Raw genomic sequence first — 72,089 nt, 5'->3', positions numbered from 1 at the left:
CGCTCGTGTGTGCCGCTATCTTCATAATGGCCACTCGTTTAACCTTTTGAAGATTGTTCAGGACTCTCTTAATCCCTTCTCCATGTTTTACAGGTGTACCTGCTGCTGTCAGATAACCTCTAGCCCTCCATATGTGACCATAATCGTGCGCTACACCATAAGCGTAGGCAGAGTCAGTGTAAATATTCCCTTCTCGTCCTTTTAAGTATTCTAGGGCTTGTTCTAAAGCTTTTAATTCTGCTTCTTGTGCTGACATGTGGGCTGGTAAGGGCTGTGCTTCAATCACCTGTGTATCAGTCACTACAGCATACCCTGTGTGATATTTACCCTTGTCATCAGCAAACTTACTGCCATCTATGTACAAAGTGTGCTCAGCGTTTAAGATTGGTGTATCTGTAACATGTGGGATTCGAATCCCATTGTCTCCTGTTCCATGAGCTGAAAACAATCGTGCTCATCTATCTCTTTAAACAGAAGGGTGTCAGTTTCCTCATCTCCTTCCTTATTAGCACTATTATTCCCCCTTGCCAAATCTAGTGACTGAAGAGGCAAAAAGGTGGCCAAATTTAAGGTTGTACAGCGCTGAAAAGTGACCTTTGGAGGTAAAAGTAAAGTACACTGTAACCTTAATTGCCTAGCCATTGAAATGTGTTTGGGCTGAACTTGAGACAAGATTGCATGTATGTCATGTGTGGTGTGCACTACAACTGGATTGTCTAGAACAATCTCAGATAACTTATCTAGGATTATCGACACCGCTGCTACCGCCCGTACACAGGACGGTGAACCTCTGGACACTGGATCTAATGCTGCTGAAAAGTAAGCAACGGGTCTTTGTTTTACATGTGCCTGTGTCAAAACACCTGTGGCGTGTCCAGTGATTTCAGCAATGTACAAATGAAATGTCTTGGTGTAATCTGGAATACCGATAGCCGGGGCAGAAATCAACAACCTTTTCAAAGTGACAAACGACTCATAAGCTACTTCTGTAAGCATATACGGTACAATTTTCAAACAATCGTATAATGGCTGCATCAAAGCGCTAGCGTGTGGTATCCATTGTCTACAATATGACACAATACCTAAAAACATACGCAATTGTTTGAAATTCCGTGGGGGTAACATTCCCTTTATCACTTGAACCCTCTCCTCAGTGAGATGTCTTGTACCCTGTGATATACAATGTCCCAAAAAGATAACTTTTTTCTGACACGCAACTTTTTCTTATTAACCTTGCAACCTTTTTCTGCCAAAAATCGCAACAAATTAAGGGTGGTGGCCAAACAAGTTTCCTTGTCCGGGCAGCATAACAATAAATCATCCACATATTGTAACAACACACAGGAATCTGGTGGTACCCATTCTCCCAACACCGTTTGCAATGCTTGCGAATACAAGGTAGGTGAATGCGCCATACCCTGCGGTAGGCGTGTCCAGGTTAGTTGTCGATTTTTGAGGGAAAATGCGAACCACGGTTGGCATTAAAATGTTAAGTGCAGTTCTCAACTGAATTGCCTCTAGTTTATATTGCTTTGCCAAATTAGCTCTATTAGAAGTAAGACGCAGAATCAAGAGTTTCTGTATATCAGTTCCGAGCCTTAAAGGTCCCGTACTGTCTGAACTAAACTGCTTTATTGGGGCTTTTTATAGGCTTGGTTACACAAGCATCAGTTTCAGCAAATTTCCATATAAGGTAACAAGCAGTATATTTCAACATACATCACGCTGGACTTACACATCTGGAAAAACTTAAGCTAGTCTTGCAACATATGCTGACACGCACACATAATGCAGAGAAATGAAAAACAACTTAAGTAGAACTCTAGGCTATTATTTCCAACCTTATCAGTGCTATGGTGTATAGGAGAGCGTATGGAGGACACATGGAGTGCGCTATAGTGTACAGGAGAGTGTATGGGGGACGCAGGGAGTGCGCTATGGTGTATAGGAGAGCGTATGGAGGACACATGGAGTGCGCTATAGTGGACAGAAGAGTGTATGGGGGACGCAGGGAGTGCGCTATGGTGTATGGGGGATGCATGGAGTGTGCTATGGTGTAAAGGAGAGTGTATGGGGATGCATGGAGTGAGCTATGGTGTATAGAGGAGCATGTGGAAGATGCATGGAGTGCGCTATGGAGTATAAGAGAGTTTAGGAGGATGCATGGAGTGTGCTAGGGTATAGGAGAGTGTATGGGGGTCGAATGGAGTGTGCTATGGTGTATAGGAGAGCGTATGGGGGATGCATGGAATGCACTAGGGTGTATAGGAGAGTGTATGAGGGATGCACGGAGAGTGCTATGGAGTATAGGAGCATGTATGAGGACCAGTGGCGGCTGGTGCTCCATTTTTTTCGGGGGGTGCAAACAAAGCATGTGGCATGCATGGAGTGCGCTATGGTGTATAGGGGAGCATATGGGGGACGCATGGAGTGCGATATGGTGTATAGGAGAGCGTATGGAGCAACGCTGTATCCTGGCCTAGGCTAACAAGGCCCAGGCCTAGGGCAGCACTTTGCAGGGGGGCAGCACGGAAAGAGTCCCCGCCGGCTTCTGCTACACTGTTAGTGCAGCACCAGTCTTATGGGGGGGACTGGGCTGAGAGGCAAATTAGTCTAGCGTCCCCATAAAGCGGCCTCACTGCTTCCAGTATGCGGGCGGCTGGCATTCTGCAACTGTGGGGGTGGGCGCCGCTTTTAATTTTGACTGTCCTTTCATCCTGGACCACAAACCTTCCTCACTGTGCTATATGTTTTTTGCTGCACCATTGGCATGGTTATATCTTCTTAGCCCTCTCCATAAAATTATCAGAAATTTGTGCTTAAAGTAGAACTATAGGCAACACTTTTTTTTTTCATTTTGGATAGAGTAAGGGAGGGTTATAACCCCTGTCAGTTTATTTTTTTTTACCATCCTTGTCCCATTGCAAAGGTTTCCCTTCACTTCCTGTCCCATAACCAAACAGGAAGTTAGAGGAAATCTATGCAAATTAAGGGAATCCATTGTCCCCCCGGCCTTCAGAACTAGTGTCCCCACTCGAACATTTCTTAAACAGCAAGGGGTGTGGCCTTGACAGGAAGGGGTGGGTCATATTTAAATTAGGGGGTGCATGAGTTTAGTCAGGCCTAGGGCAGCACAAAATCTAAATACACTACTGGTATGGAGGACACATGGAGTGCGTTATGGTGTACAGGAGAGTGTATGGGGGATGCAGGGAGTGCGCTATGGAGTATAGGAGAGTGTATGAGTGATGCATGGAGTACGCCATTGTGAATGGGGGACGCATGGAGTGTGCTATGAAGTATAGGAGCATGTATGAGGATGCATGGAGTGTGCTATAGTGTATAGGAGAGTGTATGGGGGACACATGGAGTGCGCTGTGGTGTATAGGAGACTGTATGGAAGACGCATGGAGTGCGTTATTAGGTGTAGGAGAGTGTATGAGTGATGCATGGAGTGCGCTATAGTGTATGGGGGACGCATGGAAGGCGCTATGGAGTATAGGAGAGTGTATGGGAGACACATGGAGTGTGCTATGGAGTATAGGAGAGTGTATGAGGGATGCATGGAGTGCGCTATAGTGTATGGGGGACGCATGGAGTGTGCTATGGGGTAAGCAGGGAGTGTGCTATAGTGTATGGGGGACGCATGGAGTGTGCTATGGAGTATAGGAGAGTGTATGGGGCATGCAGGGAGTGTGCTATGGTGTATAGGAGAGTGTATGAGGATGCATGGAGTGAGCTATGGTATATAGGAAAGTGTATGACGCATGGAGTGTGCTATGGTGTATATGAGAGCATATGGGAGACACATGGAGTGTGTTATTGAGTATAGGAGAGTGTATGAGGGACGCATGGAGTGTGCTATGGTGTATAGGAAAGTGTATGGGGGACGCATTGAGTGCACTATGGAGCATAGGAGAGTTTATGAGCAGTGGCATTGGGAGGGGGTGGCTAGGGGGTGCTGAAGCCCCAAATGTGAACCCAAAAATCCCAGAGTCTATGGAATGCTGCATTCCATTGTTAGCCCCGAGCGCCAGGACCGATCTGATCGCGAGTGTGGCCGAAAGCCATAGCGGCCGAAATTGGCAGAGTTCGGCCGAGTGCCATAGCACGTCCCGCCTTCTGGAGCCTGCAGCACCAATGCCAGGACCGTGGGACGTGCAAGTGACGTGGCATCCATCTTAGCCTGCAAGCTCCAGAAGGCGGGAATGCCACATCCCCGCGCCCCGCTCGGACAGGCGGCTCTCCTCTCCTCCTCAGCTCGGCTCCTCTCTGACGAGTGACTGACTGACTTCCTGCTGTGACCGCACACCACAGCTGAGATAGGTCAGACAGTGTGTGTGTGTGTGTGTGTGTGTGTCATTGTCAGTGTAGGTCAGTGTTTGAAGATCAGGTAGGTCAGTGTATGTATGTTATTGTCAGTGTATGTAAGTCAGGCAGGTCAGTGTTTGTAGATCAGGTAGGTCAGTGTAATGGTGTGTTTAGTGGTCAGCACTGATGGGCACTGGTAAGTCACACAACCCCCGGGTCTTTTTGCCACCTAGCAACGCCCCTGTTTATGAGGATGCATGGAGTGCGCTATGGTATATAGGAGAGTGTATGGGGGACGCATGGAGTGAGCTATGGTATAAAGGAAAGTGTATGAGGATGCATGGAGTGTGCTATAGTGTATGGAAGAGCGCGTGGGAGACGCATGGAGTATAGGCGAGTGTATGAGGATGCATGGAGTGCGCTATAGTGTATGGGGGACGCATGGATTGTGCTATGGAGTATAGGAGAGTTTATGGGGATGCATGGGATGCGCTATGGAGTATAGGAGGGTGTATGAGGACGCATGGAGTGTGCTATAGTGTATGGAAGAGTGTATGGGGGACGCATGGAGTGCGCTATGGTGTATAGGAAAGAGTATGAGGACACATGGAGTGCGCAATGTTGTATAGGAGAGTGTTTGTGGCATGCATGGAGTGCGCTATGGTGTATAGGAGAGCATATGGAGGATGCATGGAGTGCGCTACGGTTTACAGGAGAGTGTATGGGGGGGCGCATGGAGTGCGCTATGGTGTATAGGAGAGTGTATGGGGAATGCATGGAGTGAGCTATGGTATAAACTTAAGTGTATGAGGACGCATGGAGTGTGCTATAGTGTATGGGAGACGCATGGAGTGTGCTATGGTGTATAGGAGAGCATGTAAGAGATGCATGGAGTGCGTTATGGAGTATAGGAGAGTGTATGAGGGATGCACGGAGTGTGCTATGGAGTATAGGAGCGTGTATGAGGACACATGGAGTGTGCTATAGTGTATAGGAGAGTGTATGGGGGATGCATGGAGTGCGCTATTGTGTATAGGAGAGAGTATGAGGACACATGGAGTGTGCAATATTGTATAGGAGAGTGTATGGGGGACACATGGAGTGCGCCATGGTGTATGGGGGACACATGGAGTGCGCTATGGTGTATAGGAGAGTGTTTGAGGACACATGGAGTGCGCAATATTGTATAGGAGAGTGTATGGGGGACACATGGAGTGCGCCATGGTGTATAGGAGAGTGTATGGGGGGCACATGGAGTGCGCTATGATGTATAGGAAAGTGTATGAGGATGCATGGAGTGTGCTAAAGTGTATGGGAGACACATGGAGTGTGCAATGGTGTATAGAAGAGCGTGTGGGAGACGCATGGAGTGCGTTATGGAGTATAGGAGAGTGTATGAGGATGCATGGAGTGTGCTATAGTCTATGGGGGATGCATGGAGTGCACTATGTAGTATAGGAGAGTTTATGAGGATGCATGGAGTGCGCTAGAGTATATAGGAGAGTGTATGGGGGACACATGGAGTGCACTATGGTGTATAGGAGAGTGTATGGGGGACGCATGGAGTGCACTATGGTGTATAGGAGAGTGTTTGAGGACACATGGAGTGCGCTCTGTAGTAAAGGAGAGTGTATGGGGCATGCATGGAGTGCGCTATGGAGTATAGAAGAGTGTATGGGGGACGCATGGAGTGTGCTATAGTGTATAGGAAAGTGTATGAGGACGCATGGAGTGGAGTGCGCAATGGTGTATAGGATAGTGTATGGGGGACACATGGAGTGTGCTATGGTGTATAGGAGAGTGTATGGGGGATGCATGGAGTGCGCTATGGTATATAGGAAAGTGTATGAGGATGCATGGAGTGCGCTATGGTGTATAGGAGAGCATATGGAGGACACATGGAGTGTGCTATGGTGTATAGGAGAGCGTATGGCAGACACATGGAGTGCGCTATGGTGCATAGCAAAGTGTATGAGGACGCATGGAGTGTGCTATGGTGTATAGGAGAGTGTATGGGGCATGCACGGAGTGCGCTATGGTGTATAGGAGAGTGTATGGGGGACGCATGGAGTGTGCTATGGTGTATAGGAGAGCGTGTGGGAGACGCATGGAGTGCGTTATGGAGTATAGGAGAATGTATGAGGGATGCATGGGGTGCGCTATAGTGTATAGGAGAGTGTATGGGGCATGCATGGAGTGTGCTGACGTGTATAGGAGAGTGGATGAGGCTGCATGGAGTGAGCTATGGTATATAGGAAAGTGTATGAGGATGCATGGAGTGTGCTATAGTGTATGGGAGACGCATTGAGTGTGCTATGGTGTATAGAAGAGGGTGTGGGAGATGCATGGAGTGCGTTATGGAGTATAGGAGAGTGTATGAGGACTCATGGAGTGTGCTATAGTGTATAGGAGAGTGTATGGGGGACACATGGAGTAGGGTGGCCACGTGTCCCGGATTGCCCGGGATTATCCCTGATTTCTTATTTTTGTCCCGGGTACCTTCATTCCGGGACAATACAGTGTCCTGGAATGAAAAAAAAAACACACCGCCGGCTGGCACCAGTCCGACTCCGTCTCCGCCACCCTTATAATCATGATACAGTAACACACACATCATATGCGCAGCTTAACTGGTTGCTAGGCTAGGGCCACCCGCCCCGCGTCTAGCAACCAGTGACGTCAGCTGGCACCGTCCGTCACGTGGGAGTCAGTGCAGTGGGCACCCGCACTCTAGTCTACACGCTACGGCTGAGCAGCGCCAGCGCGCCTCCGAGAGAGAGAGCAGCCGCCAGCCTGCCACACTTACTAGCCTGCCCTGTGCCCACCAGTGATGTCACAGACAATCAGAGTCAGACAGGCCGGGAGTGAAGCCCGCGCTTAGTACTGCATAACTCTCTGCAGTCTGCACCCATCTCGGCACCCCCCGGACCCGCCCCTCCTCCTCCGGCGCCCAGCGGCATTTAGCAGGGACTGGTCTGGTATCACCTTTGCTCTCCAGTGTCAGCCCGCCTGCTGTCAGCTAGGAATGGATGTGCCCGACTGCTGCTACTGTTTAAGTGGCAGGCAGAGGGTCCAGTGATGACATGAGAAGAAGGCAGAAGTGGCTGAAGCTGTCAGGCTGACTGAAGAGGAACATGCAGTGTCCAAACTCAAGTCCTGGATCTTCTCCTCCCCCTCCTCCCTGCACTTCACCACAAAGACCGAGGACATGTGCTGCAGGAAGTGATTGACACCTACTACAAGGAAATGCAGTAATTCAGGTACATGGGGACATACTACACCATAGGCTGGACCGGGCTTATGTCAGGGCTGTGACAGGGAGAGAGCAAGCAGGACTTGAATAGGGTGGCCATGAGGTGGGTGGTGTGCTCTGCTTCTCCTAACATTGACATGGCCATCACTCCTCAGGACTCTCTGCAGAGGGCACTCTGGAAGTACTATCTGTGTGCCTCCAGAGTGCCCCCTTACTTCCTCCAGAGTGCTCCCTAACTTCTTCCAGAGTGCTCCCTTACTTGTGCCCCTTTACTTTCTCCAGAGTGCCCCTTAGTACAGCAGTACTAAGGGGGCACTCTGAAGGGGGATGTAAGGGGGCTCTCTGGAGGAGGATGTAAGGGGCCTCTCTAGAGGAGGATGTAAGGGGCCTCTCTAGGGGAAGGATGTAAGGCACACTCCAGAGGATGTAAGGAGACACTAAGGGGGCACCCTCCAGAGTGCCCCCTTACATCCTTCGGAGTGCCCCACCACCAAGGTGCTATAGCAGTGGCTGACAGACTATCAGGAGGTGGTATTGCACTCATCTCCTGTACATATTACCCACCGCCATACACTCTGCACTCCTCTCCTGTACATATTACCCACCGCCATACACGCAGACTCTCTTTAACAACACCACCTTTAAGCAAATATTTAGCGCAATTTAAGACATGTCCACTGTTTACCATATTGTTGTTCTTCTTGATGCCTAGGGCTATTTTGATCTTGCACACGGGCCCGCTGATTTCATGATACGCTCCTGCCCCAAAAATCGGCAAAAAAAAAGTCAAAAATCACTTTTTTGGGGGGGGGGGGTTGGGGGGGGTTGGGGGGGTGTCCCTGAATGGCAGTTTTGAAATGTGGTCACCCTAGTGTTAGAGAAATTATACTTTAAATATCAGTTATGAAAGACGCCATTTTGTTTATCATGGCCTAGAAATAAACTATAGATAATATGGAGTCAGCAATATATATATATATATATTCAGCAATATATATATATATTCATCAATATAAAATGCTTAGAGCTGCAGTTTTGCATATATCCTGTATTTTTGTGTTGACTTGGGGAGTTTTCAAGTCAGTATCCTGTAACCATTGTTAGATGAAGATAACAGTCTGTAACAGACACTTCCACCTTTCCTGTTACGTCCAGAATAAAGTTGAAAATACATGAGACTGGGCATATTTTAAGACAGGAAAGGGGGGTGTCCAGGGCTTATAAAAAAGACATGTACCACAGTATTTTCCTTAGAAATGATGATGGCTGCATGAACATGTAATTCATTTCTCTTGCATATGCAATAAATATTACCTTGATGCCCGAGGACGGTCTGAGACGGTGAATTATTTCCCTAACAATTTGGTCTTTCGAGCCGGGAGTCCAATTTCCCCGAGACGCACTGGCCAACAGTGACCGATGACCGTACGGCAAAACTGTAAGTCCTCCATCTCAAATTAGATGTTAAAAAAAGGCCGGTCCGCTGAACTAGTGCCTCCCGGGCAGCGACTTACCGGATCAGCACAAGAGACCGCTCTCGGGACAAGGTAAGATTTTTATTTTTATTTTATTATTAACCTTTTGTGTTAGACTTGATTAGGAATTTGATGAATAAGGGATTTGAATATATACATACAATATAGAGATTGATCGAATGTTTATCTGTTTCTGTCCTATCTGCTTTACTCTTGTTGAGGGGAAATAAGTGGTCATGTATTCCCCGTATAGATCCGTCTGTGGCCATCCTGGATGGGCAGACCTAGTGACTAGCCCGCGTTTTGGGAAGACGCGCTCAGGGTGACCTGGCGGCAGTCGAGCACTGCGGGTGTTCTCTCTTGTGTGTTCTTGTTTGTTTCTTCTGGTTAATTGTCATTTGATATAGGAGTATGGTCCCATACTAATATCCAGGTGCAGATAAAGGAAATTTGTCGATTGGATCTTAGATCCAGACAGCCTTGTAAACTGCAGAAAATCCCTTGGGGACACATAAATATTCCTAGATCAAAACCTAAAGAACCCCCTGTTGATACAAGGGTGTGGCCTGATAGCTTTCTAGGCATATAAATACCCTTGGATCATAAATACTTCCAGATAAAGAACCCCCCGTTGATACAAGGGTGTGGCCTGATAGATTTCTAGGCATATAAATACCCTTGGATCAAAAATACTTCCAGATAAAGAACCCCCCCCCTCCTCCGTTGATACAAGGGTGTGGCCTGATAGATTTCCAGGTAACAGAGGACATTTGGCGGACCGCAGTGTTCATGCCAGCCTCATATGTTGTATTAATCCTGAGCAGGCACATAAATACCCTTGGATCAATGACTGAAATATTAAATGTTTTAATAGGATGAAAGAACAGTCGGGAGAATTCAGTCTCCTCGTAATTCTGTAAATGCTCTCTACAAGTAGTGAAGTATTAAGTAACGATGAAAGAACAGTCAGGAGAATTCAGTCTCCTCGTAATTCTGTAAATGCTCTCTACAAGTAGTGAAGTATTAAGTAACGATGAAAGAACAGTCAGGAGAATTCAGTCTCCTCGTAATTCTGTAAATGCTCTCTACAAGTAGTGAAGTATTAAGTAACGATGAAAGAACAGTCAGAAGAATTCAGTCTCCTCGTAATTCTGTAAATGCTCTCTACAAGTAGTGAAGTATTAAGTAACGATGAAAGAACAGTCAGGAGAATTCAGTCTCCTCGTAATTCTGTAATTCTCTAAGACACCAGTGGTTTAGCAATACACAAGATCAGTAATCTAGAAGTGATCTATCACGACTAGAAAGTCTGTGAGTGACTGCAAGTGATAAGATACTGTGTGCGTGTGTTGTGTCATTGTGAGAAGACATTAACAAAAAAAAAAAGAGAGCTCCGTGTGCACGATAAACAAAATGGGTATGATCCATGGAAAATCTGTTGGTATGAATGAGGATGCTAAGTATAGGTGTAGTCTAGACAAAGAGAATGTGAAATTTCTTAAAATGTGGAAAACAAAGTATGATTTTGATGCATCTTTAAATAAGGATTGTTGTGTAAAACTGTGTAGAAAGCTTAAAAATGATGCCGGCACGAAAATAAGGAAACAGAAGAAATTAGGTCTTCCACAGGCAAAGAAATGGCTTGAGGAGGCTAACCGTAGGTTAAATTCAGAAAACTATAAAAAGACTATGTTTTTGGACAAAGAGGAGGACAATAATATGACCATCCTCCGAAGTTTAGTCCAGCAAGTATTGACTGAACAAAACGTAACAAACCAAATGCACCCGACAGCCCCCGCACATACTTTGGAGACCTCACTGACAGTTGCTGCTCCCCCTCCAACTTCAACACCCGCTCCCAATTCCCTATATCCTATTGCAGACCTGCAGTCCCCACCACCATATGGGACAGAGGCATGCAATAAGTCACCCCCATTGACCTCCCGACTATCGACGAATAACCCTTTTACCATGCAACCTGACTCTCCACTGTTTGTTGTTCCTCCGTGGTCACCTGGGTCACCCGCAGATGCAACCGATTCTCTTATGGCTGTAGCTAAACCCCCTCTCAAGATGACCCTTGCTGTCCAGAGGAGTCCACAAGGGACGCCCCTTACAGCAACGGTTACAAAATTTCTTGGGGACCTGGTGAACAAATTGATAACCCCCACAGCAGGGGAACAAACAGAATGTGGAGAGGAAGAATTTCCACTAATTGAAGTTCCCAACCCTAGGGCAGGACAAAATGTAGGAGGTATAGTAGTTCCCAACACCATGATGGTCTATCGTCCCTGGACCCCTGAGGATGTTAAAAAAGCTACTGAAGGGATACCACATCCCAAGGTCAACATAGCTCAATTCAGAGATGGTATCATGGGAATGATTGCTAGCTATCATCTCAATGGGAGGGAAATAGAGCAGGTCATCAGACAGATCCTGGGTCCCGACTGGCATCATGTAGTGGGAGATTGGAGTGGATTAAACAATCAGGGAGTTGTGTTGCCTCATGATGATGCAGCACTAGAAAACAGGAGAAATGCTCTTATAGCAAGGATAGAGAATAGATGGATACGTCGAGCCGACTGGTCCATTATAAATCAGTGTGTGCAGGGAGAAGAGGAAACAGTGGACAATTTCATTGTTAGGATTAGGGAGATTTTCAATAATCACTCTGGAATAGAAGTCCCAGTAAATCAAGTCAACGATAGCCCATATGAACAACAGTTAAATAATGCAATCTTGAAGGGGCTGCTTCCCCCTATATCAAGTTTTGTTACCAAACACATGATCAACCATAGGATCTGCAGACTTCAGGAGCTGATTGAGTATGCGAGGCATGCTGAGCGGCACTTCCAATCAAAAAAGAGAGTAAAGAAAGGGAAAGTGCTTATGGTAGATGAAGGTAATGATGTGTATGTCATTGAGAAGGAGAACAGAAGGATGGGAAACACTCGAACAAGGCCCCCGCATTCAGGATTATGAGGGGAAAAAGAAGAGAGGGGAGTATTTCCTGTGTGGTAAAAGAGGTCACTTGGCAAAAGAATGTAGGTCAAACAGAGAGGAAAAAGCATGACTAGATGTTGGTATGTCTGCAGAGAGAGATACAGAAGAAAATGATGAGAAAGAATCTGAAATTTTGGATGTATGTGCTGTTGAAACTTGTTTGCATGCTGAAGTCAAACCAGAAATAACCTTGGTTGTGAAGGGTAGATGGGTAACATTTCTTTGTGACACTGGGGCTTGTAGGACCCTAATACACCCACTGGATATGCCCCCAGGGGTAAAGAAAAAAGGTGTAGTATATGTGAAATCTGCAAATGGGTTGATGCACCAGGAGGCCGTGTCCGAAGGCCTTACTGTAGAAGATCCACAGACAGGTAAAAAGGCTCAGTGTAAAATTGTAATTTCAACTAAATGTCCTGTTAATTTGTTGGGTAGAGATATGTTGCACGCTCTTGATATTTCTGTCGTACCAGTGGAGGGAGGTCTCAAAGCCCATCGGCTGTGTGAAAAACAAATCACAGCCGTGGATAATGAGCCCCGATACTGGTACAGCCTGGATTTGCAAACTGAGGGCTTAAATATACCCAAAACCCTGACAGAAATAATTGAAGAAGAGCCTGAGAGGAAAGGATATAAGGTTCAGACAAACCTCTATTGCACCATGTATTACAAAAAGACCTCTGGGCCCGATAAGTCCTATGAGAAACAGTTAATGAGTCTCACTAACACTGAAGTTCTCTTAAAATACTTGTACTGTGATAAGGAAGGAAATAGTGTGGCTACTTGTCTCCTACCACAGCCTATTCTGCAAATATACAGGCAGGATACTGTACCTCATGTTTCGGTCACCCGGAACCCCAAGGTATCATGGCATGAGCTAGGAGAACTTATCACGGACTGGGTCCAATTGACAGACGAGGAACTAAAATCTAGAGGGATTTGGAGGTACAAATTGACGTAGTTTGTTAAGTGTATACCCAGAACTCACATGATTAAAATTTGTGACAAAGAGGAAGAGGATGCCCTAAAAGACGTCCCTGATATCTTGTGGTCAAGAGGAAAGACGGACGTGGGCCTAATTAAAACAGCCAGTGAAGTCCAAATAACCCCTAAGAGTACAATGAGGCCTCACCAAAAACAATATCCACTGAGGAAAGACGCTAAAGAGGGTGTAGATCCCTTGATAAAGGAATTATTAGCAAAAGGTGTCATCATTGAATGCCCAGATTCACCATGCAATACGCCCTTGTTCCCAGTTAGGAAGCAGAAGGGAGGAGAAGATGGGTGGAGACTCGTGCAGGATTTACAGGCGGTCAATAGGGCCGTATTACCGAGGGCCCCGGTGGTCCCAGACCCGCATGTCCTCCTGAACTACCTCCACCCAGAGAATAAGGTATTTTCTGTCATCGATATCAGTAATGCTTTCTTTTCCATTCCCTTACACAAAGATAGTCAGTTCTGGTTTGCATTTACGTACAAAAAAAAAAAAAATACACATACACCAGGTTACCCCAGGGATATTGTGAAAGTCCAACTATATTCTCACAAGAAATGTCTAATAATTTGTCTCGGTTTGTACCTCCCAGTGGGAGCCAAATTCTCTTGTATGTGGATGACATTCTGGTAGCGGCTCCTACAGAGCAACAATGTAAAATTGACACCTTGGCTCTGATGCATTTCCTCGCAGACCAAGGTCACAAGGTCAGCAAAGACAAATTGCAACTGTGGAAAGAAAAGGTGAAATACCTGGGTTATATTTTATCTCAAGAAGGTAGACATTTGGATGAGATCCGAAAGAGGCCATCCTTCAAGCCCCCAAACTATGTACCAAAAAAGAAATGATGTAATTTCTTGGCATGGCAAATTTCTGTAGAGCATGGATAGCAAATTATGCTACGGAGGTGGCGCCTCTTTCTGATCTCATCTATGGTTCACTAATGGCTGCAAAAGATTCCATTCAGTGGAATGTGCAAGCAGAGGATGCATTTACGAAGATAAAGCACCTCATTGTGGGTTCTTCTGTGCTTAGCCTTACGAATTACAGTAAAACCTTTTTTCAGACTGTAGATTGTAAGGAAGGGTACATGACTTCTGTTCTTACACAAGTTTATGGGGACAAGCACAAACCAATTGCATTCTATTCCACTAAATTAGATCCAGTAGTCCGGAGTTTGCCCCACTGTGTACAAGCTGTAGTAGCAGCCTCATTGGCCATACAGTCCTCTGCACTGATAGTACTGTTCCACCCCCTGGTACTTAAAGTCCCACATACCATTTCAGTAATCTTACTGCAAGACAAAATCTCCTATTTATCTCCTGCCAGGCATCTATCATGTATGACTACTTTTCTGGGACAGCCTCACATTACAATCGAGAGGTGTACCACATTGAACCCAGCCACACTGTTACCAACACCTAGTGACGGGGATCCACATGATTGTATAGCACAAATTGATGAACGGGTACTCCCTAGGAAGGATCTCACTGATATTCCCTTTCCTGATGCTGACATTACCTTTTTTGTTGATGGGTCTTGTAAAAAGGACGATAAAGGGGTAAATCAAACGGCATATGCTGTAGTAACACATGACCAGGTCATTGAAGCCAGACCCCTTCCCAGTTCATACTCTGCACAACAAGCTGAAATTATTGCCCTATCTAGGGCCTGTAGTCTAGGGGAAGGGAAGAAAATAAATATTTATACAGACAGCCAATACGCTTTTTCTACTATACACATATTTGCCCAGCAATGGAAAAATAGGGGTATGATTACGTCCACAGGTAAACCAATCTCACATAGAGATCTTATCCTTGCACTTCTAGAAAATGTACAAAAACCAACACAAGTGGCTATTTGTAAATGTACAGCACAGAAAGGGAACAGATTCAATTACTCTAGGGAATGCACTAGCAGACAAGACCGCAAGGGAAGCTGCTACAAGACAGAAAAAAACACACATATACTATACAGGTCCCCAAGAAAATGATGAGGTACGGAAAGCTATTGATAAAACATGGTTATCAGAAATGCAGAAAACATCACCGGCAGGTGAAAAACAAAAGTGGTTATCTAAAGGGGCAACGCTGGTCAATGGTATATACACAAGTACAGAAGGTAAACCCATCTTACCTACATCACTTTTTAGATATGCTGCGTTATTGAGCCATGGGCAAGCCCATATCTCAAAAGGAGGGATGGTGCAGGTGATCAACAAGGTGTTCACAACATATGGGTTTACGAACTATTCTAGAAATTTTTGCCTCACATGTCCGCTTTGTAACAGATACCATGCTCAAGGTGCTCTAAGACCCTTAAGGGGCCATTTCCCACAACCCCCTTATCCATTTCACACGATATGCATGGATTTTATTGAATTGAACAAATGTGAGAATAAAAAGTTCTGTCTGATTATTGTTGACATGTTTACGAAATGGGTGGAAGCTTTTCCTATGACACACCCAGATGGGCAGTCAGTGGCCAAAGTACTAATCAAAGAGGTGATTCCACGTCAAGGAATCCCCTCTGTGAGTTACAGTGACAACGGCTCCCATTTTGTAAACCGAACGATACAACAAATTGGTAAATGGTACAATATTGACCTAAAGAACCACTGTGTCTACCACCCACAATCTGCGGGCACAGTGGAGAGACACAATGGTACCTTAAAGAGTAAACTAAGAAAATTGATAGAGGAGACAGGAAAAAACTGGGTTCAGTGTTTGCCAATGGCATTGTTGAGTACAAGAATTACCCCTACTGCTAAAGGACTAACACCGTATGAAATGCTGTATGGTAAACCTTATTATATTCCACAACTTAGAGCATTTACTCGAGATGACGAGGAAATGGACTATGAACTGGCAAATTATATGAGGAAGTTGCTAACAACTAAAGAACTCCTATGCATGCCCAAATTCTCTTACAGGTCAAGAGACTAAATCAGAACAGGAAGATCTTGTACAACCTGGAGATTGGGTCTGGATAAAAAAAAAAAAAATGGGAAAGACTTGGTCTGACCCCAGGTGGGAAGGACCCTATCAAGTATTGTTGTCTACCCCTACTGCAGTAAAAATCGTGGAACGGATACCTTGGATACATCTCACCCACTGCAAGAAGGCACACTATTTGAGTAAAAAACTGATTAAGAATTAACTACCACACAACAGAGGAAGAACATGGTGCAATATGGACTCATAGGGGTGGAGGGAAGACCCAGATAGAGACTTTTGTTCGAGCCAGGGTATTTTACCAAGACATGGAGGGGGAGAATACTTTTTGCCATATTGATAATAGTGGGCATAGTTGTGGGAATTTATGTGCTTCTTGACCTTATCCCGATGTTGAGCATAATGGGTCAAAGGGGGGAAAGACAGATGATGAAGGGACCAGACGGTGCCACCATAACTGTTACACAGGGTAAGACCACCACCATACGATTTGATCTCAGTCAGGTCATAGACATTGGGCATCAAAGGTATGTCTTTGATGGCAAATATCTATGCTCTACTCCAGAATGCAGTACATGGGCTGATGTATGGTGGTCATCCGATGATGACGGATGGCTTGCTAGTTCTGCCGTGATCCCTGAACAGAGGAAGGATCAGGTAGAACGTATATCAATATATAGCTGCAGAGGGTGGACTGGAAGCTGCCAGTACCGTACTATACGTGGGAAGTGTAATCCCATTTCAATAACAATAAAAAACCCACAGGTATCAGATGCTTGAGTTTATGGACTAGGAGTATATAGGGCAAGTCAGGGTGATCTACTAGGGAGAATTACTATTAAGGTTGTAACCCCTGGTCGGATCACCCCAGCCCAAGAACCAACACAGTTTAAACTTAATCCCTCTTTGGTCAAAAAAGATTTTACTTATAAAGAACAATTAAGTATAGAAACAGGATTTGGAGACAAAAATGAGTGGATAGAGTGGGTCAGATACACAACCCAATCTAAAGGGTTAGATGATTGTATTTCTTGTGCAAATCCAAGACCACAATTAGCCACCGTTCCTCTCCCTGAAGAGGAAACTGACTTGACTTGTATAATAAGAATGTTTTCAAAATATATTACTGGGTCGGAATGTGCAAATGAGAAAAAGTGCTACCCAAAGACTAAAATGCAAAGTATACCCCCATCAGTACAAGCATTACCAGGAAATTTTACTTGTTTTTCTAACAATTACAGTAATGGTACACATGTTGGCACCCTATCCCCTGAATACTGTGCAACTACAATCCTTACTACAGACATTAAGTATGAACTAAAATGGTTTCAGGAACAGAAACGGGAATTGGCTGATGTTTGGTGGCTGTGTGGAGATAAGAGACTAAGGCCCAGACTACCACCTAGATGGGAGGGTAGTTGTGCCCTTACCCGATTGCTGCTTCCCTTTTATATAGTTCCTATAAGTGATAAATCAATGAAACTACCAGGTAAATACTTTTTTAAACGAATTAAGCGAGAAACACCACAAGGCTCATTTGACAACCGAGTGTATATAGACGAAATAGGTGTTCCACAAGGAGTTCCAGATGAATTTAAAGCGCAGAATCAAATAACAGCAGGACTCACCTCACTCTTCATATGGGTCCAGCCCAACAAGAACGTCGACTGGATAAACTACATCTACTACAACCAGCAGAGGTTTGTGAATTACACCAGAGATGCTATCAAAGGCATAGCAGCACAATTGGACGCCACCTCTTTGACAGCGTGGCAGAACCGTATAGCGTTGGATATGTTGCTGGCAGAAAGGGGCGGGGTATGCAAAATGTTCGGCACCTTCTGCTGCACTTTTATTCCAAACAATACGGCACCTCATGGAAGTATCACCAAAGCCTTACAAGGCCTACAAATGCTATCCGAAGAATTAGCTGAGAACTGTGGTGTAGAGAACCCCCTGACAGGACTTTTCGAAAAATGGTTTGGTAAATGGGGTGATCTTGCAAAAAGTTTGCTTATCTCTATTGTCATGGCAGCCGCAGTTCTTACATTGTGTGGATGTTGCTGCATTCCCTGTATTAGGGGAATTCTTCAAAGACTGATTGACACATCTTTAACAAAAACTATGCACCTCCAGAGCGACACGGAACTATACTCGGAACCTGATGATGAATTTACAACTCTCACTAAGGACTCATCTGTCTAAATGATAATACCTGGTAAAATAAAATAACCTGGATATTTGAAGTATTGACATTATGAGTATAAAAGGGGGGAGATGTTAGAGAAATTATACTTTAAATGTCAGTTATGAAAGACGCCATTTTGTTTATCATGGCCTAGAAATAAACTATAGATAATATGGAGTCAGCAATATATATATATTCATCAATATAAAATGCTTAGAGCTGCAGTTTTGCATATATCCTGTATTTTTGTGCTGACTTGGGGAGTTTTCAAGTCAGTATCCTGTAACCATTGTTAGATGAAGATAACAGTCTGTAACAGACACTTCCACCTTTCCTGTTATGTCCAGAATAAGGTTGAAAATACATGAGACTGGGCATGTTTTAAGACAGGAAAGGGGGGTGTCCAGGGCTTATAAAAAAGACATGTACCACAGTATTTTCCTTAGAAATGATGATGGCTGCATGAACATGTAATTCATTTCTCTTGCATATGCAATAAATATTACCTTGATGCCCGAGGACGGTCTGAGACGGTGAATTATTTCCCTAACACCTAGCATGGAGTGCACTATGGTGTATAGGAGAGAGTATGGGGGACGCATGGTGTGTGCAATGGTGTATAGGAGAGCATGTGGGAGATGCATGGAGTGCGTTATGGAGTATAGGAGAGTGTATGAGGGATGCATGGAGTGTGCTCTAGTGTATGGGAGATGCATGGAGAGTGCTATGGTCATAGGTGTGCGCACAGGGTGTGCTGGGTGTGCCTGGGCACACCCTAATCATACCCTAATCACCCCATGTGCATTAGCATTATCCAGGAGTGGCACCAGTAGCCAGTGTAAATGCCCCAATTATATTAAAGGCTAGGTTCAATTATAGGAACACACTACACTCGTATGTAGAGTGTAGCCTAATATGCTTCTAATAAACTGTCTCCCACCATCAGAGCCTCCTCCATGTGGCAACAGGTGGCGTTCATGTGTGTTTGAGCTTTGGGGTGCACACCCTAATGCAATAGGCTGCGCACACCTATGGCTATGGTGTATAGAAGAGCGCGTGAGAGATGCATGGAGTGCGTTAGGGAGTATAGGAGAGTGTATGAGGGATGCATTGAGTGTGTTATGGAGTATAGAAGATTTTATGAGGATGCATGGAGTGCGCTAGGGTATATAGGAGAGTGTATGGGGGGCGCATGGAGTGCGCTATGTTGTACAGGAGAGTGTATGGGGGACACAGGGAGTGCGCTATGGTGTATAGGAGAGTGTATGGGGGATGCATGGAGTGTGCTATGGTGTACAGGAGAGTGTACGGGATGCATGAAGTGAGCTATAGTGTATGGGAGATGCATGGAGTGTGCTATGGTGTATAGAAGACCATGTGGAAGATGCATGGAGTGCGTTATGGAGTATAGGAGAGTGTATGAGCGATGCATGGAGTGTGCTATGGAGTATAGGAGAGTGTATGAGGATGCATGGAGTGTGCTATAGTGTATGGGGGATGCATGGAGTGCGCTATGGAGTATAGGAGAGTTTAGGAGGATGCATGGAGTGCGCTAGGGTATATAAGAGAGTGTATGGGGGACGCATGGAGTGCGCTATGGTGTATAGGAGAGTGTATGGGGGACGCATGGAGTGCGCTATGGTGTATAGGAGAGTGTATGGGGGACGCAGGGAGTGCGCTGTGGAATATAGGAGAGTGTATGAGTACGCATGGAATGTGCTATAGTGTATAGGAGAGTGTATGGGGGGCGAATGGAGTGCGCTATGGTGTATAGCATAGTTGCCAACAGTCCCGATTTTCCCGGGACAATCCCGAATTTGGGACCCTCATCCCGATTTAAGACTGTCCCGATAATTTCCCCGGGGTTTTGAGTTTGTCCCAAGAAAATCGGGAATGTTTTTGCTAAAAATCGGCAGCGGCTACAAAAAACATGGCTGCCGCCGCCACCACGAGTGTTATTCCCCCTTGTGTTCAGTGCAGAGGAGAGGGGCAGCCAATCAGCTTCTCTCTTCAGTGTGCCTATTGGCTGCAGGGATTGGCGGCCCCTCCCCGCTCTCCACTGAACACAAGGAGGATGTTATCATCTGCCGCCGCCCCTCCTCCCCGTGTGTCAGCTGCACAGACACTGCACGGGTGTCTTTTGGATGAGGTATAGGGAGAGATGGAGCTGGGTTCTGTTAGACCAGGCTCCGCTGGGGACTCCTGATGTAAGGGGGGCTCCGCTGGGGACTCCTGATCTAAGGGGGGGCTCCGCTGGGGACTCCTGATCTAAGGGGGGGCTCCGCTGGGGACTCCTGATCTAAGGGGGGGCTCCGCTGGGGACTCCTGATCTAAGGGGGGGCTCCGCTGGGGACTCCTGATGTAAAGGGGGGGCTCCGCTGGGGACTCCTGATGTAAAGGGGGGGCTCCGCTGGGGACTCCTGATCTAAGGGGGGCTCCGCTGGGGACTCCTGATGTAAGGGGGGGGCTCCGCTGGGGACTCCTGATGTAAAGGGGGGGCTCCGCTGGGGACTCCTGATGTAAGGGGGGGGCTCCGCTGGGGACTCCTGATGTAAGGGGGGGGGCTCCACTGTGGACTCCTGATGTAAGGGGGGCTTCGCTGACGACTCCTGATGTAAGGGGGGGCTCCGCTGACGACTCCTGATGTAAGGGGGGGCTCCGCTGACGACTCCTGATGTAAGGGGGGGCTCCGCTGGGGACTCCTGATGTAAGGGGGGGGCTCCGCTGGGGACTCCTGATGTAAGGGGGGCTCCGCTGGGGACTCCTGATGTAAGGGGGGGGCTCCGCTGTGGACTCCTGATGTAAGGGGGGCTTCGCTGACGACTCCTGATGTAAGGGGGGGCTCCGCTGACGACTCCTGATGTAAGGGGGGGCTCCGCTGGGGACTCCTGATGTAAGGGGGGGGCTCCGCTGGGGACTCCTGATGTAAGGGGGGCTCCGCTGGGGACTCCTGATGTAAGGGGGGGGGCTCCGCTGGGGACTCCTGATGTAAGGGGGGGGGCTCCGCTGGGGACTCCTGATGTAAGGGGGGGCTTCGCTGGGGACTCCTGATGTAAGGGGGGGCTTCGCTGGGGACTCCTGATGTAAGGGGGGGCTTCGCTGGGGACTCCTGATGTAAGGGGGGGCTTCGCTGGGGACTCCTGATGTAAGGGGGGCTTCGCTGGGGACTCCTGATGTAAGGGGGGGCTTCGCTGGGGACTCCTGATGTAAGGGGGGGCTTCGCTGGGGACTCCTGATGTAAGGGGGGGCTCCGCTGGGGACTCTTGATGTAAGGGGGGGCTCCGCTGGGGACTCCTGATGTAAGGGGGGCTCCGCTGGGGACTCTTGATGTAAGGGGGGGCTCCGCTGGGGACTCCTGATGTAAGGGGGGGCTCCGCTGGGGACTCCTAATGTAAGGGGGGGCTCCGCTGGGGACTCCTGATGTAAGGGGGGGCTCCGCTGGGGACTCCTGATGTAAGGGGGGGCTCCGCTGGAGACTCCTGATGTAAGGGGGGGCTCCGCTGGAGACTCCTGATGTAAGGGGGGCTCCGCTGGGGACTCCTGATGTAAGGGGGGCTCCGCTGGGGACTCCTGGTGTGAGGGGGGCTCCGCTGGGGACTCCTGGTGTGAGGGGGGGCTCCGCTGGGGACTCCTGGTGTGAGGGGGGGCTCCGCTGGGGACTCCTGGTGTGAGGGGGGGCTCCGCTGGGGACTCCTGGTGTGAGAGGGGGCTCCGCTGGGGACTCCTGGTGTGAGAGGGGGCTCCGCTGGGGACTCCTGGTGTGAGAGGGGGCTCCGCTGGGGACTCCTGGTGTGAGAGGGGGCTCCGCTGGGGACTCCTGGTGTGAGAGGGGGCTCCGCTGGGGACTCCTGGTGTGAGAGGGGGCTCCGCTGGGGACTCCTGGTGTGAGAGGGGGCTCCGCTGGGGACTCCTGGTGTGAGAGGGGGCTCCGCTGGGGACTCCTGGTGTGAGAGGGGGCTCCGCTGGGGACTCCTGGTGTGAGAGGGGGCTCCGCTGGGGACTCCTGGTGTGAGAGGGGGCTCCGCTGGGGACTCCTGGTGTGAGAGGGGCACAGCTGGAGACATCTGATGTAAAGGGGGGCTCTGCTGGTGGCACCTGATGCAAGGAAGGACTCTGCTGGTGGCACCTGATGCAAGGAAGGACTCTGCTGGTGGCACCTGATGCAAGGAAGGACTCTGCTGGTGGCACCTGATGCAAGGAAGGACTCTGCTGGTGGCACCTGATGCAAGGAAGGACTCTGCTGGTGGCACCTGATGCAAGGAAGGACTCTGCTGGTGGCACCTGATGCAAGGAAGGACTCTGCTGGGGGCACCTGATGCAAGGAAGGACTCTGCTGGGGCACCTGATGCAAGGAAGGACTCTGCTGGGGCACCTGATGCAAGGAAGGACTCTGCTGGGGCACCTGATGCAAGGAAGGACTCTGCTGGTGGCAGGCGACGTGGCAGGTGACACGCTCAGGGATCCCACTGATTCGGCATTATGGTGAGTTGAATGATTTCACTTTATATTACAATGTAATAATAGAAATAATACACTTCAATCATCCTGACGCCATAACAACCATGGTGCTGGGATGATTGAAGTGCTAACACCAGGTATTTGGAGTATCTTTATCTGCTGATTGTTAAACTTTCTAGAATACACATGTTTCCATTGTTGTGTAGGATCTTTGGCTGCTGTCCCTCCATCCCTCTCCCCCCCTTTCCTTCTCCATCCCTCATTCATCTCAGACTCTAACCACACCCCCTTTGAGCCACGCCCATTTAAGACATGACCACTATTTCGTTTAAACCACGCCCATTTTTCGCCGCGGCATGCTCTGTGCGCCACATTTTTACTTTTCCCCAGTGCCACGCCCACAAACGCATGCCCCCCCCCTTAATTATAAGAAGACTCCGCCTACAGCCAAAAAAGTGTCCCTAAAAAATTTTTCACAATGTTGGCAACTATGAGTTATGTAGGTAATCTGGTTGAAAAAAGACACAAGTCCATCTACAGTAGTTCAACCAATAAAAGGTTAAAAAAATATTACCTGTTTTCTATGCTTCCGTTTGTGAATGAAGGGGAAGCTCTGTACAGAGCTATTCCTATCCATTCATTCTGTGCTGCTGAGGCGGCAGAGAAGCAGATTGAGGGTTGTGTCCTCAATCTCCTTTCTTTGTCTTTAGACCCCTGATATCTCACTAAAGCCCCCCCAAACAAGGTTCCTAAAAAAAAATTGTAAAAAATAAAATTTAAAAAAAAAAAAGGTAAAAAATAAGATAACAAAAATAAAAAAAACTACTGACACCAGTGGCAGAATTACCAGGGTCACAAAGATTGCACTTGCGACCGGTCCCTAGCGGTCTGCCACCGGACTTGGGGGGGGGGGGGGCCCTGGCCGGGGGACCATTCATGGTTTCTAGCATCAGGGCCCTGAAGTTTCCAGTTATGCCAGTGTATTACCCCCTTGCCACCAGGAGCCAGCCCTTTGAAGCCCAGCTTCAGGAAATGTAAAAATTCCTAGCTCTGCACTGCAAGGGTTCATTGCTGACATCATTGGGAGACAGCTGCCTCTTCAATGTCCAGGCAGCTGGGCCCCCAATGGCACACAACTGGGTCTTGCCTTCCTCTGGCCTGCATCTCCCTAGAGGCTCCCTAGAGACATTATTCTCAGCTAGGGCAAAATGGCGGCCAGGGTCGGGGGGAAAAAGGGCAAATGGAAAAAAAAAAAAAGAGGGGTAGCTGTGCAGTGAATGCCTAGTGCATCTGCAGAGTGAATGTCTGCTTTAAGGACTCAGCGGGACTTCCAAGAATGGTGAAGAGGTGGCACTTTTTATTTTAGAAATGGCAGCAGTGAGTTTGCTATGACCCAGAAACAGAAACGCCAAGTTGAATCAATATGATCTAATGGGTTTCTCAAGGGTGATCAAATCCGATAAAGTAAAATATTCTTATATTACTCTCTGGGTGGGTTAATAAATATAAATTTTTCCTGACCTGAGGCACAACCAAGGTCTTATGAAGAGCCAGTCATATGATTAGTGAAGATGAATGTCAGTCTAACTCATCTGCTGAGTGAGATGAACTTGCCCCCGAAGGGAGATTCTGATTACATGTATTGATCACAAGAATGGAGGTGGAGTGGCTTTAGCCAAAGCAACTAAGATTTTAAATTAATATATAGCTAGGCTGGGAATAGGAGGGAGGGCTAGACATCATTGCCAAGTAGTTTAACACTCAGCTTTCTTTATTTAAAGCTGAACTTCATGCAAATAGCACATATGCTGTTGAAATACATATATGTGAACTGTCTACCTGCCGTTGGCCACTAGATGGAACTGAGAAGCACATTCCTATGATACTCAGCACCATCTAGTGGCCATAATAAGGTATTTTCCAAATTCCCCCAAGGTTTTGTCATTCTATCTAGCCACTTCTACAATTTAGAAGTCAGATGCCAAGAGCACAGCCAGCAGGGTGACACCACTTTCGCTATTAGGGCTAGTTTACACTTGCTTCAAAACATGGCTTTGAACACACTTTGTTAAAGTTCTCTGAACGCCAGACAAAGCCCCTGTCACTAAATAAAATAATTAGCTTACAGTCCTGTTTACACCTTGCATTTGCTTTGCTTCGACTTTGCTTCAAAAATGATACTCTATGTAGCTTTAGTGGTGCTTCAAAGCGTCTTCAAAGCCCCCATAGAAGTCTATGGCAAAGCTCACTTGAAACACCTAAACCTTTTGTGAGGCTTTAATTCAGCTTTAGCTTTGCTTTGTTTTGGAGAAATTGCAGGTATGAGATATCAACACACATACAGTGCACCTGCCAAGCTTCAACAAAGCTTCAAAAGAGCATCACTGAAGCATCACCGAAGAATCATTGAAGCCTCACAGAAGCATCACTAAAGCTTCATCGAAGCACCATCGTAGCATCAAAACCACATCATAAAATGTTGAAGCGGTAGGCACTTTAATGTGTGTTGAAGCTGAAGCAAGTGTAAATGAGCCCTTAGAGTCAGATGTACAATGGTGTTACTGCTTGAAGTTTGGACAAGGTGAACAACAACACAATGGTGAGCCATCAACTCTACAGAAGGCTAGGATGATAAAAGAACAGGGGGCACCCCTGGGTACCAAGACTAAAATGTTGTGCCCCAGACAACGCCACCTGTGACAAAACACGTAGGGTGGCGCGACGTGCTGACATCATCCCTTGTCCCCGTTCGCGGAAGTACAGGTTGAAATTGCTATATGCCGGTCGCAATAATTTTTTAAGCGTTTTTTTTCTTCTATTAAAATGTAAGTGGAATCCTGTTTTTAAATAAAATTTCATAAAGAGTTTTTACACTATGAGGAGCATTCTTTTTATGTCTTGTGAGCTCACTGTTGGGATTGACAACTAGGAGAGATCTTTGGATGACAATTATTGTGTAGCCCCTATCATGGAGGAGATCTTCCATATACGCCTTGGGAAGACCCTGGCCTGGGTTGCATGGCTGCATGCCTCATTTGACCTTTCTCTAACCAGAAGGTCATACAGAGTTGGTAGGAATACATCTTTACCATTAAGGCAGCGGTGTCACAGTTAGAATTATAAAAATGGTGATGGACCCCAGTTCTTTTGCATGCACTTTGAGCAACTTTTGAAGAGTATAGTTTTCCATTTCTTCATGTTGTTTTTTTTTTTTTTTTCACTTTTTTGACATTTTATTACTTTTTATTTTTTCATTTGGACTTTATGCGCATTCACTTGAACTTTATTTAAAGCATACTTATTTACATTTTTTATATTCATTTTCTGTTTAGAGGTTACCTTTAATGGTTCACTAATTGTGGCATTATCACCTATTAGCATGATGTTTTACATATTATAAAATGTTGAGGGGACCACCATGATAAAAGCTGGTTGAGGTGTTTTGTCTCTGTAGGTCTTCTTCAGTACCACTATCATTATGTTTAAGTTTCAAAGGCTCCATGTTATAAGCTTGAATGTGATATTGCTCTGTCTGGTTACCCAGTTTCCAATAGTTCTACTTTAAGAAAGGCGTACATTGCCAGCATGTCATTTGATTTAACCTAAGAGGAGCTCCACGTCCAAACATCAGCAGATTACTGCTGAAGAGCACTAGATGGAGCTGTAGAGTATGAGTACTGCCATCTAGTGGCCACAATGCAGTACATTTCACTTTTTTCTTTTTTCAATAAATACCATTGAATCTGTGCATATAACCCAAGAACATTGGATTTTCCCCCATTTCGCACATAATGAATTTACATGGAATTTCGATGGACAAACAGCTATTCACATTTTTTTTTTTAAATACACCCCTGAATATTTGCTTTGTTAACTCAATTTAATGCGATGCTGACTGACTTGAGTGTTTTGGAGGATTTGATTCCGAAAACATTATGAGCAGATAGACTTTAGTTTCATCAAGCCATCTTCTTCTACATCAGCAGCAATTTGTGTAGAGAGTCCCAAGAGGTTCCTTGTCTGCCGCCTTTCCACCATCTGCTATGAGCTGGTGATAACATTGTTTAATTCTATCTCTGATTTCCTGCAGTAAATGTTTCCTCCCATGAGCCTAGACTTCAATATTTGTTTAATATTGTCTTAATTAGTTTATAATTTCAAGACATATGTTAGTTCTTTTCATACAGTAATTAGCTGCAAATCTTCTACCCTCACTCCATGTTTCATTATGCATAGGCATGATATTACAGTGGATGGCTTTGCAAAACAAAATAACTAGTAAATGATTTTTCATTTAAAGTGACTGTCACTTTAACAAAAAAAAAGTTCTAGCACATACCTGCAACAGCTATCCGTGACCCTTCTGTGCCTGATTGTCAGGCATAGTAATATCAGAGTATGTTTGGTTGCTCCTGGCCCCTGTACATTACTATTGGCCCATCAATATATTCAAAGAATAGGTGCAGGTACTCTCTCCACCCTGACCTACTTCTGAGCACCGCCCCTTGTCTCTGCCCCCTACCCACCTTCTAGTACCGTTCCCTTTAAAAAATATACAGAGCCAAGTATCATTTTTTGGTGTTAAATAATTTGCATAGAATTGGTAATGATTATAGACCCCCTCCAGCAACAACAGATCCCCCAGCAACAATATACCCCCCCCCCCAAGTACAATAGACCCTCCCCCAGGAACAAAATATACCCCAAGCAACAATAGATCTCCACCAGCAACAAAAGACCCCTGTTGGCAACAATAGATCCCCCAGTAGCCAGCATCAATATACCCTCCCCCCGCAACAGTGGATCCCCCCAACAACATGGGAACCCCAGAGTAAAAGATCTCCCACCAGCAACAGTAGATCCTCCAGCAACAATTGCCCCCAGCAACACTACAACTCCCAGAAGCCAGCGTCAATATACCCTCCCCCTCAACAGTGGACCCCCCCCCAACAACACAGGAAGCCCAAGGCATATCTCCCACTGGCAACAGTAGATCCCCCTCTGCCATGGTAGATCCCTCCAGCAACAATTGATACCCTCCAGCAACCCATAGCTACAATAGATCCCCAGCAGTCGGCATTAATTTACCCTCTCCCTCAACAGTGGACCCCCCCAACATTATAGGAACCCCAGAGCAAAAGATCTCTCACCAGCAACAGTCGATCCCTCCAGCAACAATCCCCCCCCCCCCCCCCAGCAACACTGCAACCCAAGCTACAATAGATCCCTAGCAGTCAGCATCAATATACCCTCCCCTTCAACAGTGGATCACCCCCCCCACACACACACACACACACACACACGCGCACACACACAACAACATAGGAACCCCAGAGCAAAAGATCCTCCACCAGCAAAAGTAAATCTCCTCACAACGGTAGATCCCTCCAGCAACAATTGCCACCCCCCCCCCCCCCCCAGCAACACTACAACCTCCAGCTACTATGGGTCCCCAACAGTCAACATCAATAAACCCTCAAGCACACCCCAGCCCCCCTTTACCATTACAAACATCCTGTGCTGAAGCTGCCAGAACTGCGTTCCTCAGCGTCCCACTAAAACAAAGCCCTGAGTATAATAGACTGCCTCACTGGGCATTTTTTTTGTATTGTTAACCCCTTTTCGACCAGTGCAGTTTATAAACGACAATTGGTAACAGCGGATCAGCACTGGCACTGCAACCACCAGCTGTCGAAGACTACAGGGGTCCAGCAAAAAAAAATCAGATTAAGAGCGCCGCTCAAAACTCCACCGTGTTTAACCCAGTGATCCCAACTTCATCGGGTGCCGACTTGCCTCGTCCGACAGCAATCTGTAGAAACAAAGTAGACGCGCACACTGGATAGCTGTCCTGGTTTCTAGACTGAAGTCAAGGCATCAGACCGTTGCAAATCAGTGGTCATGCTATCAGACGAGTATTTTTTTGGTTGGATTTTAAACACACAAAAAAAACTAAATATAACATAATGAATGCGTGACAGCTCTGTATAATCATTATATTATATGTTACATCACCCTCTCTAACATTTACAATACGGTATGATTTTACTGTGGAAATTTAAAGATACAGAGCCCCAAATACCAACCCATTGGCTACATAGTGACATTTTTCCAATACTTCTAAATGGGTTCAAAAAATTGGACCAATACGTTTACAATACAGATGTGTCATACACACCCCTCTCTATGATATCTTACAATACGGTTAAATTTTACTGTGGAAATTTAAAGATACAGAGCCCCAAATATCAACCCATTGGCTACATAGTGACATTTTTCCAATACTTCTAAGTGGGTTAAAAAAAAATTCTCCAATTGGACCAATACGTTTACAATACAGATGTGTCATACATACCCCTCTCTATGATATCTTACAATACAGTATTAATTTACTGTGGAAATTTAAAGATACAGAGCCCCAAATATCAATCCATTGGTTACAAAGTGACATTTTTGCAATATTTCAAATTGGGTTCAAAACATTTTTTCCCATTGGACCAATACGTTTACAATGCAGATGTGTCATACACACCCCTCTCTATGATATCTTATAATACGGTAAGATTTTACTGTGTTAATTTAAAGATACAGGGCCCCAAATACCAATCCTTTGGCTACAAACTGACATTTTTCCAATACTTCTAAATGGGTTAAAAAAAAATTCTCCCATTGGACCAATACGTTTACAATGCAGGTGTGTCATACACACCCCCCTCTATGATATCTTACAATACGGTTAAATTTTACTGTGGAAATTTAAAGATACAGAGCCCCAAATATCAACCCATTGGTTACATAGTGACTTTTTTCATAATTGCAAATTGGGTTCAAAAAATTTTCTCCCATTGGACCAATACGTTTACAATGTAGATGTGTCATACACACCCCTCTCTATGATATCTTACAATACGGTAAAATTTTACTGTGGAAATTTAAAGATACAGAGCCCAAATACCAACCCATTGGCTACATAGTGCCATTTTTCCAATACTTCTAAATGGGTTAAAAAAAAAATTCTCCCATTGGACCAATACATTTACAATGCAGATGTGTCATACACACCCCTCTCTATGATATCTTACAATACGGTAAGATTTTACTGTGGAAATTTAAAGATACAGAGCTCCAAATACCAACCCATTGGTTACATAGTGACATAATTGCAATATTTCAAATTGGGTTCAAAACCAATCCTCCCATTGGACCAATACGTTTACAATGCAGGTGTGTCATACACACACCCCTCTATGACATCTTACAATACAGTTAAATTTTACTGTGGAAATTTAAAGATACAGAGCCCCAAATATCAACCCATTTTTTACATAGTGACATTTTTGCATAATTGCAAATTGGGTTCAAAGAAATTTCTCCCATTGGACCAATACGTTTACAATGCAGATGTGTCATAGAACCCCCCCCTCTATGATATCTTACAATACGGTAACATTTTACTGTGGGAATTTAAAAATACAGAGCCCCAAATACCAATCCATTGGCTACAAACTGAAATTTTTCCTATACTTCTAAATGGGTTAAAAAAAAATTCTCCCATTGGACCAATACATTTACAAAGCAGATGTGTTATGCACACCCCCCTCTATGATATCTTATAATACGGTAAGATTTTACTGTGGAAATTTAAAGATACAGAGCCCCAAATACCAATCCATTGGCTACAAATTGACATTTTTCCAATACTTCTAAATGGGTTCAAAAAATGTCACTATGTAACCAATGGGTTGATATTTGAGGCTCTGTATCTTTAAATTTCCACAGTAAAATTTTACCGTATTGTAAGATATCATAGAGAGGGGTGTGTATGACACATCTGCATTGTAAACGTATTGGTCCAATGGGAAAAAAATTTTTGAACTCATTTAAAAGTATTGGAAAAATGTCACTATGTAGCCAATGGGTTGATATTTGGGGCTCTGTATCTTTACATTTCCACAGTAAAATCCTACCGTATTATAAGATATCATAGAGAGTGGTGTGTATGACACATCTGCATTGTAAACATATTGGTCCAATGGGAGAATTTTTTTTTTACCCATTTAGAAGTATTGGAAAAATGTCAGTTTGTAGCCAATGGATTGGTATTTGGGGCTCTGTATCTTTAAATTTCCACAGTAAAATGTTACCGTATTGTAAGATATCATAGAGAGGGGTGTGTATGACACATCTGCATTGTAAACGTATTGGTCCAATGGGAGAAATTTTTTTGAACCCAATTTGCAATTATGCAAAAATGTCACTATGTAACCAATGGGTTGGTATTTGGGGCTCTGTATCTTTAAATTTCCACAGTAAAATCTTACCGTATTGTAAGATATTATAGAGAGGGGTGTGTATGACACATCTACATTGTAAACGTATTGGTCCAATGGGAAAAAAATTTTTGAACCCATTTAGAAGTATTGGAAAAATGTCACTATGTAGCTAATGGGTTGATATTTGGGGCTCTGTATCTTTAAATTTCCACAGTAAAATCATACCGTATTGTAAATGTTAGAGAGGGTGATGTATGTGTGACAACTCTGTGTAATCATTATTTTATATATTACATTACGTTATATTTAGTTTTTCTGTGTTGTATATCCAACCAAAAAAAACTTGTCTGATAGCATGACCACTGATTTGCAACTGTCTGATGGCTTGACTCCAGTGTTTCTAGGATATCAGAAAGGCTTCAGCTTCGTCTCCTCCCAAGCAACAGCCCATTATTATTTCACCCGCTCATGGGCTTAGTCATAGAGTTCTAGCGCTAGACCAAGGAGTTAAAATAATTAGCTCCTGGTCTTCATTCTATTGGCCACTCTATAGAAGAGCAGGTAAACGCATGTATTTACATGGGAAGGGATGTGACATCACAGCACTTCTTGTCAATATGGAGGTTGGGAAGAGTTGTTAATGCTCTGTTCCTTATATCCTTACAGCAGTAGATCACTGCTATAGCGATCTATTGCTTGCTAATTGTAGCCAGGATTAGATCACTTTTAGAAGTGATCCGCTGCTGCACAGCTGCATGAAGGTCTTGATCTTGACTCCACTGACCAGATCCATGCCCCCATGAAGACATTTTTTTTTCCTAAATTGTAAAAAAAAAAATGAAATACATACATACACTATATTACCAAAAGTATTGTGACGCCTGCCTTTACACGCACATGAACTTTAATGGCATCTCAGTCTTAGTCCGTAGGGTTCAATATTGAGTTGGCCCACCCTTTGCAGCTATAACAGCTTCAACTCTTCTGGGAAGGCTGTCCACAAGGTTTAGTAGTGTGTCTATGGGAATGTTTGACTATTCTTCCAGAAGCGCGTTTGTGAGGTCAGGCACTGGATGGGAAAGCCTGGCTCGCAGTCTCCACTCTAATGCCCCATACACACGGTCGGACATTGATCGGACATTCCAACAACAAAATCCTAGGATTTTTTCCGACGGATGTTGGGTCAAACTTGTCTTGCATACACACGGTTACACAAAGTTGTCGGAAAATCCGATCGTTCTGAACACGGTGACGTAAAACACGTACGTCGGAATTTCCGACAACGGATTTTGTTGTCAGAAAATTTTATATCCTGCTCTCAAACTTTGTGTGTCGGAAAATCCGATGGAAAATGTGTGATGGAGCCTACACACGGTCGGAATTTCCGACAACAAGGTCCTATCACACATTTTCCATCGGAAAATCTGACCGTGTGTACGGGGCATTATTCATACCAAAGGTGTTCTATCAGGTTGAGGACAGGACTCTGTGCAGGCCAGTCAAATTCCTCCACCCCAAGCTCATCCATGTGTTTATGGACCTTGTTTGTGCACTGGTGCGCAGTCATGTTGGAACAGAAAGGGCCCACCCCCAAACCATTCCCACAAAGTTGGGAACATGAAATTGTCCAAAATGTCTTGGTATGCTGACACCTTAAAGGATCACTAAAGATCATTTTTTTTTAAATAACAAACATGTTATACTTACCTCCACTGTGCAGCTCATTTTGCACAGAGAGGCCCTGAACCTGGTCTTCTGGGGTCCCTCGGCGGCTGTCTCGGCTCACCCCTGAAAGGACTCAACACCTTCATGCAAGCTCCCTCACATGGTGATGAGTGCTTGCGGGCGTGCTCTCGTGATACAGCCGGGGGCCATAGCCGCTCACTGTATCACTCGGCCCCACCCCCCGGCACGCCGCGTCATTGGATGTGATTGACAGCAGCGCGAGCCAATGGCTGCGCTACTTTCAATCTATCCACTGCAACCAATCAACGGCCAGGCTGAACGGCGAAGAGGATGTCGGGGGGCGAGTACGGGACTTTCGAGGGGTCAGGTAAGTAAAACGGGGGGGGGGGGGGCTGGTATTGTCAGATGTTTTTTTACATTAATGCATAGAATGCAATAAGGTGAAAAACGTTTACCTTTACAACTCCTTTAAGAGTTCCCTTCACTGAAACTAAGGGGCTAAGCCCAACCCCTGAAAAACAACCTCACACACATCCATGTCTTTATGAACCATGCTTTGTGCACTGGTCCAAATCATTTGGTGGAGGGGGGGGGGGGGTTGTGGTGTGGGGTTGTTTTTATAAAAAAATACTAAAATAAAAATATTCTCTCCCCAGATTTCTTCCTAGGTCGCAACAATAACATCAAATGATCTGGATGACATTTGTGTCAAATGCTCACATGAACGTGATGTCATTTGAATTTTTAGCAATCGCAAAAGTCACTGTCATGCCAATTTGTGCCCTTGTCAACCTGACTTGATCTTATCTTAATGCTACCCAAAAATGTTTCCAAAATCATTTTTTTTTTTTTTTTTTAGCCTGCAATCTTCACACTGTAGCATCAAAAGAGGAATAAAGCTTTCTTAAAGTAAGACGCATACATTCACTTAAAGCATATCCTCCCTGGGTGATCTATGTACATTACAAGGATTCTAACAAACTTTGTTGCAGAGCCCTACCTTTTGTTACTCTGAAGAATCCATGTGTGTTCCTCTCTGCCTTTGTGCTTAGTGAGTCTCATGGGAGTGGTTTTATAATTATCAGTCAGCTGTGGCAGCTGCAGAGCACTAATGAGGAAAGCCGCTGGACCTGCATCCCTTTAGTCTTGTTCCTATTGGAAATATCTCACCAAAAATGACATTTTTGTTGCAGGGGATGCCTGAAATCTGACTTGTATCTTTGGCAGACTTCTGGGAAAATCGGTGAGCCAATTGCAGAAGTAGGAAATTATGTTTCTGGGGAGTGGTCAGTATACATTCTGTGTACAGAACAACCCCAAGTAGCCATATTGCATTGCATTTATAGAAAATTACAGTGGCTGCAGATTGAAAAGGAAAGGTCATTTTAAATAACATTCAATTACAATATGACTTGTATCGCAATTGTACACGCTTTATTATTTTTTTTTTATTTGCTATTTTTTGCCCAACGAAAGTGGAGTTACCCTTTAAGCTTTGACAATAAAGCCTGGAAGCTGATTCGTTTCTATGCAGAGCTGCTCCAGATTTTGCAACATGCAGTTTTAGTAAATCAACCCCATTGCCATTAGAGAATAATGAAGGCTGCCATTAATAAACTCTCCTTTAAAAAAGCCATTTTTCTGGCCATTTTTTTGATGTTTTAAGACTGTGAGTCCCTGGCCTGGAACAAGTATAGAGATAAGTATCATTGTAGCTATAAATGAATTATATTCTTAACCACTTCAATACAGGGCACTTATACTCCTTCCTGCCCAGACAAATTTTCAGCTTTCAGCACTGTCGCACTTTGAATGACAATTGCACGGTCATGCTACACTGTACCCAAACTAAATTTTTATCATATTTATTTGTTCCCACAAATAGAGCTTTCTTTTGGTGGTATTTGATCACCTCTGGGATTTTTATTTTCTGCTAAACAAATAAAAAAAAAAAATAGAAGATTTTGAAAAAAAAGAACTTTTTTTTTGTTTCTGTTACAAAACCTTGTAAATAAGTAAGTTTTTTCCTTCACTGATGGGGCTGCACTGACGGCACCGATGAGGTGGCACTGATGATGGGCACTAATATGCAGCACTGATAGGTGGAACTGATATGCAGCACTGATGGGTACACATAGGTGGCACAGATGGGCACTGATAGGCGGCACCGATGGACACTGATAGGTGGCACGGATGGGCACTGATAGGCGGCAGGGATGGGCACTGATGTACATTAATAAATGGTACTGATGGATGCCAATCAGTGCCAAACAATAATGCCTGCCAATCAGTGATGTCCATTGTGGGCACTGATTGGCATCTATTGTGGGCACTGATTGGCATCCCTGGTGGTCTAGGGTGGCATACCTGGTGGTGACTAGTGGTGGCATCCCTGGTGGTCCAGTGTGGGCATCCTCGGGGGGGCTGCGCTGATAAACAATCAGCGCAGACCCCCCCCCTGTCAGGAAAGCAGCCGATCGGCTCTCCTCTACTTGCGTCTCTCCGACGCGAGTGAGGAAAAGCCGATCAGCAGCTCTTCCTGTTTACGTTGTGATCAGCCGTGATTGGACACAGTTGAAGGCTTTTTAGTCGAAACGCGTAGGGCGTTCAGCTTTCCACATTGCCTCCAATTTTTATCTTGTGATCACTTTTACTCTGTAAGGTTTTTTATCCAATAAATCCCTTTTTTTTTACCTGCGCCATGTGGAGCCCCTTTGCTTTTCTTTTTCCTCCATGTTTTTATCCTTGACTGGTCCCTTTGAACCTGCCTGGAACCTGAGAGCGTGCGAGAGGGCCGTCCACCTCCACCGTCGACCGTTTGGCTATCGGTGACTGCGACCCAAAAGACAACTTGGCTGATTGGAGATCGCGATTGAAGGGAGAACCCTTGGAGAGAGTGTACGGGAGGTTACCTCCACAAGCTCCGATAGACGCACAGCTATATGGCTGGTACGTCCCACTTACTCTGGTAAGAGTACCTTACTCTAGATGTTTTGTCGTGCTGTCCATGATTGATGTGCTTTCCAGTCTCCAGTCAACATCATGGGTTCATGTACCTCAGCTGTCTGAGAAGACTTCTTTTACGTACTGACTCCAGTTCTTGATTGCAGTCCGTGGAGCTCAATACAGTGTTATTGGACATTTTGCATTTCATAGTGGTTTCTGGACCCTTACTTACACTTCACCAGTTTCTATTTCTATGTAGATCAATATTATATTATATTTGGTTTAATTCACCAATCATATATGATTCACTCACTTTTTAGCGCTGCACACATTCTGTTTATACTTAACGAGACTTGGTTTGTTTGTGTGCCAGCAGCTATTTACTACCTGTTCACATTTATTTTTGGGGTCAGCGCAACTTGTTTTTCACATCACGAGTAAACAGTTATGCCCTGTACACACGACCAGTTTTCCCGTCTGAATAAACTCTGAAGGTTTTTCCGACAGATTTCCGACGGAATTCCGCTCAAGCTGTCTTGCATACACACGGTCACACCAAATTCCGACCGTCCAGAACGAGGTGACGTACAACGGGACTAGAAAACAGAAGTTCTATAGCCAGTAGCCAATAGCTTCCATCTCGTACTTGCTTCAGAGTATGCAATGTTTTTGGTATGTCGGAACAGCATACAGAAGAGCGGTTTTCCTGATAGGAATTGGTTCTGTCGGAAAAATTTTAGAACATGTTCTCTTTCTAGGTTCGTCAGAACTTTCGACATAAAAAGTCCGATGAGGCCTACATATGATCGGAGTATACGATGAAAAGCTCCCGTCTGACTTTTTCTGTCGGACATTCCGCTTGTGTGTACGCGGCATTAGTCTTTCTTGCAGAGAGTGCATTAAAGTGGCTGTAAACCTCAGGCATGAAATATGAATAAAGCATATTCCTCTTTAGTGTGTACTTGTCTCAATTATGAGCGCTAAGCGTCACTGTTGTCTGCTGCTTCATCCCTCTGCTATCAGCACGAATCACTTCTGAAAGTTTTCCTGACACCAAGAGAAATGGTGACAGAGGAGGGACCTCCAGCTGATCCACAGCCTCAGCTCTGTTCCTGTGAGCTTTGTGAAGGGGGGTGTGTCCCTTCCCTCCAATCAGCTCTCAGAGCTCTCCTCACTGAGAACTGCAGAGTGTAATTTCAGCTCCTTGCCCCCTTTTTTGAACTCTCGGACAAGCTATAAAATTCAGCACTTTGAATGGATGTAGAGAAGAAAGGGCTGCAGATAAACAGGTACAACTTATGCAGGAGGATTTATTTCATCTCTATGTATCACCTGAGGCCAGTCACTTCACTGGGTATATGTGAGGGTTTACAACCACTTTATAACACCTTCCCGCCATTGCAAAATGACAGCTGTGCGGGGGTTATATTGTTGTGACTGGGCATCATATGACATCCTGCACAACATGCTGCTCCTGCTCGCCTTGGGGGTGTGCAGTGCAGCGATCATTGGTGCAGTGTGACGCTCAGACACACCGCATCTCCGATCACTGTACAGAATCTATGACATTGGCTCTTTATTATGTGATCAGCTGTACCCAATCACAGTATAAATAGGTTATCTACATTCCTCTATTCACGCTGACAGTGTATGTGTGGGGGGGGGGTTGCGCTGATAATCAGTGCATTGATTATCAGTGTAGTCCCAAGAGTGATGCCTGCCATTGCCTACCAGTAAAGCCCAACTGTGCCCACCAGTGGTGCCAATCAGTGTTGCTTTTCAGTGCCCATCTGTAATGCCTGTTAGTGCCTCCTCATCAGTGCCCATAAAGGCTGCCCATCAGTGCTGCATATTAGTGCCTCCTCATCAGTGCCCATCAGTGCAGCCTATCAGTGCCTGTCAGTGCAGCCTCATCAGCACCCATCAGTGAAGGAGAAAAATTACTTATTTCCAAAATTTTGTTACATAAACTAATGCTGGTCATACACTATATGAAAAATCATTCAAACCCATTTCCGAAAAACAAACATTCGGCCATGAGAGCAAACGATAGTGCCATCATGTAATGACCGATAAATCGTTCAATGGACATAAATGAATCAGTTTTTTGTTATTTTTTTCACATATACCTAGTGCAAACAGGTTGGACGGGAAACACATTAACCTTTCAATGTATCATTCGTTCGGCAGAAAAAAACTTCCAAACTTGTCCTCCGTTTTTTCGTCTCAAAACCGATTACCGATTTGTGTCCATTAACTGGCCCGAAAAACGAATGGTCTAAATGACCGTATTTCGGCCGACTTTTCATATAGTGTATGGCCAGCATAAGGCGCATGTGATGTGTATATGGCTGGCCAGCATAAGGCTGGCCATACATGGTCGAATTTCGAAAGAATTTTCTTTTGAAAACCAGAAATTTTGTGAGTTTTGTGATCCGAAAATTATGTGATTTCGAAACTCGGCCAACCATGTCTTCAATTGCACCTCATGTTGCTACAGAAAAGAATTTTTGTGGCTGGGAATCTTCTTTTCTTTCTGGGAATTTTCTTTTCTTGCACATGCGTATTTCTTTTTCGATTACATTTCTCGCACGATTCTCCCATCATTGATTAGAAGATGGTTGGTTTTTCCAAAAATTTCCAACATGCCGATTACTCAGATTCGATGGCCGCACGAAAATCGTCTGTTGCTGCGGCCCACTAATGGTGCTAAATTCAAACAAAAATTCTTAGATAAGATTTTCGAAGGAAAATTCTTTTGAGATTTGACCCATGTATGGCCTGCCTTACATCTCTGGCTGTTGTATTGGGTTTATTTTAGCGAGAAGGCAGAGAATAAACCACAGGAGACGGAGAGAGGAATTCTGCTAACCTTCTGACTCTGATTATTGCATTTTGCTCAGAGAAATACAATTTCTCATTCATTTTATTGGAAACATGTCTAGTGGCATTTTTAATAATTTCTTCCACAGTAATGGTATACTTATTTCTTGAATAAAAAAAATACCTTAGCCTACAGAACAATCCCAGAAAATGACAGAAAAGTGATAAACAAGCCCAACGACAGATAGAATGTCACACAGTCGGGCATACAATTACCATGTAATGTCACAATTGCTTATTTTTAGTCTCATGAGATCTTCTGGTGTCACATCTTGTCTTCTTACTGTTAGGGATGACCATGACTGAACGTTGGTAACATTTATTGATTTTATGTTCTTGTTGATGTTCTCAACCAATCAGTAATGTCCATTGGCAGTAATATAGTATAAAAGTGTATGATTTGATTGGTCAGACGCAGCATGTTGAATTTCTAGAATGAGCGTCTTATTCCCTGAGCTGTCTAGATGAGGCCAAAAGGTGTCATAATTCATCCTTCTTTTTCAGGATCCGCTTCCTCACAAGTTCTGTGATATGTGGCCTAATCTCTTCTACGGAAACGGTTGGACCCCAAGCATTCACCACTTTACCATCTGGACCAACCAGATACTTCCAGAAGTTCCAGTCCGGTTCTTTGCCAGAAGACTCTGCAAAACACACGTAGGTGGCAACGTAACTACAAAATAAGACATGGATCACGCGTAATGTATAGCACCTGTCAAAGGATTTGTATTTCGGCTTAGCCTGTTTAGTGATCTGTCTCATGCCATCAAGATGCTATGTCCCTGACCTCACTGTTCTACACTGCGCTTACGCACCTGCTGGTTGGACAATGAAGAGTTAGCAGAACACTAAAGAGGTATTCATTCTACTCTGTTCCCCTGCTAGCAAACTCCCAATGATAGACTGACAGCACTGTACAGTGCAGGTGAGCCTAATTTCCATACAGTGTTGTCTCATGGTCTGCTGCATAAGATTACAGGTGGTTAATGTTTTTGTACTAGGATTAAAAAAATTAAAATAAAAAAAAAAACATTCTTAAGGCTGGGTTCACACTTGAGAATGCAGCGGCTCACAGCAAGAGTCCGGTGCGTCTCCATTCACCATTTCAGGTCAGATTTCAGCCCAAATTTTGGTCTGAATTCGGACCTGAAATGGACCAAAAGACGCACAGCGCTCCTGTGCAATTCGCACTGGAGCCACTGCAGAGAGCCGATCACAATCTCCTTCTATGTGAATTGGATGCGGTGAAAAATGCATCCAATTCGCACTGGTGTGCACCCAGCCTAAAACTGAACTCCAGGCAGTTAAATTGTTTAAGTCAAATTTATAAATCACTGCCTCTATTAGAGGCTGGCATACCAAACGAGTGTTGTAAATACAATAATAATAATAATAATAAAAATAATAAAAAATATATAATAAGTAGTTATCAGCATGGGTTTACGAAAGGTCGTTCTTGCTAGACCAATCTGTTAACATTCTACGAGGAAGTGAGCTGCCATCTAGACATTGGAAGGCCAGTGGAGTTAGCGTACCTGGATTTTGCAAAGCCATTCGATACAGCAGAATATTGGCAAGCATAAAAAACGGGATATACTCCAGGGATAAAACTATAATCCTACCGCTTTATAAAACTCTGGTTAGACCACATCTGGAGTATTCTGTCCAGTTCTGGTTACCAGCCCTCAGAAGGGATGTGATGGAACTGGAGAAAGTCCAAAGAAGGGCAACAAAACTAATAAGGGGACTGGAGGACCTCAATTACGACTCGAGGAACGACTGCAAACACTAAATTTATTCTCGCTGGAGAAACAACGCTTGAAAGGAGATATGATAGCGATTTAAAAATACCTCCATGGCGATCCCAGCATAGGAAAAAAATATTCAGTCTCAAGGAGTATAAGAGGACACGGGGCCACACAATGAGATTGGAGGAGAAGCATTTTAACCTTAAACTGCGCAGGGTGGGTTTTCGCTGTCAGGGCGATAAGGATGTGGAACTCTTCCACAATTGGTGGTGGCTGCAGGGAGCAGTAGTGTATTTAGGTTTTGTGCTGCCCTAGGCCTGACTAAACTCGTGTACCCGCTAATTTAAATATGACTCACCTCTTCCTGTCAAGGCCACACCCCTTGCTGTTTAAGATATGGCCTGAAATTTTCGAGTGGGGACACTAGTCACTAGTTTTGAGGCCCTGGGGGGGGGGGGGGGACGGGTAATGGATTCCCTTAATTTCCATAGATTTCCTCTCACTTCCTGTTTGGCTATGGGGCAGGAAGTGAAGGGAAATCTCTGCAATGGGACAGGGGTGATAAAAAATAAACTGACAGGGGCTATAACCCTCCCTTACTCTATCCAAACTGTAAAAAAAAGTGTTGCCTATAGTTCAACTTTAAGCACAAATTTCTGATAATTTTATGGAGAGGACTAAGAGGATATAACCATGCTAATGGTGCAGCAGAAACATAGCACAGTAAGGAAGGTTTGGGGTCCAGGATGATAGGACAGTAAAAATTAGAAGCGGTGCCCCCCCCCTCCACAGTTGCGGAATGCAGGCCGCCCGCATACCGGAAGCAGTGCGGCAGCTTTATAGGGGCGCTAGACTAATTTGCCTCTCAGTCCAGTATGCCCCATAAGACTGGCGCTACACTGACAGTGTAGCTCAAGCCGGCGGGGACTCTTTCTGTGCTGCCCTAGGCCTGGGCCTTGTCGGCCTAGGCCAGGATACAGCGTTGGCGGGGAGTATGGATATTTTTAAGAGACTCTTGGATGTGCAGATTAAAGAACACAACATACAGGGACTATTGTCTTTATTCAACCTTACCTACTATGAAACTATGGAGAAGTACTACTATGGAAGAACAAACTGCACTCCTGTGATGTCACTCAGCCAGTCCAGGCTTGGGAAAAATACCAATCATTTGGTCGGGGATCTGCCCAGAAGCTTGGACCGGCACCTTGCTCAGCCTCTCAACGATCTGCTGAGAGGCTGAGCCAGCCCCTCCCGCCTCCAGTAAGCGCTGGAGGGGAGAGCAGAGAGGCAAGGACTGACAGTCATGGCTCTCTGCTCAAAGAGGATTGAGTGATCAAACACCACACAGCCGGCGGGGGACAGATGCAGGATCAAATCAATGAGGTAAGTATAAATCTTTGTTTTTTGAGATCCTGAACTTCTATTTTAAAAACAATGGATAAAGAGCAGTGATTGGAATAGATCAGTCAAGTCTGAGGACTCACACTGATGGGCATTGAATAGGGATATTCAGTGAGCTGATCTAATGCCCACCAGGCACCCCCTAATTGTCAAATCTGGAAGACTGTACTAAGCAAAGTAGATCAGCTCATATGTTCCTATTCCATGGGCATGACTTTGCATTTGTCTAAATGTTGAATATAACACTCAAGCTGTGCTAGCTCTTTAAATTAAACCCATATTTTGCCCATACAGGGAATTGGTAGATCTCATGGGTTTCAGTGTCTTGGCACACATTGACCCTTTGTCTTGACACGTTGACCCTCAGAGCAAAAGGGAAGTGGGATTGCACAGGTGTTAAGTTTATATTAAGAGAGTTGGTGTTGTTAGGGTTACAGGGAGGATTAGGGTCAATGTAAGGGTTACAGGGAGGATTAGGGTCAATGTAAGGGTTACAGGGAGGATTAGGGTTACAGGAAGTGTCAGTGCCCATTCACACCTATGCTAGTAATGCACACATAGAAATTAACCATTACCCAATGCATTAAAGCGGTGGTCTCCAAACTGTGGCCCAAGGGCTGAATGCGGCCCTTTGCTTGCTGTTATCCGGCCCTTGGGGCACTTTTCCTCCCACTGATACAAGACACTATTCCTCCCACTGACACCAACAATGGGGCATAATTTTTGTTACTGACATCAGCAATGGGGCACTATTTTTTCCATTAGTGACAACTATGGGGCAATATTCCTGCTACTGACACCAACGATGCGGCACTATTCCTCCTACTGACAGCAATGATGGGGCACTATTCCTCCTACAGATAGCAATAATGGGGCACTATTCCTCCTACAGATAGCAATGATGGGGCACTATTCCTCCTACTGACACCAATGATGGGGCACTATTCCTCCTACTGACACCAACATCGGGGCACTGTTCCGCCCACTAATACCAAAGATGCATTTGTTTACTCCCACTGACACCAGGAAAATTTCTACTCCCAATGGCCACAGTCCAACCCCCTAAAGTCTGACGCACAGTAAACTGGCCCTATGTTTAGAAAGTCCCCTACATTAAAGCAACGCACCTGTGTTGCAGACCCTACAACACACTAACACATTTCTGGTGCACTGTTACAAAAATTGTGTAATTTTCAGTCTGTTGTGGTGCATTGGCAACTCTTTATTTGACGCAACGCATGTTAACCCATGGCATTTCATGCGTGCATTAAACTTATGGCAATGGGCCAGCTAGATGTGAATCGACCCTCGAACGTAGGTTTAGGTTACAGGGAGGGTTAGTGCTACAGGATAGGTTAGGGTGGCAGTTAATGGTAAGTTGGCCATACACTAGTAGATTTTCGAACTAACGTTTATATGAACATTCATATGAAAATTCTTAGCACATTCAATGGAGGAATGTAATTAATAAGTACTGCAGGGGGCGTGGCCAAGATGGCGCTGTGAGAGGACGTCTAGACCGAGAGCTCCACTGAGATCCTAGACTATTTCTCCTCCACAGCAGCAAAAAGTCCTGAATCCCGGCGAAAAGCACATACATGTACCGCCGCTCAGCCCGGGCTCCACAAGGACGGGGTAAGAGACTAAAATTTCCCCCTGTGACGGACGAACTAGAGGCGGCCTGTGCCGACCGCTTGGAAGCCGGTAAGCGCCCCCCTCACTGGCAAGGCGTCCCAGACTGAGCAGCCAGGACAATCCCCTTCTTCCCAGCCGGGCTTAGCTGATGTGCTGGCAGCTATAGCAAACTGCCAGGCTTCTATCACCACCCTAACCACTAAGGTGGATGCGGTGCAACTGGATGTGGGGCTTATTAGACTCGATATGGACAAAATGCGCTCCAGACTGACTACTGCTGAGCAGCGCCTGGGACATGTGGAGAGCCATGGAGCTGATCTCCGTGCCCTGCATACTAAAATCAGGGCCCTAGAATACAAATCCGAGGACACTGAAAATCGCAACAGGAGGAACAATCTCCGCATCGTTGGCATGGCGGAGGGGGCTGAGGATCAGCATCCGACGGAATTTGTGGAGGAATTACTCCATACCCTTCTCCCGGCGGCCCAGTTCTCGCTCTTCTACGCTGTTGAAAGGGCCCACTGTATTCCCACCCAAACCGGGTCCCCCGGGAGCGCCACCGCGCACTTTCATCCTCAAGTTTCTGAATTTTAGAGATAGAGTTGAGGTGCTCAGGGCGGCCAGAGTCAAGGGAGAACTGCTGTACCAAAACAACAAGCTCCTCATATTTCCTGATTATTCAGTTGAAACTCAAAAATTGAGGCATTCCTTTGATAACGTCAAAGCAGCCATGCGACTCAAGGGCATTCACTACAGCATTTTCTTCCCTGCACGTCTCAGGGTCCAGGACGGGGAGACTACCAGGTTTTTTACATCCCCCCGAGATGCTTCTGCATGGCTGGAGTCGCTTCCTCCAAATCGCTGGGGGACAGATTCCGGACCCTGGTGGTCACCTCCTCTACATGCTGCAGGATGAATATTTCCCACTAACAAGTGAGTCCCTGTTTGCACCTGTTGTGCCTTTGTTGGACTGACTGTTCCAAAGTTCAATTATCGTGCCCCTGGTAAGACCAGATGATATATGACTCTAAGACTGCCAACCTCGGCATTGTGACTAACTATGCCTTAATTAATGACACCAGCATACTAATGGTGGCCTTGAAAGGAATATATGAGGGTGGCTGCACTTTGACACCGCACTGCCAACACACAGCTCCCACAATATTCAGTATCTCATGCACTGTAATTCCAAGTACATCATTAATTATCCACTAGCGGACTCTAGTGGCAGCTTCCTGTACTGTACTACTTGTCATTCCTCCTCGCACAAAACTCCCTAGAATAGACCTAGTGTACGCCTCTAGCCCTGCTTTACAATATGTCCAGGACTTGACTGTGCTTCCCAGGGGAATTGCCGATCATGCACCTTTATGCCTAATGCTAACTCTGACTACTCCCCCCTGAGACCCGCCTATGGCGACTATCCAGATTTCTGGGCTAATGATGAGAGGTTGCAGGAACCCCTTACAGCTTCTATCTGCAATTTGTGGATGGACAACACCGACTCCACCACCTCACCTATTCTATGGGACTCCTTTAAGGCCTGGGCTAGGGGGGAATTAATGACTAGCATTGCGCGCCTTAAGAGAGAATCCACTCACGCCCTGGAGGAGCTTGAGACAAAGGCCGCCACACTAGAGGCTGAATTTGTCTCCGCCCCGGAAGATGAACGATATAGGGCATGGAAACATGCTCTGCGCAGTCTCTCCACAGCTAGAGTGGCCCAAACTGACAAGGCTCTACTATATTCGGCCCAACGAGTATTTGAACATGGTGGGAAGAATGGGAAACTCCTTGAATGGCTAGCTAAGGGTAACATACCCTCTACCCCCATAGGCTCCATCAGAGACAGCACTGGCCAGCTACTCACAGCGCCCAATAATGTTAATAACCGTTTTAGAGAGTGCTTCCAGGGAGTGTACTCCTCTCGTGCCGACATTACTGACTCTGCCCTGTCCTCATTCCTTGACCCTCTGTTTATTCCAGTCCTGTCTGAGGAGGCCAGAGAGGGTTTAGAGGCAGATATTACACTCGAGGAGATTCAGGTAGCCATGGGATATCTCTGTGGGGGAAAGGCCCCTGGGGCGGATGGCTTACCGTCCGAGTTTTACTCAAACTTTTCTGAACTTTTGGCCCGTAAATTAACTTCACTCCTTTCTAAGTTTGCGACGCTAAAGGGCCCTACCAGATTCGATGAATGAGGCAACAGTTGTGTTGGTTCCCAAGCCTGGCAAGGATCCACTTGATTGTGCATCCTACAGGCCCATTTCTTTAATTAATGTGGATGCCAAGATCTTTGCTAAGGTCTTGGCCATCCGTTTATCCCACGTTATAGAAGACCTGATTGGTATATATCAAACCGGTTTTACGCCGGGCAAAGGAACCAACATAAATGTCAGACGCCTATTTCTTAACCTCACTATCCCACATGACAACCCAGGTACCAGAGTCACTGCCTCCCTAGATACCGAAAAGGCATTCGACTCAGGCGAATGGATCTACTTGTGGGAGGTGTTACATAGATTCGGGTTTGGCCCTAAGTTTATCCACGGCATTCGACTGCTGTACTGCGCTCCTAGAGCCCGCGTTTGTACAAACAATTGGGTATCAGATCCGTTTGCGTTGTTTCGCAGCACGAGGCAGGGATGCCCGCTCTCCCCCAGCCTGTTCGCCCTGGCACTGGAGCCCCTGGCAATTTCGATCAGGAGTGCTCCAGATGTCCTGGGCCTGCGGGTGGGTATGCTGGAAGAGCGACTGTCCCTTTTACACCGACGACGCGCTTCTATATTTAAACGACGCCAGCCCCTCAAAACTAGCTGCCCTGCGAATATTTGATAACTTTGGGGGACTATCAGACATTAAAATTAATTGGGCCAAATTGGTGTTATTTTCCATTGATGATGGTGCTATATCGGGGGCCCCATCCTCCCCGTTGCAGTGGGTAGAGGAATTTAGATATCTCGGGGTAGCGATTACAAAAAATCCCTCTGACTTTATAGAAAAGAAACTTACACCTGTCATGAATACCCTGCGTACAAAATGCTCTGCATGGGAGAACCTACCACTAAATCTTCTGGGACGTATCAACCTCCTTAAGATGATGCTACTGCCTAAATTCAACTACTTGTTCAGAAATTGTCCCGTGTGGGTCCCTGTTTCATTCTTTAAGGAAATTGATCGTTGTGTGGGTTCTTTCATCTGGAGTGGCAGGAACCCTAGGTTGGCACGTTCCACCCTGTGGTTGCCTGCCCATCTGGGAGGCTTGGCCCTCCCAAATTTCCAAATTTACTTCTGGGCCGCAATGCTGGTAACAGTCCACTGGTGGTTTCAGGGCTCCAGGACCAACGCTGCAGTCTGCCTGGAAGCGAACTGCCTAGGCTCGCTTGCTGACCTTCGTAACATTCCTTACAGGAGTCCGGGGGCATACCCAAGGGTCCCTGGGCCTACGTGGGCAACATGGAGGGTGTGGATGGCTGCTAGGCGCAGGTACCTTAAATCGGGCCAATTGTGCCCTGCACATTCTCTCTGGGGGAACCCAGCGCTAATACATTTTGGTCTCATCCCGGACCCGCAGATTTGGGCTCACTATGGCATCACAACCCTGGGGCAAGTAATTCCCAGAGGTAGGTTAATCTCTCTCTGACATAATGAATACATTTCAGCTACCCCAATGGATCAGATTTAGATACCTGCAACTGAGACACGCGGCTAGGGCCCAATTCCCACAAACGCCTCTCCTTCAGGCTGATCCCATCGAGGAACTCCTTACTCCTGGGGATCTCACTAAACCTCTCTCTACCCTACATAGTGCACTCTTGGGCAAGGACTCCCCCAAGATAGAGAAACTATTGGAAAGGTGGCATGAAGACATACCATCATTAGATAAAGAGGGATGGGAAGGCTGTCTTGACTACGGCCCTAAGCTAGTAATAGCATCTAAAGACAAACTAATTCAGGTTAAATTTCTCCATAGGGTCTACTACACTCCTCAGAGACTCCATCGTATCTTCCCCGATAAAGACCCCACATGTCCTAAATGCAAGACTCAAATTGGTACTTTTTTCCATATGTTCTGGGACTGCCCCATCATAGCGACCTACTGGACTGCGGTCTTTAGCGAAATTAATTCCAGGTTACAAATGTCCATCCCAGCCTCCCCCAAACTTGCTCTACTGGGGGTCCATGACGATGAGCAATGATCTCATCATCTAAAATTGCTCATCTCCTATTTTATGCCAAAAAAGAAATCCTTCTGAAATGGATTGACTCCTCTCCCCCATCTCTCCCAGCCTGGGAAGCACAGATCGAGGCAGCCGTACCCATGTATAGGATCACATATATTAACCGGGGATGTCCATGGAAATTCGAGAAAGTATGGGCTCCATGGATATCCTCCTAATGCCCTCCAATGTTGCATCTATGAGTTTGTTGGGGGGGTGGACTGGGAACCCGGGTGTTACAAGACTTATCCTCAATGTATTAGTAGTTACCCTACAGTGATCTCTACCCTGACCACACCAACATGAATCTGTAATACCTTGCATGTAGTGTTCCGTACTGTGTCAACTGGTATACTGTATTTTTCCCTTGTATGACAATAAAGCACCTTTGTTTGTTAAAAAAAAATAAGTACTGAAAAATTCTGTTTGCTTTCAACATTCTATTTTGTAATGAATGTAATTTCATAATGGACGACCACATTCAAGAAAAAATTTCCATCCCGCTTCTTTGAACTTTATCACTGTGGTCATAAACAAACATTGATATGATCCCACTAACAACATGAAAGTCGAAAGCTCTTCAAATTGTACAATAGTGTATGGCCAGCTTTAGAATTACAGTTAAAGGGGTTGTAAACCCTTGTGTTTTTTCACCTTGAAAATACTTCTGACACTGAAACACTCCCCACAAATCCCCCCCCCGTCTTACTCATCTGAGCCCGTTTGTTCCCTCGGCGGAGATGCACTCTATCTCTCTGCCCGGGTTTTTTGCTCTTGATTCAATAGATTGATAGCAGCGCAGCCATGGGCTCCCGCTGCTGTCAATCAAATCCAATGAAGCGGGCACCGGGGGATGTGCCCGCAAGGTAACCCCCAGGGAGAGTGCTTCTCACAGGGGGTTTACCGATGCGAGGAGGAGCCACGAGCGCCGCCAGGGGACCAAAGAAAACTCGGTTCGGGGCCACACTGTGCAAAACGAACTGCACAGTGGAAGTAAGTATGATGTTTGTTATTTTTTTATTTTTTTTAAAAATGAGGGTTTGCAACCCGTTTAAGGTTAATGTTGGGGGTTACAGGAAGGATTAGTGTAATGCCGCGTACACACGAGCAGACTTTACGGCAGACTTTGCACGGCGGACGGGATTTCGTCGGACAATTCAATCGTGTGTGGGCTCCAGCGGACTTTGTTTTCTCAAAAGTTGGACGGACTTAGATTTGAAACATGTTTTAAATCAATCCGTCGAAATCGAGTCCGGTCGAAAAGTCCGCTCGTCTGTATGCTAGTTCGACGGACAAAAAGCCACGCTAGGGCAGCTATTGGCTACTGGCTATGAACTTCCTTGTTTTAGTGCGGTCGTACGTCATCACATACGAATTCAACGGACTTTGGTGGATTGTGTGTAGGCAAGTCCGTTCATTCAGAAAGTCTGTAGTAAAGTCCGTCAAAGTCCGCCGGGCAAAGTCTGCCATAAAGTCCAACCGTGTGTACGCGGCATTAGAGTTGAGGTTACAGTGAAAGTAATGCCGCGTACACACGGTCGGAATTTCCAACAACAAATGTTCGATGTGAGCTTGTCGGAAATTCTGACCTTGTGTAGGCTCCATCGGACATTTGTTGTCGGGATTTCCGACAACAAAAATTTGAGAGCTGGTTCTCAAATTTTCCGACAACAAAATCCGTTGTCGGAAATTCCGATCGTGTGTGCACAATTCCAACGCACAAAATTCCACGCATGCTCGGAATCAAGCAGAAGAGCCGCACTGGCTATTGAACTTCATTTTTCTTGGCTTGTCGTACGTGTTGTACGTCACCGCGTTCTTGGCGTTCGGAATTTCCGACAACATTTCTGTGACCGTGCGTATGCAAGACAAGTTTGAGCCAACATCTGTCAGAAATAAATCCAGGATTTTGTTGCCAGAATGTCCGATCGTGTGTACGCGGCATTAGTGTTAGTGTGGAGTACTAGGCTTATAGAGTGGGTTAATGTGATGGGACCCTTAGGGTAGGGCATCAGTACTTGGTTAAAAACCACTAGCACCAATCTACCAGTACTGAAAGCTAATGTCTCCCAATCTCTTACCAGTCAGATATTTGTACACTTTATTGGCCCCAATACCGGTGACAGCTATCTTGCTGAACATGGGGAATGTCACGCTGTACTGCTTCCGGACAAACTGATCAATCTCACGCTCAGTGTCTGGCTCCTGATGTCCAAACTGATTACATGGGAATCCTAAGACATTAAAGTGGTAAGGCCCCAGGTCCCGCTGGATCTTCTGCAGCGCCTTGTAGTGGCCATCTGTGTACCCACACTGACTGGCCACATTTACCACCAGTGACACCTGGAAAAAGGGAGACAAAAATGAAGTAGAAGATTTAGAACCAGCACTGAGATTTCTAGGTATTATGCAGCATGGCAACATTGTCCCCATAGCATCTTCCTACATACAGTATCTCACAAAAGTGAGTACACCCTCACATTTTTGTAAATATTTTATCATATCTTTTCATGTGACAACACTGAAGAAATTACACTTTGCTACAATGTAAAGTAGTGAGTGTACAACTTGTATAACAGTGTAAATTTGCTGTCCCCTCAAAATAACTCAACACACAGTCATTAATGTCTAAACCACTGGCAACAAAAGTGAGTACACCCCTAAGTGAAAATGCCCAAATTGGGCCCAAAGTGGGCCCAAAGTGTCAATATTTTTTGTGGCCACCATTATTTTCCAGCACTGCCTTAACCCTCTTGGGCATGGAGTTCACCAGAGCTTCACAGGTTGCCACTGGAGTCCTCTTCCACTCCTCCATGACGACATCACAGAGCTGGTGGATGTTAGAGACCTTGCACTCCTCCACCTTCCATGTGAGGATGTCCCACAGATGCTCAATAGGGTTCAGATCTGGAGACATGCTTGGCCAGTCCATCACCTTTACCCTCAGCTTCTTTAGCAAGGCAGTGGTCGCCTTGGTGTGGTTGGGGTCATTATCATGTTGGAATACTGCCCTGCGGCCCAGTCTCTGAAGGGAGGGGATCATGCTCTGCTTCAGTATGTCACAGTACATGTTGGCATTCATGGTTCCCTCAATGAACTGTAGCTCCCCAGTGCCAGCAACACTCATGCAGCCCCAGACCATGACACTCCCACCACCATGATTGACTGTAAGCAAGACACACTTGTCTTTGTACTCCTCACCTGGTTGCTGCCACACACGCTTGACACCATCTGAACCAAATAAGTTTACCTTGGTCCCATCAGACCACAGGACATGGTTCCAGTAATCCATGTCCTTAGTCTGCTTGTCTTCAGCAAACTGCAGGCTTTCTTGTGCATTGTCTTTAGAAGAAGCTTCCTTCTGGGACGACAGCCATGCAGACCAATTTGATGCAGTGTGCGGCGTATGGTCACTGAGCACTGACAGGCTGACCCCCCACCCCTTCAACCACTGCAGCAATGCTGGCAACACTCATACGTCTATTTCCCAAAGACAACCTCTGGATATGATGCTGAGCATGTGCACTCAACTTCTTTGGTTGACCATAGTGAGGCCTGTTCTGAGTGGAACCTGTCCTGTTAAACTGCTGTATGGTCTTGGCCACCATGCTGCAGCTCCGTTTCAGGGCCTCTGCAATCTTCTGATAGCCTAGGCCATCTTTATGTAGAGCAACAATTCTTTTTTTCAGATCCTCAGAGAGTTCTTTGTCATGAGGAGCCATATTGAACGTCCATTGACCAGTATGAGAGAGTGAGAGCGATAACACCAAATTTAACACACCTGTTCCCCATTCACACCTGAGACCTTGTAACACTAATGAGTCACATGACACCGGCGAGGGAAAATGGCTAATTGGGCCCAATTTGGACATTTTCACTTAAGGGTGTACTCACTTTTGTTGACAGTTTTGTTGAGTTATTTTGAGGGGACAGCAAATTTACACCATTATACAAGCTGTACACTTACTACATTACATTGTAGCAAAGTGTCATTTCTTCAGTGTTGTCACATGAAAAGATATAATAAAATATTTACAAAAACGTGAGGGGTGTACTCACTTTTGTGAGATATTGTACATATAATGGTGCCATAAAGGAAACTATTTCTGAGAGAACTCTGGAGGCTTGCATTATCTTCAGTACTATGGGGGTATTTTATAAAATAATCAACAGAGCTATTCATTGTGCAAAACTGAATGTACATTTGTGTGTGAGAATGTTATTAACCACTTCAGCCCTGGAAGGTTTTACCTACTTCCTGACTAGGTCATTTTTTGCGATACGGCACTGCGGCGCTTTAACTGAGAATTGCGCGGTCATGTGACGCTGTACCCAAATAAAATTCATGTCCTTTTTTTTCCCACAAATAGAGCTTTCTTTTGGTGGTATTTGATCACCTCTGCGCTTTTTATTTTTTGCACTATAAACAAAAAAAGACCGTCAATTTTAATTAAAAAAAAAAAAAAAAAATGTTTTACTTTCTGCTATTTAACATATCCGAAAAAAAAATGTAAAAAAAACGAATTTCTTCATCAATTTAGGCCACTATGTATTTTGCTACATATTTTTGGTAAAAAAAATCCCGATAAGCTTATATTAATCGGTTTGCACAAAAGTTATAGAGTCTACAAACTACGGGATAGATTTAGGGACTTTTATTTTTTACTAGTAATGGCAGCGATCTGCGATTTTTGGCAAGACTGCGACAGTGCGGCGGACAAATCTGACCCCAAGTGAGACTTTTTGGGGACCAGTGACGCCAATACAGTGATCAGTGCTATAAAAATGCACTGATCATTGTATAAATGGCACTGGCAGGGAAGAGGTTAACACTAGGGGGCGATCAAGGGGTTAAATGTGTTCCCTGGGAGGTGTTTCTAACTGTGGGGGGAGTGGATTCACTGGAGGAAGAGAGAGATTGTGATCCAGCTTAGCTAAAACACAATCTCTCACTTTTCCTCTCTAACAGATCAGCGGTTTTCTTTGTTTACATCGGCACACCGCTGATCCGTCTCTCCTGTGAACGATCGGCGGGTTGCGGCAGGTTACTTTGGCTCCCGCTGTGTCCAATCACAGCGGGAGTAGCGCGCCGGCGGCATGCGTGCTTCCCCTAAACTGCATGCACGAAATCACATACAAGTACGTAATTTTGCCCACCCGGGCCGCCCTGCCACAGTAAATGTATGTGGGGCGGTCCAGAAGCGGTTAAATTGATATTAAGCCTTTTTTTTTTAAAAATAAGACGTTATACTTACCTGCTTTGTGTAATGGTTTTACACAGAGCAACCCCGATCCTCCTCTTCTGGGGTCCCAATCGGACGCTCCTGGCCCCTCCCCCTTCTGAGTATTCCCCCCTAGCAAGGGGGGTGATCGTACAGGCTTGCTCCTGAGTCCCACTGCCTGCATCCATCCACACAGACAGCAGGGCTTTTCCCCACCCCCTGCTCCCTTGTCATAGGATTTGATTGACAGCAGCAGGAGCCAATGGCTCCCGCTGCTACCAATCTGCCCTGTGAGGAGGGAGAGAGCAGGGACAACTGTTTTTCTCATGCACAGCACTGGATTGAGAATGGGCTCAAGTAAATATAAGAGGGGGGAGGGGAGATCCTGTAGAAAATGCATTAACGTAAAAACCTTAAGGCTTTAGAACCACTTTTTCCCATGCAGTGGAGTTGTGCCCGGACTGCATGGGTTAACTGCTTGTTTTTGTCTAGGGGGTGAGGAGAGAGGAGATATACTCACCTAATATGCTCGTCCTCCAAGCACAAGACCGGTCCCCTGCCCCCCCCCCGCACACTAGCTGTATTGTGCATGGACTGTTCCTAACATCATAACGCCCACCATAGACCGGCTCTGGACGTGAGGATAGCAGGAACGGTCTACTGCTGGTCGTGGGGGGGAGTGCTGTTTTTCCAGAGGATCAGGTAAGTATTGCTTTTTCTTGCACCCCTGGACAAAACGAGCAGTTAACCAGTGTAGGTAGTAAGGCTTAAATGTGTGCCTAACAATGTTTACTGTGTGTGTTATGTGCTGCTTTTAGGCTCAGTTCACACTAGCCCACACTGCGTTCCAGTTTTGTATGCGGAAAGCACATCGATTCCCCCACCGACAGCTGAATCGCACTGCTCTTGCAAGTCAAGCGGGGCAGCCATTCATTCTAAATGGCATCCTCACACATTTCAGCCCACATCGCGATCGTAGGCGCAGGTACCGCAGGTAAACCAGATGGTCAAAAAGACCATCTGGTTTCCCTGTAGCCACATTTTAAAAAAGGTGCATGCACCTTTTTTGTGTGGTTCATGCGGCACAGCAGCCCATTTAAATGAATGGGCTGCCGTGCTGGAGCAAAAGCAGAATGCACGGCCTGCACTAGTGTGAACCGAGCCTTACTAAGCAATTTTGATTTTTTTTTTTTTTTTTTTTGTGTGTTCGGGATCCAATTAGACACTCTAAATATGACTAAATGCACCTAAACTTGCTTGTTCACACTGCAATCCTCACATTCAGTTCTGCAAGCACTTTAATATGCATTTGTGATATGGCCGCAGTGCTTTTTGATGTATTTGCAGAGTGATTTTTTTAGCAATTATTTTTTTTTATTATTAAATTGCATTTACATGCCTTTTCGGTGTGTTCTCGTGCACTTACAAGTGAAAAATGCAGCATGCTATACTTTTTTAATGCACATGAAAGTATCACAATGGTGTAGAATAGGCTAGTTGGAATACATGTATTTTTTTTCTGACAATGTTTAAAAACATATATGTCAGCATTCGGTGTGAGCAAGCCCTTTAAACACTTGCCGAACGTCTAACTGGGAATGTACGTCATGTTTTTGACGTTAAATACCGGGGTTATGGCTGCAGCTAGATGCCATAACCCCCCATATCGTTTTTTCCTTAGACAGACGGCTTTCCAATAAAAGTGATCTCAGTGGTGGATTCGCAGTGAGATCACTTTAAGAAGTGGCGGGAGAGGTGCCCCCCTCTCTCCCGCCGCTTCCCGGGTGTTTCCGGGCTTACTGATGGCTCCAGTAATGCCCAGGACCGATGCGGCTGATTCCTGGGCAGGAAGTCGAGTGAGGTCTTTTTGACTCCAGATCTCTCAACAAAGAGGACCTGTCATGCTTATTTCTATTACAAGGGATGTTTACCCACTTCAGCCCCAGAAGAATTTACCCCCTTCTTGACCAGAGCGTTTTTTTGCGATTCGGGACTGCGGCGCTTTAACTGACAATTGTGCGGTCGTGCGATGTTGCTCCCTAACAAAATTGACGTCCTTTTTTTCCCCACAAATAGAGCTTTCTTTTGGTGGTATTTGATTACCTCTGCGATTTTTATTTTTTGCGCTATAAACAAAAAAAGCGATAATTTTGAAAAAAAAAACATTATTTTTTACATTTTGCTATAATAAATATCCCCCCAAAATATATAAAAAAAACATTTTTTTCCTCAGTTTAGGCCGATACGTATTCTTCTACATATTTTTGGTAAAAAAAAAAAAAAAAATCGCAATAAGCGTTTATTGATTGGTTTGCACAAAAGTTATAGCATTTACAAAATAGGGGATAGTTTTTTGGCATTTTTATTAATAATTTTTTTTTTTTACTAGTAATGGCGGTGATCAGTGATTTTTATTGTGACTGCGACATTATGGCGGACACAGGCCGCCTCATAAGGGGCAACGTACAGGTACGTGATTCTGCCTGTACGTGCCATTCTGCCGCAGTATAGGAGAGCCGATCGGCTGCTCTCCTGACAGGGGGGGTCTGTGCTGATTGTTTATCAGCACAGCCCCCCCCCCTCGGATCCTACCCAGGACAACCAGGGAAGCGATCCACACTGCACCACCAGGTATGCCCCTAGACCACCAGGGAAATGCCACTGTGTGCCCAGGCAGCTGCCAATCTGTGCCCACTTCAATGCCTGCCAGTGCCACCAGGGATGCCCATCAGTGCCGCCTATCAGTGCCCATCAGTGCCGCCTATCAGCACCACCCTATCAGTGCTGCCTTTCATTGCCTATCAGTGTCGCCCATCAGTGCCACCCAGTGCCGCCTATCAATGCCCATCAGTGCTGCATATGAGTGCCATCCATCAGTGCCGCCTACCAGTGCCCATCAGTGCCGCATATCAGTGCCCATTGTCAGTGCCGGTTAGTGCCTGCTCATTGGTGCCACCTCATTGGTGCTGCCTTATCAGTGCCCATCAGTGAAAGAGAAAACTTACTTATTTACAATTTTTTTTAACAGAAACAAAAGCAAAACTTTTATTTTTTTCAAAATTTTCGGTCTTTTTTTATTTGTTTAGCAAAAAATAAAAACCGCAGAGGTGATCAAATACCACCAAAAGAAAGGTCTATTTGTGGGAACAAAATGATAAAAATTTAGTTTGGGCACAGTGTAGCATGACCGCGCAATTGTCATTCAAACTGCGACAGCGCTGAAAGCTGAAAATTGGTCTGGGCACGAAGGTGTCTAAGTGCCTGGTATTGAAGTGGTTAAATTCCTTGTAACAGTCATAAAAGTGATCAAAAAATAAATAAAAAATGAAAGGGACTGTGTAAAAATAACAAGTAAAATAAATAAGACAAACAAAATGAAAGCACCCCATCCCTCCGTGTTCGTGTGCAGAAGCGAACGCATACGTAATTTGCGCCCACATATGTAAACGGTGTTCAAACCACACATGTGAAGTATCGCCGCGATCATTAGAGCGAGAGCAATAATTCTAGTCCTAGACCTCCTCTGTAACTCTAAACATGTAACCTGTAACAATGTTTAAAGCGTCACCTATGGAGATTTTTAAATACTGAAGTTTGGCGCCATTCCAGGACCGTGCGCAATTTTAAAGCATGACATGTTAGGTAACTACTTGGCATTCACATCATCTTTCACATTATACAAAAAAATTGTGTTTGTTTTTCTATTTAATTTATTAAAGTGTAATAATAATCCAAGAGTTCCAGAAAAGGCCTAGTCAGCGAGTGGTTAAAACAGGAATATCTAAATGCAGGAAAAAGGGGGAGGAATAAAAGTGGATTATTCCCCCCCCCCCCTCGATGACTTCTCCTACATGAGAAAGTCAATCCCAGCAGTGTGAATGAGGCCCTATAATGTACAGTGCAGGGATGGTGTATGGATGGGGCATTGATGGTAGAATGGGGTAGGGATGTATGGGTGGTGTAGGGATGATGTATGGATGGTGTAGGGATGGTGTATGGATGGTGTATGGATTTTGGATGGTGTAGGGATGGGATACGGATGATGTAGGGATGTTGGATGGTGTAGGATTGGGGTAGGGATGGGGTATGGATGGGGTAGGGATGGGGTATGGATGGGGTAGGGATGGGGTAGGGATGGGGTAGGGATGGGGTAGGGATGGTGCATGGATGTTGGATGGTGTAGGGATGGGGTATGGATGGTGGAGGGATTGAGTAGGGATGGTGGATTGTGTATGGTGGAGGGATGGGGTATGGATGGTGGAGGGATGGTGTAGGGATGGGGTAGGGATGGTGGAGGGATGGTGTAGGGATGGGGTAGGGATGGTGTAGGGATGGGGTATGGATGGGGTAGGGATGGTGTAGGGATGGTGTATTGTGTAGGGATGGGGTATGGATGGTGGATGGTGTAGGGATGGTGTAGGGATGGTGTATGGATGGTGTAGGGATGGTGTATGGATGGTGTATGGATGGTGTATGGTGTAGGGATGGGGTGTGGATAGTGGATGGTGTAGGGATGGGGTATGGATGGGGTATGGTGTATTGTGTAGGGATGGGGTATGGATGGTGGATGGTGTATGGTGTAGGGATGGTGTAGGGATGGGGTATGGATGGTGTATGGTGTAGGGATGGGGTGTGGATAGTGGATGGTGTAGGGATGGGGTATGGATGGGGTATGGTGTATTGTGTAGGGATGGGGTATGGATGGTGGAGGGATGGTGTAGGGATGGGGTAGGGATGGTGTAGGGATGGGGTAGGGATGGGGTAGGGATGGTGTAGGGATGGTGTATTGTGTAGGGATGGGGTATGGATGGTGGATGGTGTATGGTGTAGGGATGGTGTATGGATGGTGTATGGTGTAGAGATGGGGTATGGATGGTGTATGGTGTAGGGATGGGGTGTGGATAGTGGATGGTGTAGGGATGGGGTATGGATGGGGTATGTTGTAGGGATGGTGTAGGGATGGTGTATGGATGGTGTATGGTGTAGGGATGGGGTATGGATGGTGTATGGTGTATGGTGTAGGGATGGGGTGTGGATAGTGGATGGGGTATGGATGGTGTAGGGATGGGGTATGGTGTATTGTGTAGGGATGGGGTGTGGATAGTGGATGGGGTATGGATGGTGTAGGGATGGGGTGTGGATGGTGGATGGTGTAGGGATGGTGTAGGGATGGTGTAGGGATGGGGTATGGTGTATTGTGTAGGGATGGTGTATTGTGTAGGGATGGTGTATTGTGTAGGGATGGTGTAGGGATCCCCTCTGATCTGATACATGCCACGTCCTCATCCCTGGAAGCGCTCACAGGAGGAGTAGGGGGGGGGGGGGGATCACAGAATGTTAACCCTCTATGAGCCGGACAAGAATGACAGACGAGTTGTGATCCTGGAATGACCCGGCTGTACACCATACATGTGATTAGAGGATTAGATCGGAGAACACATTGTACGGTTATCTGCAGAGATCACACATACGGTTAGTAGCGGGGACTCCATATGACTCTACACATTGGGTAACCGATAAGGATCGGGTGTTAGTGGGGGGAACTCACCGATCCCCGGTACTTCTCCAAAGACACCAACTTGCCCCTGATATTCACCACCTGGAAGGTGTAGAAGTCCTGATCCTTCTGCAGGGAGGGGGCCAGGAGGAGGAGGAGGAGGAAGAACATTGCCGGGTACATGGTGACTATTATCTACTAAGCTACACCAGCAGGGAGGAGGAGGAGGAAGAATGAACGGACAGTGATCCCCGCCGCTACAAATCAATGGCAGAGTCCTCTACTTTTTGTGCCTGGATACTTTCATGACACGCCCATCCAAATAGTGGGGGGGCGTGGTTATAGAAAGCCCACCACTGTATAGAAGAATTCCAGCGTTCCCAAACTTGATACTTTCATGACACGCCCCCTAATGGTTCATTTGGGGCGTGGCTACAGGCTGCTGCGCTCGATTAGCGACCCGCCCACCACAGTATAACCAAACGTGCCGAGACTGGACACGTCCCTAATGTTCCGCCTAAAGAGTTGGGGGGCGTGGTTACAGACAACTACAGCATTGGAATACAGCGAAGCGGAGATGCTCTGCCACTATTGTATCCATGGAAGAGCCCTAACGTTCTGATACATTCATGACACGCCCCTATAGAGTCGGGGGCGTGATTACAGACAGCTGCAGCTGGAATTGTGGGAGGAAGAGTGACTCGCCCACCACTATCCATCCTTCTGAGACTGGATACTTTCATGACACGCCTCTCATGTTCCATTGGGGGCGTGGTTACATATAACTACAGCAGGGGTAGGTAACATTTTGAGCACAGTGTGCGGCAAAATGCTTTCAAGGAAATTGACCGTGACGATTTATAACAAAAAAATGTCAACTTCACACTCCCAATCACGAAAAGGATCTTTTTAAAAGTAAATGCCGTAGACTACTTGAGTAGTGAGAAATTAACATCCTGAAACTCCACACCTCAGATCACTGTCCCCCCTGCAATCTTCCCCACCACTGTACCCTCTTTCTCATCTGCCCCACCACTGTAATGATGTACGTCCGAGGATGAGACCCAAGAGTGTTCCTCCGGACTGTACCCTTTCTAATGCACCGGGTACTGTATGCGCCCACGGAACCTATGAGAGTCAACAATGGACTGTACTTCATACTCCTCCTAGTTCTCAACCTGTATAAATTCCTCCGGTCCCAGCCAAAAGGCCAGGCCCAGGAGGCAGGTGCAAAAAAAGCGTGTAATGGTGCAGTGATCGTGGTGCCACAAATCAAAGTGACCACAATTTATCTTGGCTTCTGAGCCCTGACACCGTGGTCATTTACGTGCCTCTGTCATATGCAGCCCTGCTCTGTCCTCCACTCCCCCCTCACTCCCTGCCTATAAGCTAGTGACAGTGCCGCTCTGCTCCCCTCCTGCTGCAAAAATAACTATAGTATATTCATGCCATCCACTCTTTGAGTCAGCATCTCTTCCTCCTATGCATCTTATTCTTCATAATCTGTGGATACTCTAGTTGTTCATCTGTCGAAGGGACATGACTGTGAAGGATCCCCACAGGACTAATCCAATTTCCCCCATATTTTGGCCTCTTGAGTGGCCCATACTGCTGTTTGAAGCCCTTTGGCTTTGCCCTTTTGCTTTAAGGATTACTGCAACATCACCTCTGACGCTATCCGTATTCCCTTGTGTTCCTCCTGTTTAGGCTACCCGACGATCTCCGTGATTGACACAGGATAATCCACTGACTATCCGAATGGACATTAAGGGGTATTGCTCCCTAATATTTTATAGGTCCCATGATATAAATGGTAAATACCATTCTTTCAAAAGCTTTAGATGCTATCTGCAGATATTTTCTGATTATCCTAGGTCTTTCTGCCTTAATGTTTGTTTTTGTATGCGCTTACATTGAGTATACCCATGCTATTATGTTTTCCATCCCAGGAAGAGCATATGCTAAATATGGAGGTTGATAACATGTTTTATGTGCCCTATGTTATGTCTCCCAATTTATTTGTTTTCCCCTTCTTTTTTTCCCCCCTCTCATGGGGTAACCCCTGAATATGTGAAGGGGGTATTGGGGTTCTGGGGGGGTTCTTCCCTGTTGGGTGGGGGTTGCCCCTAGCCCCCACCTGTCTTTTAAGTCAGGGGTTGGGATCCCCATGGCAGGGACGGCTTTCTGACTTCCCCTCATAGGTAATCCACTTTGACCCTTTGGGAGTGGCGCCACTCCTCAACACCCTGTAAACGCCTCAATATTTCCCTTTGGGGGGATGCTTTTTGGCTGGGGGTCATTTTAAATATGTCTATCTGTCTATCTTTACTACATATTCTGGTGGACCCCTTAGCTTGAGGCAGCGTGAAGGTAGTCCTTTATCAGCCTATTCATGTTATTAGGTGGGATCCGACACAGCCATACGCGTCCTACATGTCATAGGACACAAAATTTGGTATTGAAAAACCTGAGAGGTTTTACCATCTGTTTCCCAGGGTAAATAGTGGGGGAATACTCATATCTATACCCCTTAAGCCATATTTTCTCTCCCCCTTTGTTTAGCATCTCTTTATGCCATTCGGCCTAACCCGCACTCTAGGTGTGATCACTGTTACTATGTAGGTTTTCTGGAATTGTGATCCCTGTCAGGATGGAGGGGATAGACCCCTGAGATATACTTGTAATAGTATTGTTACCTGTTTCTTATGACTTGCTATGTTTTCTCTCATGTTTTTATCTTTTCAACACAGCCGGGATGGGTGGGGATGGTCAGGAGTCTCTCTCTTGGCTTTCTCCAACACTTCCTCACATAGGCCCACGCTCAACAACCAGTATTGTACTGGTGAGCGTACGAACATTAGTTTGCTACCATTATAGTTAACTTGGGTTGCGTTATACTCACGACAACCTTTTCCTCTTTCCTCTCATCCTCCTTTGCTTCCCTTTTTCACTCTTACTTTGCTTTTCTCTGTTTTCCTTTCATCTTACTCTCCCATCCTTTGACAACCTTGAATCCGACCCCCCACCCCCACTACCTCCCCATACCCTACCTTTCCCTCCCTTTCTCCCCAATGATGGATACTGTCAGAGTGCTTTCGCTCAACGCTAAGGGACTTAACGTTCCTGAAAAGTGACGGATACTATTACATGACTTGAAACGTTTGAATGCAGATATTGCATTTATCCAAGAAACCCACTTCAGAGACAACAAACTTCCCATACTCAAAAATAGGTTCTTCCCCGTGACATACCATTCCACCAATTTGGTGGCCAAATTGAGGGGAGTATCTATTATCATATCAGGGAAAGTGCCGTGGACGTGCTTGAATACTCTCATTGACCCTCTCGGACGATTCCTGTTCCTCAAAGGCACAACTGGAAATGTCAAGATGACCCTAGCCACTTTCTATTTCCCTAACAAGATCTTTTCATTACTCGTAATCTTGAGACACTTCTCAAGTTTGCTGATGGCCAACTTATTCTTGGAGGAGACTTTAATGTTCCTTTGATCCCCTCTAAAGACACTTCCTCGGGATCCTCCTCCGTCCCTCCTGGCTCCCGCAAGCCCATCGCACACTCCTTTCATAAGGCACAACTAGTAGATGTGTGGCCTCTCTGCTCCATTCAGGTGAAAAGGACTATTTTATTTTTTTATTTACTTTTATAATTCATTTTTGTATTTGTTGTTTTTTACAATGATTGGGGGTGGGGGTGGGGGAGGGGTTAGTGGACAGTGTCAGGAGAGCAGTGGACGGTGTCAGTGGTTTCTTGTTTTTATTATTCTACCTATTAGTTTTTACCGTTTTGTTGTTTATTATTTTTTTTAAATCATTTTTTAAATATTTTTTTTATAGTGCTTCTGGGGAAGGGGGTATGTGGCAGTGAACAGTGTCAGTAGAGCAGTAGACAGTGTCAGTAGGGCAGTGGATGGTGTCAGTAGTTTTTTTTTATTTTTAAGTATTGATTTTTTTTTACAATTTAATTTGTTTTTATTTTTTTTCACAATGCTTTTTAGGTGGAGGGGGTTGGGGCAGTGGACAGTGTTGGACAGAGTCTCCTCTCCATTTATACACTGAGCATAGTAATCACAGGTTACTCTGCTCAGTTTTCACAGGACACAGGAGCGAGATCGCTCACTGTGTTCAATACATAACAGGAAGGGGTCGGTAAATTACATATTTACCGGCCCCTCCCCCCCTCACGATCCTGACACATCACCCCCCTTGCAGCCAGCAGAAAAGGAGGGAGTCAGTTGCGGGGGACGAGGGGGGCGCAGGAGGACAGCGGGCTAGAGGAGAACGGAGGGGGGCGGAGGGAGAGGAGGACAGCAGGCCGGAGAACGGAGGAGGACACATGGATGATATGCCACTGCCGCCCAGGATCAGCCCTGCAGCGGGGAGATCACAGGGCACTCGCGGGTGCCTGGGAGCCCGCTACCAAATGCGGGAGACTCCCTCACCACGCGGAAGACTTGGGATGTCTGTGTCAGAAACCATGAATCAGACCGAGACAGAAGTACAGTTAAATCACACTTGTTTATTAATAAAAATAAAAAGGTAAATAGAGTAAGCGTAGTCAAAGCATAGCCAGAGTCCAGTGACCGGATCGGGTAGTCAGCCAAGCCAGAGTTCAGTAACCAGATTGGGTAATCAGCCAAGCCAGAAGTCAGGGATCCAAGTAGTGGAACAGCAAGCAAGCAAAGAAGCCAGAAGGGATTACAGCAAAGCCAGTCTTAAAACAGGAACGCAGGAGATGGTTTCTTGCGATGTGACCAAGGCGAAGGCAGAGATTAAGTGAGCTGGATGGCTTTAAGTAGGCAGGTCAGACGAGCAGGATCAGGAACAGCTGGGTAACTCTGGAGAGAGATGAGAGCTGGCAATTAGCCGATAGCTGAGCGGCCAGCTCAGAGAAGGAAGGGCTGAGCCAGCCCTGACAGTACCCCCTCCTCAACAACCCCTCCCCCTTGGAGGACCACCGGGCTTGAGGGGAAAATGTCTATGGAAATCACGAAGGAGGACAGGGGCATGTACGTCCGAGGATGAGACCCAGGAGTGTTCCTCTGGACCATACCCCTTCCAATGCACCAGGTACTGTATGCACCCACGTAACCTACGGGAGTCAACAATGGATTATACCTCATACTCCTCATGGTTCTCAACCTGTATAGGGTGAGGACGTGGCACCGAGGTGGTAAATCGGTTGCAGACCAACGGTTTCAATAAGGAGACATGAAACACATTTGAGATGCGCTTACTAGGAGGAAGGTCCAATGTGTAAGCCACTGGGTTAATCCTGCGAAGGATACGGAAAGGCCCAATAAACCGAGGTGCGAACCTCAGTGAGGGAACACGAAGTCGGAGGTTGTGAGATGACAGCCAGACCCTGTCCCCAACCTGGTAGGAAGGCGCAGGCAGGCGTCTGTGGTCAGCATGGAGTCTGTACCTATCATTAGCATGACACAAAGCCTCCTGGACTTGTGCCCAAGTGTACCCAAGGACCTCAAGGTTCGGGCGTTCCCAGCACAGGTAGGACAGGACTTCAAAAAGTGACCAGCCTGGCCACAATAAAGGCACAATCTCTCCCTCCTCCTAAAGGCTCTCTCATCCGCAGAGAGACACGTGAAGCCCAAGTGCATGAGTTCATCTTGACTAACCGACTCGGTACCAGGAGGCATGGGAGGTGAGGAAGGCACAGGTGGGACTGAAAAGCTCGGAGGCAAACGTACAGGAGGCTTCCGCAAGCGCTCCTTAAAAGAAAGTTTTTCTCTGAGTCTGCAGTCAATGAGGATGGCAAACAAGATCAAGCTCTCCAGCTCAGTGGGTATATCTCGGGCTGCTATCTCATCCTTGATGGAATCCCAGAGACAATGAGAAAAAACAGCCACGAGGGCCTCATTGTTCCAAGAAACCTCTGCTGCCAGAGTACGGAATTCAATGGCGTAGTCGGCAACAGTTCTCGTACTCTGTTTGATGGAGCATGTGGGAACGTCAAATACCCTTTAAAGGAGGCCACAAACTCAGGGTAATTCAAGACAACAGGTTTTTGCGTCTCCCATAGAGGGTTAGTCCAGGCCAAGGCTCTCTCTTAAAGCAAAGATATCACAAAACCTACTTTGCTTCTGTCCATGGGAAACGCCTGGGGCAGCATCTCGAAGCATATCTCAACCTGATTGAGAAACCCTCTGCATTGAACTGGATCGCCCCCAAATCGCTGGGGAAGTGGGGCGGAACCAGACATACCTCTTTTATAGAGGTAATACTCGAGGCGGGTGCCTGCACAGAGACTGGCGCAGCAGCAGAGACAGCCTGCGACTCATGCTGATGTGAGGAGGACTCCGCTGATGGGGACACTACAGACATGTAAGGAGGACTGATGGGGACACCAGATGTAAGGAGGACTGATGGGGACACCAGATTTAAGGAGGACTGATGGGGACAGCAGATGTAAGGAGGACTGATGGGGACACCAGATGTAAGGAGAACTGATGGGGACACCACAACATGTAAGGAGGACTGATGGGGACACCACGACATTTAAGGAGGACTGATGGATGGGGACACCACAACATGTAAGGAGGACTGATGGGGACACCACGACATGTAAGGAAGACTGATGGATGGCAACACCAGATGTAAGGAGGACTGATGGGGTCACCACGACATGTCAGGAGGACTGATGGGGACACCACGACATGTAAGGAGGACTGATGGATGGGGACACTGCAACATGTAAGGAGGACTGATGGGGACACCACAACATGTAAGGAGGACTGATGGGGACACCAGATGTAAGGAGGACTGATGGGGACACCACGACATGTAAGGAGGACTGATGGATGGGGACACCGCAACATGTAAGGAAGACTGATGGGAACACCACGACATGTAAGGAGGACTGATGGGGACACCACAACATGTAAGGAGGACTGATGGGGACACCACGACATGTAAGGAGGACTGAGGACTGACGGGGACACCAGATGTAAGGAGGACTGATGACACCAGATGTAAGGAGGACTGATGGGGACACCAGATGTAAGGAGGACTGATGGGGACACCACATGTAAGGAGGACTGATGAGGACACCACATGTAAGGAGGACTCGTGGGGACACTACATGTAAGGAGGACTGATGGGGACACCAGATGTAAGGAGGACTGATGGGGACGCAGATGTAAGGAGGACTCTGCTGATGGGGACACCAGATGTAAGGAGGACTCTGCTGATGGGGACACAGATGTAAGGAGGGCTCCGTGAATGGGGACACCAGATGTAAGGAGGGCTCCGCTGATGGGGACACCAGATGTAAGGAGGGGCTCCGTTGATGGGGACACAGATGTAAGGAGGGGCTCCGCTGATGGGGACACAGATGTAAGGAGGGGCTCCGCTGATGGGGACACAGATGTAAGGAGGGACTCCGCTGATGGGGACACAGATGTAAGGAGGGGCTCTGCTGATGGGGACACAGATGTAAGGAGGGGCTCTGCTGATGGGGACACAGATGTAAGGAGGACTCCGCTGATGGGGACACAGATGTAAGGAGGGGCTCTGCTGATGGGGACACAGATGTAAGGAGGACTCCGCTGCTGGGGACACAGATGTGAGGAAGGCTCCGCTGATGGGGGCACCTGATGTAAGGACGGACTCTGCTGGGGGCACCTGATGTAAGGACGGACTCTGCTGGGGGCACCTGATGTAAAGACGGACTCTGCTGGGGGCACCTGATGTAAGGACGGACACCGCTGGGGGCACCTGATGTAAGGACGAACTCTGCTGGGGGCACCTGATGGCATCTGGTGGCAGGCAATGGTGGCAGGTGACACGCTCAGGGCTCCCACTGATTCTGTATTATTTTGAGTTGAAGGATTTCATTTTATATTACAATTATATTAATAGAAATAATGCGCTTCAATCATCCTGACACCATAACGACCATGGTGCCGGGATGATTGAAGCGCTAACACCAGGTGTTTGGAGTATTTTTATCTGCTGATTGTTAAACACTGGAATACACATATTTCTATTGTGGTGTAGGATCTGGGGCTGCTGTCCCTCCATCCCTCTTCCTCCCTTTCCCCCTTTCCCTTTCCATCCCTCATTCATCTCTAACCACACCACCTTTTAGCCATGCCATTTAAGCCACGCCCAGGATTTTGCATAAACCACGCCCATTTTTTGGCGCGGCGCACTTTGCACACCACATTTTTATGTTTTTCTATGCCACACCTACAAACGCATGCCCCGGCCCCCTAATTATAATGTGACTCTGCCTACAGCCAAAAAAGTGTCCCTAAAAATTTTTTTACAATGTTGACAACTATGTAAGAGGAGAGCCAGGTACAGAAGAGAGCTATGTATAGAGGAGAGCCATGTAGAGAGGAGAGGAGAGCCAGGTACAGAGGAGGGCACTGCATAAATGGCTATGCCCTCCTGTGTATATAGGTAGGTATAGGCCTATTTATAGAGCGCAGTTTGAAAATACAAGTAGATGTGAATGGAAGGTTTCATTGTCTCATATAAAAATCCATATAGTCAATAAAAGGATTCATTCACAATGTTAGCTCTGATTTTATTTCATTTTAATATACTAGTAATGCAGGGAATGCCTGTGTGCTGTCACATCCATATGTGTATTCTGCTTTAAAAATATATTGTTTTCACTCTGGTAGATAGTAATATGTAGAGGGCATTTACATACACAGCACTATCAGTGACTTCTCCTACCTTAGTCACTGAAGTGCTGTTATCTCTATTGGATTGTCTGAGGATAGGAACAGGCTGCAGAGGAGGAGAGAGGAGGGAGAAGGGAGGGGGGAGAAGCAGCACTCTGTGAAGTCTCAGAGCGAGCAGAGAGCTGACGTCAATCATGCAAAATGACAGGAAAGTGGGTGGATCCAGACTCCCATTGTCAGTATGATGCTTCATGAAAGTCTGTATGCTCTCCCACAGGTATTTAGCTAGATTTTAACAGAATGGGGGCACTTCTGAGAGGGCTGGAAAGATTTTTAGATATCAGCAGCTCACATAGAATAGATGTAAGCAAAAAAAAGGAAACCCATATTTCTCTTTTAACTTCCCTCCACTCTTAAAGAGAGTCCGTGCTCTACTAGACAAATGGCATACTGGCCTTCACTCATGGTTTGGTCACTGTAATATAATTAAAATTAGCATTCTACCTAAATTTTTATACCTGTTTCAGGCACTGCCAATAGTTATACCACTGCGATACTTCAAACGGGTACAATCACTATTTATCGACTTCATCTGGGCCCACAAAGGACCGCGACTTCACAAACGACAACTCTCATTGCCCAAGCAACACGTTAGTTTGGCTGTTCCCGACATATGCAGATGTTATCAAGCAACACATCTAGGTATTCTTGTGGATTGGTGTCGACATCATGGCACCAAACTCTGGTCCCCATTGGAACAAGCTCAAAGTGAACTACCTCTTCTTAGAGCCCCCTGGTGTTCTAAATCATTACCAGGCTCTGTGAAACTGTCAGATTCTCACGTACCTGACTGATGAGCCCGATAGATAGGTAAGGGAGGCCTTCCTCTGCACTGACTCGCGGCCCCTGGTAGAGCAGACAGGAGGCACGGGAGTGCAGAGTGGTATGAGAGCCTGGCGGGTCAGCTGTTGGAAGGGCTGCTCCGGGGTCCCAGATGACCACCAACTGGAAGGAGGATCTGAACAGCAGACAGGCTGGAGGCTGGAGCACCCGATATCCACACCCAGAAGTTGGATCAAACAGTCAGTACACAGTTCAATAGATTGTGGATTCCAGCAGGCAGACTGGTTAAGGCTCAGACAGGTGATTCTGGAGCAGGAGCTAGGCAGACAGGTCAGGTTACAGGCCAGGTCAACAACTGGCAGGCAGCGAGGCATCCAAGGAGCAGGCAGGTTCAAGGTCAGAGGCAAGCCGAGGTCAGGTGCAGGCGGAGAGAAGGGGAAGTCCAAAACTTAAGCCGGGTCGTTCAGGAGATCAAACACAGAAGTAGATAAACAGGAGCAGGGGTCACAGGGAGCTGCAGATCAGACAGCACTGATCCTGTGTGCATCCCCTGTTTAAGTAGGCCGTTTAGCACCGAGTGCCGCACGCGCACAGACATGCGCCAGGGTGGCCAGTACTGTGTCTTCTACCGGGACTTTCCTGACAGAAACGTCATCCTCTTATTGGCCCCACGACACAAATCTATTCACAACTCTTTATCCATACGTCCCTCTCCTCTCTCACCTCACCATTATTCCCGATACTGGGGAATCCACATTTCACGCCAGGTTACCAGGATAAAACTTTCCATACTATGTCAGACTTAGGCCGATTCCAGGCCTCTCATTTCTTGACGTCCGAAGGATGGCCCTCGGTGATGAACCTCACGAACCCTACTATTAAAATACGAAACATGAAATAAAAATAAACTGCGCTAAGTGATAAATGATGTTATAACCCAGCATTATAACCCAGATACAGGGCACAAAATAAAAATACAAAAAATAAAGTGCAGCGCTAGGTATAAACACAAGATGATCCTGTGCAAAAAAGCATATATGAAAGTAAATATATCACTGTATTATTAAAGTGCAATATGACCATAAACATTAAATAGCATAAATTCAAATAAAGTGTAACTATACAGTGCACATATGGTGAATTGTATTATACGCAACCAAAATATTTCGTTTTAGTGCAATCCCATGCGGCAAAACAATACAGTGCAAATGTGATGGATTGTGTCATATACAACAAAAATATTTAATTTAGTGCAGTCCCATGCGACAATGCAGAAGGAAACCAAAGTCGCATAAAAAACGCACAAAAGTGCAAAACGATATAAATGAAAAAAGTTTGTTCATAGATTGCTGAAATCCAATATGTGACTTCACAGTGCAGCATATAATGTGGATTGAGTGCTCATCACTGTGTTTCCCGTCACCTCATTAAGATAAAAGGCTTACCAGAAAGCCTGCGACCTCCCTTATGCAGGGGCTTTTAGATAAATCCAAGATTCGCCAATGGAAGACTTCAGCATTCCTCTCCAGAAAGATCCATGGACATCCACTCAAATCCCAATGATGTGAGCTGCAGGATAATATAAAAAAGATAAAAAGGCTCCAATAGTATATATGTCTTCTCAGGACGTTTTATTAAAAGATAGGAGTTACAGTACAAAAACTCCAAGGCAAATATTTAAAAATTGCGGTAATAGTCCTTTCAAGGAAAAATGGACATACAGGTCAGTTTAAAATCCAAACGCGCATATGCAGAACATGGGGGTCGTGCTACATGTACTTGTAGGAACGGAGGAGAGGGGGTAGCACAGCTGCATTACCTATATGTGTGACCCTGGGTATTATTTGCTTTGGATACAAGCGCTAAATATCCAGACATTATTCAAGGTAGGCATTCTATGTCAAAAGCAAGGAACTATGTAAAACTCAATGTTCCCAAATGAAAAGTGTTGATTTTACAGTAGGTGGTCTCCCTCTAGTGGCACTAGAGGGGATGATGTATATTATTCATAACCAGTAAGAATTATATTATTGTTTCTTTTATACTCCCTACCTTTAGCTGAAATTTACCCTAATTGTTTATACGGAACTTACAGGATCCTCTGCATAACTTGTTTGGCTTATACTGGGAAAGCAGGAATGTATTCCTTTTCTTCCTTTAACAGGTGGGCAATTTCCCTTATATTTTATATATATATATATATATATATATATATATATATATATATATACATATTTAAAAGGAGCAATAATTATTTTATTTAATTAATTTAATATGTGGATGGCTGTGATCCCCTCCTCCCGCCTTCTAGATCTCATTGATTTATTTTTGACATTACACATTGTAGAATTTCTTTTTTAATGTGAAAACTACAGTGGGGCAAAAAAGTATTTAGTCAGCCACCAATTGTGCAAGTTCTCCCACTTAAAAAGATGAGAGAGGCCTGTAATTGTCATTATAAGTATACCTCAACTATGAGAGACAAAATGTGGAAACAAATCCAGACAATCACATTGTCTGATTTTTGAAAAAAATTATTTGCAAATTATGGTGGAAAATAAGTATTTTGTCAAAATTTAAAAGTTCATCTCAATACTTTGTTATATATCCTTTGTTGGCAATGACAGAGGTCAAACGTTTTCTGTAAGTCTTCACAAGGTTGTCACACACTGTTGCTGGCAGGGGCGGATCCAGAGCCTAGTCTCGGGAGGGGCACTGCCAGAAAATACTTTTTTTGGGGTAAATTTAATGGGGAAATGGTTGGTGTTAGCGCTTCAATCATCACAGCACCAAGGTTGTTATGGTGTCAGGATGATTGAAGCGCATTATTACTATTATTACATTGTTATATAAAAAGAAATAGTTCAACTCACCATAATGCAGAATCAGTGGGAGCCCCGAGCGTGTCACTTGCCACTGTCACCTGCCACACGTTGCGGATTGCCACTTGCCATGTCGCCTGTCACTAGATGCAGATTGTCACTTGCCAAGTCCCATGCCACACGTTGCAGATTGTCACTTGCCACATGTTGCAGATTGTCACTTGCCACGTCCCATACCACATGTTGCAGATTGTCACTTGCCACGTCCCATGCCACACGTTGCAGATTGTCACTTGCCACGTCCCATGCCACACGCAGATTGTCACTTGCCACATGTTGCAGATTGTCACTTGCCACGTCCCATGCCACACATTGCAGATTGTCACTTGCCACGTCCCATGCCACACATTGCGGATTGTTACTTGCCTGCTATAATCATCTCTTGCTGTGTCCCAGTCAAGCAGCAGAAAGAGATGATGTAATCTCTCTGCTGCCACAGCTGCCTGCACACTGCACACACAGTGAGGGCAGAACTGCAGGGATGCAGGGCGGGCGTTGGGCGGTGAGAGATGATGTTATCCCTCTGCTCCTCTGCCCGCCGGCTCCCTGATTGGCCAGCAGCCACTCACGCTGCCTGTCACCGAGCCGCACAGCTGTCTCTCCCCAGTCTCCACCGGAGCCGCCCGAGACCCGCTGTCTCTCCCCACCGCTGTCTTTCAGCCGCGGAGCCGCCCACCAGCTCTCTTACCCACAGAGACGCCTGCCAGTGCCAGCACATTTACTGACCCACATTCTCGGAGGGGGCAATTGTCCCGTTGCCCCCCCCCCTGGATCCGCCCCTGGTTGCTGGTATGTTGGCCCATTCCTCCATGCAGATCTCCTCTAGAGCAGTGATGTTTTGGGGCTGTCGCTGGGCAACACGGACTTTCAATTCCCTCCAAAGGTTTTCTATGGGGTTGAGATCTGGAGACTGGCTAGGCCACTCCAGGACCTTGAAATGCTTCTTACGAAGCCACTCGTTGCCTGGGCAGTGTGTTTGGGATCATTGTCATGCTGAAAGACCCAGCCACGTTTCATCTTCAATGCCCTTGCTGATGGGAGGAGGTTTGCACTCAAAATCTCAGGATACATGGCCCCATTCATTCTTTCATGTACACGGATCAGTCGTCCTGTTCCCTTTTGCAGAGAAACAGCCCCAAAGCATGATGTTGCCACCCCCATGCTTCACAGTAGGTATGGTGTTCTTTGGTTCCAACTCAGCATTCTCTCTCCTCCAAACACGACGAGTTGTGTTTCTACCAAACAGTTCTACTTTGGTTTCATCTGACCACATGACATTCTCCCAATCCTCTTCTGGGTCATCCAAATGCTCTCTAGCAAAGCTCAGACGGGCCCGGACATGTACTGGCTTAAGCAGGGGGACACATCTGGCACTGCAGGATCTGAGTCCCTGGTGGTGTAGCGTGTTACTGATGGTAGCCTTTGTTACGTTGGTCCCAGCTCTCTGCAGGTCATTCACAAGTTCCCCCCGTGTGGTTCTGGGATTTTTGCTCACCGTTCTTGTGATCATTTTGACCCCACAGGGTGAGATCTTGCGTGGAGC

The 72,089-nt window shown here is 46.0% G+C and overlaps 1 protein-coding gene across 1 annotated transcript; it reads right to left on the bottom strand.

Moving 5' to 3' along the window:
- Positions 1 to 38,449: 38,449 nt before the first annotated feature.
- GPX7 (glutathione peroxidase 7) lies at positions 38,450 to 58,556 on the bottom strand. Its single transcript, XM_073593500.1, has 3 exons — positions 58,202 to 58,556; positions 49,513 to 49,774; positions 38,450 to 39,068 (listed from the first exon to the last, which is right to left on the bottom strand). Exons 1-3 carry the CDS (start codon positions 58,331 to 58,333, stop codon positions 38,905 to 38,907), a joined length of 558 nt encoding a protein of 185 aa, XP_073449601.1. The 5' UTR covers positions 58,334 to 58,556; the 3' UTR covers positions 38,450 to 38,904.
- Between the last annotated feature and the right edge of the window lie 13,533 nt (positions 58,557 to 72,089).

Source organism: Aquarana catesbeiana, linkage group LG07, assembly GCF_042186555.1.
Source record: "Aquarana catesbeiana isolate 2022-GZ linkage group LG07, ASM4218655v1, whole genome shotgun sequence".
In the NCBI taxonomy this organism is placed as follows: Eukaryota; Metazoa; Chordata; class Amphibia; order Anura; family Ranidae; genus Aquarana; species Aquarana catesbeiana.
Note: the sequence above shows the minus strand (reverse complement) of the source record. Positions and strands in the feature narration are given on the sequence as shown.

Excerpts from the sequence above, each read along its gene's own strand:
- GPX7 (XM_073593500.1), bottom strand. The coding sequence starts at position 58,333 with ATGTACCCGGCAATGTTCTTCCTCCTCCTCCTCCTCCTGGCCCCCTCC. Across the intron at positions 49,775-58,201 it reads TGGAGAAGTACCGGGGATCG|GTGTCACTGGTGGTAAATGT; the intron begins GTGAGTTCCCCC and ends CCCTTTTTCCAG. Across the intron at positions 39,069-49,512 it reads AGTGTACAAATATCTGACTG|AGTCTTCTGGCAAAGAACCG; the intron begins GTAAGAGATTGG and ends TGTGTTTTGCAG.